General features: G+C 45.3%; 1 protein-coding gene across 1 annotated transcript; it reads right to left on the bottom strand.

Moving 5' to 3' along the window:
* Positions 1-920: 920 nt before the first annotated feature.
* Positions 921-32,565, bottom strand: LOC137635548 (delta(3,5)-Delta(2,4)-dienoyl-CoA isomerase, mitochondrial-like). Its single transcript, XM_068368020.1, has 6 exons — positions 32,379-32,565; positions 31,796-32,012; positions 16,971-17,097; positions 14,175-14,328; positions 2,078-2,204; positions 921-1,986 (listed from the first exon to the last, which is right to left on the bottom strand). Exons 1-6 carry the CDS (start codon positions 32,558-32,560, stop codon positions 1,885-1,887), a joined length of 909 nt encoding a protein of 302 aa, XP_068224121.1. The 5' UTR covers positions 32,561-32,565; the 3' UTR covers positions 921-1,884.
* Between the last annotated feature and the right edge of the window lie 24,182 nt (positions 32,566-56,747).

The following is a 56,747-nucleotide window of genomic DNA, read 5'->3' as shown; positions in this document are numbered from 1 at the left end:
TTTTTGACCAACCCAGAAAGTACCGGTAGGTGAGAAATCTCCATAGGAGATGGAAGGTGAACAGTTGAAGCTGCTACCCCCAAACCATAACGGCAAGAGAAGTCGCATAAATTATACCTATTTTAAAGGACTAAGGGTTTGCACTGTGTACGTATAGATGGCATCTGAAAAGAGAGAAATTTTTAATTAGTAAAAGAACTTTTTTCTCTCTTTACCCACCAGTGACACACGACAAAGATAAATCATTTTACGAGAAATTATTCCCAATAAAAAGCTATTAATTCAGTTTTATCAGCTTTTTATCAATATTAGATTTATATGAAAGGATTCTTTTTTAAAAGTTCTTATTTTCTAAAAAGAATTTTCAATAAAAAATAACATTAGATTCAACGATAATCCAAAATCTTGGTCCACACGAATGCTATCAACATCAGCGGGGCATCGTGCAGTCGACGGAGTGGGGGCGGGGTTGGTCGGTAGGAGGAGAAGGAGGGGAGGGGGGGTATCCTGTCACGAATAGCATACAAACAAATAAGGAGGCCTTTAAATGGGAGTATGTATTCAGATTGAGTTAGAATGGCCAATGAGTCTTTAACAAAGTAGGAGCAGTAGCTAGTGGGAGGCAGAAACAGAGACACCTACCTGCCACGCCCTTGAACGTCACCTTCCACCTTTGGCTTCAGGATTGGTTGAGGTGCAAAGAGCAACTTAACATTGTTAATTAGGTAATAATCTACAATAATATATAAAGACATTTTTTTGAGTTGTCTTACTGCCAAATAGCAGCCACATCAGCATTGCCAATAGTACTGTTGTTATAAAAAAATGAGCAATAACTCATGTGTTCTATAAAATTACATCATCTTGAATCCTTTTATTACAACAACAATCATCGCACTATGCAAAGACCCCTGAGGTAATGCTGCCAACTATGAACCGAACAGTAGCGGGACAAAACGACCAAAGCTAAGATAAGTCTTACACTTCATAAGGATTTACTATTTTCTAATCCAGGATTAAACTAAGTAAGTTTGAGACCAGATATTATGTGTACTAAAATATGCACATTCCTGTGATGTTTATTACGAATATATTACAAAATATATACATCACAAAAACAGTTTTTGTTTTTAATAAACATTGCTGTACATCACACACCCATCTATGCAATCACACCCGTAATAGAAATTGTCAAGAAATTGTAGCCATCGTCATCAAATGGAAATATTTATACAGATTAAACACACACCTGTTTGATTTGATAAAATCTCTGCACATTTGGAAAGTAATCTTATTAACAAAAAAGAAAAGAGTAAAATTTCTACAATACACCAATGCACTTCTTCATATAACCACCATTCAAGTAGATTTAAACTTTTGAATAAGACATATATGAAATAGAAGCAATAATATCAAGAGTTTAGACTCTTCGATCAGCAACCACTGGTTTGAGACCAAAACTGGAGAAGCCAGTGCATCAAAATAATAATGACTTGTATTCAATGCCAGCTGTGACTAACATTTCGTTCCACAAGACACTATCTCTCCTAGATAATAAAAAGCAAGTGTCTGGTTATATATATAAAGTAAATATATACAGTATATATATATTTCCTTTATGTCATGCTGATGGGCAACCAGTAAAGAAAACAAATCTACAAATTGTCCAAACTGCCGTGTTGTAGTTAAGAAAGGGGGAGGGAGTGGGAAGGGTTGAATTTGTGTGCGTATGTATATTTAGTCGTCACTTGGCAGGTTGCGTACACTAGTGTCAAAATAAAAAGGAGGAGACATCAAAACATGTTTTCTAGCAATTACCCAAAGCTCCCTAAAAATAAATCTGATGTTAACATTCCCTGTCAACTTTAGTGGGAAAAGGGGACCTTAGAGGTGGGAGAACAAGGGCTTCTTCTTATCCCTGCTCATCTGCGCCATCGCAGCGATACGCAGGTCTTCGCTCTGCAGCATAGTCATGTTGAGAAGCTTCTGCAAGAGAAAAGAAAACAATCAGTACTTGGTTCCATCTTGCAGTGATACATCTCCTATTCTACAGAATGGAACAAACTAAATTACTAACCATGTAATCAAGCCCTTCTTGCACGGAATGGTCCCGCGCATAGATGAGAGACGTCTTGGTGTTCTGCACTGCGACAGGGGACTTGCTGGCAATCATCTCGGCCATATCAAGCGCACCGCTCATCATGCTGCGAAAATTCAGATTGTTTGAGAAGTCTTATTGCATGGGTTATGTCATTTCATACATCTATTTCACTGTTCACTTTACATTTCATTTCAAACTCGGGCTGCTGCTAATGACCATAACAATATACGAAAAAAGCATTCTTAAATCATTCATTTTCTTCCAAAAGTCCAATTTCAAGATCATGTTTGGAGTATATGCTGTTGTGTACCTAAATTTAAATAAACTAGGTTGAATAAATTTTGCATATCATCATACATAAAAAGCTATTTTAATTGTGCTGTCCTTTGCAGTATAACTAATAAATGAAGGGCTGGAGCATGTTTTTTTTCCATGGTACATTATTACTCACTGTTGTAAGACATGATGCAGCGAATAGTTGGGAAAAGTAGCCAAGTGGGAAAAAGAAATTACTTGAAGTAAAGGATAAAACTATGAAAGAAATATGACATTTTAAAAGTAATTTGTATTTTTCGGAGCCATACAAACCTGAGTCTTTTAATTAGGGAGATTGTTTTGGCACAAGTTGGAATTGGTCGTTGAAGTTGGATAATGAGCCTTAATTTAACTAGGGGGTACGGGGCGAGAACCACCGTCCAGTCTTGAGTCGGAGAAGACTCCTGTTTGACCTTTCAACCCAAGACTTAGGGGGATGGTTGAGGAGGAAAGAGCTGGATCAAAGGAATCATGTTTTTATTGCCAGGAAAAAGAGAAATGACTTTGAAAGTTTTCTATTGTTCCTACATGACATAAAAACCTCCGTCCTTTGATTAGGGGATAACCAGACTTACCCTTCTTCTTGTGTTTGAGAGAACCTCCATCACTGGTGTTACTATGGACAGTTAAATGCACAGTTGGGTATCAACTCCATCAAAAACTTGTGTAAAGTCTTTTTATCATAGTTTATACATCAACCATCTGGTTATCTCATGACTCTTTCTTGTCTTTCAGGTAAGTAGGATACCATGTACACAGAGGGGCACGCATGACAACTTAGATCTACGTCCAATGACAACAATTGCAGTAAAGAAGAAGTTGGTACTCAAAATTTATGAAAGAAAAAGACAAAGAAGCTTTAAAATGGAGAACTCTGACCTCCTCTAGTATATATAAGGAATACAAATTGTGTATGGGTTTGCAGAGGTTCTGGACTACTGTACTCTTTTCAGTGATGTCATGATTAAAGGCTGTACCATAGATAGATATAACAGACATTACAAAGAATGGCTGTAAGTGTTAGTTGTGACATTTTCAATTTGATTTTCTGGACGGTGTGAAGCAGTGCGTTTTACTGAGATACTAGCTGTATGATTTCTAGTATAACCTTTGCACATAGGAAAATCTCACCTGTAGATTTAAATAGCTTGCTGGGTCTCCTTGCCCAGATCTAAATCAAGGGCTGGTGCCCAGAGTTATTATTACATTGAATTTTCCTTTGAATTTCCTAGGACCTATAATGTAGTGCAGCTGGAGTGGTGTCAGTATCCTGAGCAATCAGTCTGCGTGCTATGTCCAGCTGCAGTACGCTAATCACTACATAATTATTTTTGCCTAGACCCAGGAAAAATCAACCTTTGGGTATGGCATCGTTTTCGGCCAAGGGTCATAAGTCTTAGAAGAGATTTGCAGAAACTTACAATGATTGTTAGTGACCTGTTTACTGACATCAGATCCCTGTAGATCCGGCTGGCAGCGCAAGAGAATGTTGGGTCGTGGCTATCATGTCACTGGGGTCACATCCACAGTGACCACCGGTGCCCCTCCTACGTCCCCGACTTGGTCAAATGTCAATGATTTGGCAATTCCCATGACTAGAGAGGGTTCAGATTGAACTCCAGCCTCCTCCAGGGTTCATGACGGCAATCCCACCTGTACCAGGTTTCTGGGAGTCTCCTACTTGGTGTGGACCTCTTCCCTACAAACCAGTTCTGGCAACTAATCCATTCAGTCTGCTAGAGACTCCTACAGGTGTGTTAGGGAGTCAGTTCCTGGATGTCCAGGCAGAGCCAGGCTGACCTGAAATGGTACCAGCCGCTACTGCATAGGTAGATGCTGCTAACGGGGCCATTCTAGAACGTAGACGACATGCCAAGGTTGACAACAGACCAGACATACAAGTAATGCAGCCTACGACCAAGAGTCGAACAGTGAAGATTCCGGTAGTGATTTCTCTGGCGACAACTCTAGCTACTGCTTCAGTGTCAGTTCAGCTGACAGCGTCTCTGTTGAGAATACCTCCAATCAGAACCCCCTCTGTTTGACTTGGTCAACACCCTTGACACTTGGAAGAGCCCCAAGCATGGGGTCTTACGGTTGGAAACTGGCCAAAGTTTCACCCGATTCCTCAGGGATTTTGAGGCCTACTGTGCTAGTAGGTATACTACAAGAAGCTCTGGTCAGTGGACCGCTGAGCCGGGAAGGTACCTGATGGTGGAGATCAAGTAGTCTTTAACTGAGGAGACCTACCTGTAAATGAAGGATCTCCTCCTCAACTGGTACCAAGGAGCCTAAGAGAGACGTGACTCTGGGAGGAAAGCTCATTTCAGCAGCACCACTTGGGCGAACTACTGAAAATCTATGCTGTGCAGTTGGCCTCCTTATACAAGTCAGCATTAACTAGATGGGAAGAGGTTGAGGTGAAAGCTACTCAAAACTGTCCCCTGTGAAGTGGCGAGTTGGCTAGAGCAATCCTACACCAGCCATTGCCTGGCCCTAGCTTGGGTGGAGAGGGGACTAAGGCCCTGATCATATGGATATATGGTCAATCTCTTGGGCCTTGTGCTGCTAGGGCATTGTCACTGCCCCTTGCCTCTGCCATTCATGAGCAACATGTAAACCATCAATGTCACTGCCTATCATCAGGCCACTTGCCAAGATGTCCCACACCTGCTGGGTGTCCTCAATGAGGCAACTTGTCAGTGGAGCCAGAAGCCAGAGAAATTAGTCATTAGTCGTGTGGGACAGTCATGGCACAGCTCGTAAGCTAACAGTGTTGCCATGGCTGCCTCCAAGTGTTCACCTGCTCCTGTGCAAGCCCAACCATGCATACCTCCTAGATCTGTCCCAAAGCCTGCACCACAGGAAGTGTGCCTGCTACCATCGCACACCCAGGACAGGTCTCCTCAGTTCCAGAGGAGGAACTTCAATTCGTGCAAGAAACTAGGCCCCACAGTAAATACGTGAAGCATATGCCTGGACTTGGACTTCTGCTGTGGCTCAGATAGCCACCGCGTCATGCCGTGTGGGCAACAGATGCCCTAAGTATAGGTCACTCATCTAGAAGTTGGCTACTCCCCACAGCCCTGGGAAGGAAACCACTGCTGTCCAGACTCCTAGGTAGGGAGCAATACCTATCAGGGTTATCCTGACCCCGTCATCCTGCTCTGATTCAACCAGTAGCAGGGAGAGTTGAAGTGGGAGTGAATCCAATACTTCTTGGATGGTTGAGAAGATAAGTAAAAAGTCAAAGGCAAAGAAGTTCACTAGTAACGAGGTGTACCATAGGGCGTTAAACACCAGACCTTCGGTGTATAAAATGGGGCTACATTGAAGGAGGGTGAGTGCTAGGAAGCTTACATCTAGTAATCCAGTGGCAGCCTTGGAAATTTTGATTTTTGGGGTTATCCCACAACTTGAAAAGGTCATTATGCATCCAATGAATCTTTCAGGACTGGCCAGTCATGACCTGTCTCTGACACTGTCCAAAGCTTCTCCTACTAACTCTTACAAGGAAGAGGCAGAAACTTAGGCTGTACTGAAAACCATTCGTAGGGTTAACCTGGCGCAGTTGACACCTGTCCCACTCATGGTTGTCCCAGTGACCTGGTCTGAGGTTCCGTCCAAAGCGGTGGATGCTCTCATTGACTCTGAAGCTGAGGTCAACCTCCTGCCAACGAATGTAGTGCAGGATTACCAGCTACAGATGGTGCCCAACACTACTGGACTGAAGAGACTGAAGAGTATAGGGCAAGCAGGACCTAACACCTTAGGTACTGTACTGCTAACCCCATACTGCACGGAATGAGATTCACCCTGAGAATGTTCCATGTAGTGCCTTCAGGGACTATGGCTGAGCAAGTGATGCTGAGTTACCAGTTCTTGAGGGTAAATGGGGTGATAGTTGACAGAGCCCTCAATTGGCTAAGCGTTGGCGGTTCCCCCAGTGAGCCTCTTTGGGGTATTATGTGTCAATACGAAGAGTCTGTTGTCAGCAAGTGCTTTACAGACTTGAAAACCAAGCAGCCAATTAACTGAATTAGAATTACCGGTACTGAGCCCGTACTTCTTCCTGTCACGGTAGGTTTTCCTGAAGGCTTGACACGTCTTTTAGGTGCCCTGCCTGTCTGTCCAACTGTTGGCTGGAGATGTATTATTACGGCGACATCATACCTCCCGATCTGTCAAGGAAAGCTACAGTAATATCTGGCATCCTAGAACTAAAAGAGGGCAAAGCCTCAGTTTTAATCAACGGTTTACCAGAAGGAACTGCCAAGATTAAAAAGGGTGATCTCTTGGGGAAGGTATTCACCATGGTAATGGTGGATGCTCCTTAAATCTTGCCTGATAGCACAGGAGTACAACCTGCTACCTGAACCAAGCGTATTCATAAAGATAGGCCGATTGTCTATCACAGATGAACTGGATTCTTCTCAGAAGGGGCAGTTCTGTCAAATGCTTCACTGTCATCTTCCAGTCATCAGTACTGGTGACGAGACACCCACTTGTCAGAGGGTCCGACAGTTTGCAAAACCTATCGCTGATGCCATTGAAGAGCAGTGCAAGGAGTTGCATGAAGTGGGTATTATTGAACACAGTATCTCTCCTTGGTCTTTGCCCATTGTTCCGGTCAGAAAAATGGACAACAGAATACGGTTGTGTGTGGACTACCATAGACTGAATAAAGTGATGGTCTCTCAGTTTCCCAATGCCAAACATGGTAGATTCTGTATTTGGATTGTCAAGTATTTCACAACCCTTGACCTAATACATGGGTACTACTAGTTACCATTAGTAGAAAACAGTAAAGAGTACAAATCTTTCTCTGCCACTTCTGTACACTGGCAATTCAGCAGTTCATCATTTGGACTGAAGAATGCACCTGCAGTGTTCCAGAGAGAAATGTAAAGTATTCTACGGGAGTTCCTGAAGACCAAGATGATTGCTTACATTGATAACATCTTCATCCTCAGGGAGTCTTTCGAGGAACATCTGAAACTGGTAGTATGAATTTTGGCTACTCCAGAAGCCCTAGCTCAAAATAAAACTTAGGAAGTGTAATTGGGTTCAAGCAGAGGTTAATATGTTGAATGTTCTGGTATGCATAAGCTACCAGAACACATTGAGAAACTGGAGGATTTCCCTAAACCTACTACTGTGCATGAGCTACAAGGATTTCCGAGACTGATAAACTTCCAACGGGAGTTCATCTCGACGTGCTCACAGATAGCCCAACCGTTATCCGCAAAGACTGGAGGATGGAAATCCCATGGGACCAGGAAACTGTTATGGACAGCGGAGATGGACTGTATCTCTGAGCCCCTGAAGGAACTGATCAAGGAGATCATTATGTTGTCGTACCCTGACTACTCCGCTGATGCTAAACCAATGGAGTTGTTTGTTGACGCTTCAGGTGAGGGTGGGGATGTTTGTCTGTGCCAGGAATCCTTGGAGCATCCTCTGGAGCATCCGGTGATAGTTCATGACTTCATGACCTTTCTTAACTACGAGACTCATTACTCTCTCATTGAGCATGAATTGGCCGCTCTGTGATGGGGAATGAAAACCTTCAGGGCCTTCCTCTATGGCTAGTTCTTCGTGATCCATTCTGATCACCGTCTTCTGATGTATCTAAAAAACCTAAAGATGGTGGACAGTCGTCTAACACGGACACTGGAAGATTTTTTCAAATTTAACTTTTTCGTTAAATGCTGTCTGCGTGATCAAAATGCTACCACAGGAGACTGGTTATCCTACTGTCCTGAATCAACTGACTTATTGAATCTTCAATTTCCAAGTTACCTCGTAAACTGAGACTACAGGTACCAGTGACCCGTTGAGATACTACCACTACAGAGTTATTGGGTCCTTTGACTGGCCAGATGGTACTACTTTAGATCCCTCTCTTGTTATGGTTTAATTTTCCTTTGTCTATACATATGCCAAATAGCCTTCCCTAATCTTTACACTTTCTCTTTTTTCCTCTTACACCTGACAACACTGAGATAACCAAAAAATTCTTCTTTACTCAGGGTCAGTTAACTCCTCCACTGTAATTGTTCAGTGGTTACTTTCCTCTTAATAAGGGTAGAAGAGACTCTTTAGCTGATAAGCAGCTCATCTAAGAGAAGGACACTCTAGGATCAAGCGATTGTTCTCTATTCTTGGATAGTGCCATAGCCTCTGTACCATCGTCTTCACTGTCTAGGGTTAGAATTCTCTTGCTTATGGGTACACTCAGGTGAACTTTTCTATGTTTCCTTATTTCCTTTCCTCACCGGGCTATTTTCCCTGTTGTAGCTCTTGGGCTTATAGCATCCTGCTTTTCCAACTAAGGTTGTAGCTTAGCTAGCAATAATAATAATAACAAGGGAGTCCGAAGTCGTCCAGATTTTCTCGTAATCTTTGGAACTGACCATGAACTGCTGGATGGAAGGGTCAGGTGTTACACCAGACTCTCAGCTGAAGGGAGCCAAGCTCCGGGATGCCTTAGTTCAGCATTTTCTGAAAGACGTCGGTCGACTAGGCTTCAAACTGGACAAGCGTAGCAGGAACCGGATTAAGGCTTTTTGCCACTTCTAAGTTACTGAACCTGGAAATCTGGGTTCATTCTAATCTTAGTGTATGCATCTTCAGTGTCTTTCTGGAGTGTACTTTAACCCTCTGATCGAGAGCCGTAATTATGTTCCTCCAACTGACGTAATTCTGGGGCATAAGACAGCGGTGGAAGCTTGTGCGCCTGATGGTGAGGACTTGACCACTCATAATACTGAGGTACCAGAGGATCGTTCTGTAATCCAGTACGCGACTGAAAAGACACCTTGTCAGTTTAACTGTAAGTGTTTCAACACCAGGAAATCTTATATTGTGCCCTTGTTGATACAGGGGCACAGGCTGCCTTGTTAATGAGTCCATACTCAGCCAGCTTGGCATAGCCATAGAGTATCATGTACTATCTGGAAAACAGTTAGAGGGGTTGACTGGTGCCTGTACCAGCATTCTCTGCTACATTCACTTAAAGGTAAAGTGTACCTTTGTGTGGAAACATCCAATGTTTGGCTATGCAGTGGCAGCTGCCAGAGACATTAACTTTTCTTTTTTCCTTGACAGAAATCTGCTGGATGCAGTCTACCTGATCCTGGATTTGCCTCAAGAACAGTTGGTGTAGGACCACATTACTGTTCTTCAAATTTCCCTCAAGGTACAGTCTCACTGCTCCATACCGAGACCACTGTCATGAAGGTGACAGACCCTGAACCTGACTGTGTTGTGTTGGGGAATACTCTTCTGTCCTTTAGTCAGGTGATTAAGATCCAAACAGATTATTGACAAATCCAATCTGTCATTAAAATGATCTACCCCAGAGTTCCTGCATCTCAGGTTCCACCCTCCTATCTGCCATATAGATGTTGGTCTGACCCGGAGGTGCACCAGGGTCTGCTAGTGAAACAAGAGCCCAAATAGCTCAGCAGTACCTGTAGACAACTTCAATTTCCTGACAGACCTGGTTGCAGACACACCTGCAAAATGCTCACTAGGGAATAGGTAAAATGATTGCAATGTTCCGTCAACACGTTTGGCACAAATCCTCGATTAGTGTAATCATGGATATGTACTGAACGTGTTGAAAATGTCAGAATTTTAAGATCTCATGGAAGGTTGTTGCCGCTGCCAACTTTGAAAATACTGACCTCTTCTCTTTTTGAATTGGCCACTATGGACCTTGTGAGTCTCCCAACTAGTACTGGTTTTATTGGGTGTCTGATGGTGGTCGACCACTGTGACGGCAGTACCCAAAAGGAATATGAGCAGCAGCATGATATGCCAAGCACATGAAGATTGAGTTTTTCCGGTTATTTTGCATGTTCCAGTCCAGATATTGACTGACAACAGCCCTGAGTTCATTTCCCAGGAATTTATCTAGTTGTTGGAGCAGTACAATGTTGTACATTTGAAATCAACTCCGTACAAAGCCTCTAGTAATGGAACAGTGGAATGGCTAAATCGTACTGTTGTCAAGTTACTGAGGGTGATTTCTGGGGGAATCTCGTAAATGGGACTGTATTTATCCAGAGCCGTTCTCAGCTACAACCATTCCCATCACGCTAAGATTGGCTGTACTCCAGCTGAGAACATACTGAAGGCTGCTCACAATGTTGATAGTATCGAATTGCTTTCAATAGCAACGAGAGACCCATGGGCTGAAGGACATCCTTAGTACAAACCGTTTAAGGAGGGTTCTCGGGTTCTTCAGAAGGTGCACTTGTTGAGACACCTTCTGACGAATAAGATCACCCCTAGGTTTGAGTCGGTATCCCGTGTTACTAAGGTACAAGAGAATAAGATCAGCTATGAGCATAAGGAACTGACCAATGGTGAACTAGTAAGGGCTTCCCATATCACTAAAAGCATGGTTAGAGATTCCAGCCTATCTCTGGAGGCCCTTTCTCTTGTATCCGGGCAACAGAGACTCCGGATAGTTGAGGGATTATTGATACTAGCCCAACTTCTTTCTGATATCTCGGATAGTTCTGACTCCATTAGTCATGGTAACCAGTTTGGTGTGGCTGCTGTAGTTGCATCATATCTTTTGACTCAAGATCCTAACAAATCCCATAGGCATAAGAAAAGTTATAGTCCTACAAGAAGTCTTACTAAGCCCAAGCCCATCCTCAAGTCAGTTAAGACTTATGAGTGAAAGAGGACATTGAATGCTTGGTTATATTCACCTGAAGATTTTAATGAGACCCCTGTATTAAAGCTGGAAATAGATCAGGATTTTATGGTCCTCCAACTGTGTGAGATCAGTTCCACTGAAATGGGTGACACACCAAAATTTGGACTCCTAAATTGGTGGTTCACTTTCCTAAGCCAGAAGTTCCAGCACCTTATTTCTTAACCTCCTTTTTCCAGGAGGAAGATGTTTTTCCTACCAAGCAAGTTTGGAATTTTGGGAAGCATCCAGTATTTTGCTGCTGGAACAACCTTCTAATGGTTCCAAGAGTTCCAGCAGATTTATCTAGACCTACTAGTGTAGAAAGCCCTCTTTCTGACTTAGCAGGGTCCACTCATCCAGATTATGGCTTCTCCAGCTTTTTACAGCCTTATTTTGAGGATCGACGGTTGCCCAAGAATTTAGTCTCCCTTGGACTACATCCAAAGGTTCAATTTTTTACTTTACCTCTACTACAACCTCGCCTTAGAGTGGAGAACTCGTCTCACTTTAAATCAGGCTTTCTTAGAATTCTGACCTTTTCCAGCATTCCAATGGAAGCCTGAAACACAGGTCAGAACTTGAGGTTGAAGTGGAGCAGTCTGGTTTACCTAATATGAACATGACAGCTCCTTTTGGGTCTTCTCGAACAGAGCTACCTCCTAAACCAACACCTGACTTCTCAGGGCTTTAATCGTTTTCTTCCAAATCAACATCAGAGATCATAGTTAACTTGCAAGTACAAGCTTCTCTGCGAGATTATCAACCAGTTAGAGGCACCCAGTCTTTATCTGAAGAGTAACCGTCTTAGCTTATTTCTATTGCCGAGAAAGACCAATACTGCTCACCAGCAAATCACTGAATTCCATCGTGTTCAGAGACAGAATTTTGAGACTCGGAAGAAGCCTATAAAATCTATAAAGTACAGAAGTTTTTTACTTTAAAATCTTTTTTTTTTTGGTATATTAATTTTTTGGAACCGATACTTAAAAGCTGAGAAAAAGGGCAGGTTACACGAGGAAAAGACTGTGTTAGCAGAACTATCTGATGTACACGTTTAGAATAGAGAATTAAGCATGAAGGTCCATTGATTAGGTACACGAGTACTATATATTGATTGTATTTCCTGTATATGACTGAAAAAAAACTTTGAAAAGTCTATGATGGCAAAGGATGACAAATTAATTTTCAGTTTATGTACATATTCATTTCCTTTTATCATCCTATCATCCCAATATATTTTTTTTCTATAACACAGTCCAACAAACTATAATGATGTGGTAGTTCACCATTTTATCCGTAGGGTTTTGCGTTAGTCATATGGAGATTTCTCCATAGCAATTTCTATGGAATTCCAGAAAGCATTCCATTCTCGTGGAATATAAAATGAATAAGAGGGACTCCTAAATGGTCTGGTGTGGGGATTGACAAACTTTGATAGTAAATAGGATGGTTGTATTATAATGAAAAAAATCACATGCTGAAGTTAATGAAAGATAGTGTGTTTTACCATGACACTCCAATTCATATATAAAAGCAATAGTATATCAGAAATCTTGTTAGCTTTAGCATTAATATTCATCAACTTTGAAACTGCAACTTTCGAAGGATATCAAATGAAAAGGGCTCCATCTGGTCTGGCATTTTCCAATGATGGTTTCCTATTCAAAATTAATTCAATTAAAGGTACTGTAAAACAGTTGACCTGAAATGAAATGATTTTTCAAGATGTTGAAGTCCTCAGAGAGTGACCCAAAGAAACACAGAGATCCTAGTTATTGGATTTGACTTGAGAGTACAACCCGGTAAACGTTCCTTTGCTTTACCAAGAGAAAAGTGATCAGACTTTTTTTGTGGAAATTCCAATTGGTACTAACATACTGTACTGTAATTAGCGCTGCTTTGAACCGACGTCCGTCATTTAGGACTGAACTTTGCAAACTTGGGAGTAAAACCCACCAAAGATTCCGACGCATTACCAATAGAAAAGTGATCAGATTTTCTGTGAGAAAATTCAAATTGGTATCGGCATAATCAACAATGCTTTAGACCAAGTCCATCATCTTGGATCCCAACACAGGTTTCATGCACTGATCTGAAGCTTGAAGAAATGTTTTTCACGTAATTATATGTGGAGAAAAAGATATTACAAAGACTATGAACTTTGGTGAATAGCCAAGTGTCATTGGAACGCCTGACTCAACCCTTAGAACTTGGTAACAGGTAATATCCTTTTCATAAGGATTTGAGATATTTCTTAATATGCTACCTTTATAATACTTTTTCAATCGACATTCAGGACACGAGGATGCCTGTGAATGGCATGCCTGCTTCAAAAGGCACAGAGGGAGTGAAGATCTACAACCGGGTTCGACACGAAGCAGTTGCAGCGTCTACCCTTCCCCCCGCCAAACAATAAGTCCCTGCTTCCATTTCGTTTACATCAATCATACTGCAAAGAAAAAGGATTAGAAGTTTTGGAAGATGTTTTGTCCATCTGGACACAACAGCGGCTGAAGATAAAATGAGTTTTCTTTAACTGGAGAAGGAGCGCAACTTACCAGCCCACCACCTGGCCAGTTGGATAACTGCTCGTTATCCAACTTCAACGACCAATTCCAGCTTGCACCGAAACAATCTCATAATTAAAGGACAAGGGTTTGTATGTCGCAGAGGAACAAAGCAACGTTTAATAAGTATCAAATAAACAGGAAAATGAACTGAAAATGAAAAACTTTGAGAAAACTAAAGTAGCCAGTCAAAGCTCTATCCATTCAGCTCCAGATCATATAATAAGCTAAGGAATCAGAGCAAGCCACTATACTGTACAGTAGTTTCACCACCTTCCCAACAGAGAGAACAAATTAATATGACATTTTGCTACTGGTGAGCAAGCGAGGCAGGTAAAGTTCTCAGCTTGTGAGTATGCAGTTGCAAACAGGGTTCTTCAATTACATTTCATCTGTAGTTAAATGCACAGAAGACATAAATGACTTAATAATTCAGTGGTAGGAAGTCAGTTACGCTGACGAGCCACGGACAAACCTCTCTTTGCTGTCGAATATGCGGGACACCAGGCCACACTTTTCTGCCTCGCTGGCGAATATCTTTCTAGCAGAGAAGGCCAACTCCCGAACCAAACTCTCGTTGCCGATGATCTTCGGAAGACGTTGCAAAGTTCCCACGTCGGCGGCCAGTCCTGGAAGAAGGGAGCTTGCTGTAGAATACCTTTGAGGACGAAGGTCTTAAACTTACAAACATTCGTTGATGCAAACACTTGATCCAATTGAAGCCATAAAAATTGGATATTGGATCACATGTTCATAATGATAGACTGCAATAAAACAATATTACATAATTTAATGCAGTAAGCAAGAGGACATTTGCAATATGAAACCAAATTATTTGTTGACTTTTACAGCTGAAAATCCTAAGCATGTGAGTTGGGTGAAACCTACCCCAGACCAAAGATTTAAATAAATTTGACTTACCAATACCTTCTTAGAACCTATTAAGTTTGTAAGTTAAGGACTTTCTGTAATGGCATTTCGTTACTCAAATGTTAGCTTACTACTATTCTGCAGAAGGACTCTTTTGACTCTTGAAAATTGAAATGGTCTGGATATAATGATCGATAAGATGATAATAAAAGCAGGAAGAAGAAGATGAGAGAGAGAGAGAGAGAGAGAGAGAGAGAGAGAGAGAGAGAGAGAGAGAGAGAGAGAGAGAGAGAGAGAGAGAGACGGTAATGGTCGTTCAATAAAATAAACATGAAAAATCTATAAGATGATTTATATTCCTCCTAACTATACAAACTCGAGTCCTTTACTATAGGGGAATGGATAACGGCGAAGCTGGAACAAGGCCGTCAAAGCTTTAACGACGTGTAAACAGCCTGTCGGTGGCAGGGAGACATCTCGCTGTAACCTCACTTGGATTGCAGCCAGGACTTGTTCTGAGGGTTGGTGTTGGTGGGAAAGTTTTAGTGAAGGTTTGTCTAGTTTGGAAATATACAAATTATTCTTAAAAATTTGTCCTTTATTCCAACACAAATACAAAGCATCAACCTTTACTATAGAAGACTAGTCCTTATTATTATTATTATTATTATTATCATTATCATTATTATTATTACAAGCTAAGCTACAACCCTAGTTGGAAAAACAAGATGCTATATGCCCAGTGAGGAAAGGAAAGAAGGAAATAAATAAACAGACATCAGGAGAAGTAATGAACAATCAAAATTAAATAATTTAAATATTTTTAAAACATATCATATACCAAGGGATTTCCCCCAATTTTGGGGAGTAGCCGACATCAAATAAATGAAATAAAAAAGGGGACCCCTCCTCTCTACGTTCCTCCCAGCCTGACGAGGGATTCAACCGAGTTCGGCTGGTACTGCAACAACAACATTAAAATAAATCTTTCATATTTAAACTATAAAAAAGAAAAAAAAAATAAGAAAGATTAGTAATAAGATAGAATACTGTGCCTGAGTGTACCCTCAAGATCTCTACCACAAGATAATGGAGGACCAAAATACGGAGGCTATGACACCATCCAAGGAGAGGGAACAATGGTTTGATGTTGAAGTATTCTCTTAGGTGGGAGGAAGTCTCTGTTCCAACTGAATTTACCACTCAAAATGCTTGGGGGAGAGCTTTACGTCTAGAAGATCTATTGGGTGAAGATCTAGAGGAAGGAGAAGGTCTGACAAGTGAAGTTCAGGAAGGCCAAGATCTAGTAGAAGGTGACCTCTTACTAGAGAGATCACGCTGAAGCTGAGGAACAACCTAGTGATAAGGCTCCAAAAAGCTACGAAGGTCCAATGAGGAAGACCTCGTACAGTGCCAAGCTACAGCTGAAGTAGAGACCTTATGACAAGCAGGAGGGTAAAGACAAGGCTCGGGATGGGCCGGTCATGCGAGGGTGCCAGCTGCTAAAGAGAAAAAATCACCAGGGCAATGACCTACAGGTGATATTTCACCTCCAGAAACTGCTAGAGCTTCTCTGAAGGGAAGTCCAGAATCTCCTGAGAAGGCCACAGCACTATGAGGCATCAGCTGTGTAAAGAGATGGTGAGTCCCCTAGAGAAGGAGGTGCTGCCATTTTGCAAGGGAAAACAGCATGACCTGCTTGTCCAAGGGTTAAACGACCATCACCGTTACTCGAGTAGGGAGTTCTGGAGGATGAAAAAGGCCCCCTGGCCTTCTTCGACTTTCAGGTCGACCCTGAAGGGGAAGAATCCTTCTTGGACTTCTCTTTCCTCCTACTGCCAAACAACACCCACAAGGAGGATGGCTACTCCCTACACTTGCTGCATGGAGAGGCCTCTGAGCATACGTGGCCTCTGCAGGACCAAAACAGCCTGTGAGGATCTACTTCTACGTTACTCATGAAGGCGCTGCACATATGGGGCAGCACCCACGGGCATGTCCGCATGACAAGTAGGCAATCACACACACACACACAAAAAAAGGAGCACACTTGTCCTCTCTGATGGGTGGAATCAAGTGGAGTTACAGCTAGCTGGAGAGGAGGAGGCTGCCTCCTTGTTGGTTGTTTACACCTTGGTGAAGTGTTCCAGCTTCATTGTTATCCCTTTTCCTACTGTGAAGGACGATTGTTTGTTTTTGTGTTGTAACAAAGTAAAACAAAATAAACAAAAACTGATCCAAAATTGAAATGTGAAATGTCTGTTTTGTATTCAAAAGTAAACAAGAGGAATAGAACACCCATATATCTGTAACAGAGAGAGAGAGAGAGAGAGAGAGAGAGAGAGAGAGAGAGAGAGAGAGAGAGAGAGAGAGAGAGAGAGAGAGAGAGAGAGTTCCTCACCAATATCAACCTCCTTCACTTGGAACCAGGCATCCGACGTGCAGTAACGTATATCAACCGAGCAGATGAGGTCCACCCCACCTCCAACGCACGCATTGTGAATGGCAGCTATCACAGGCTTCGGGCACTGGGGAAATGGAAGGTTTCGTTTAACATCAATGCGTAAGTTGAGGAATATGAAAAATGAAAAAGTTTTCATACAAAAAAAGGGTTTGACATCACTGGTTCCTGAACCTTAATGGGATTAGTTATGGTATGTATATCCTGTATATGTAAATGTGTGAAATATAAATAAATATATATATATATATATATATATATATATATATATATATATATATATATATATATATATATATATATATATATATATATATATGTGTGTGTGTGTGTGTGTGTGTATGCATATACAGTATGATGAAAACCTAAAGAATACCAAGAGATACCAATAGTTTACAAATTTTCCTGGTGAGACCAGCTAATTTTAACCAATTTCCCAACACAACATTTGAGTCAAATAGAAATACGTTTGTTTTCTTTTCTCAAAATGTTAAAAATCTCTAAATATCCACACAAACCTGAGACCTTTAATATGATTAAGCTTCAGAGATGATAAACACAGCTTTAACTAGGACTAGCGGGGTGGGTCAGGCAGTAGGTGTCGCAACTTGAAAGTCCCAAGTGATTAAAAGCTTGCGATTTATTCCCATACGTCATACAAACCCCTGACCTTTTCTTCGATACGTATCCTTGGGAGGCGTGGAAGCCCCTAGTTGACCAAACTGGCTGGTTTTACTGAACCGGGAATTGTCAATGTACTTTGGTCCTGTAAAAGGAAGGACTCCTATTCCACCTCCAAACTAACTGAGCATAGATATGTTGGAGTTGTTAGGAGATTGATTGATTGATTTGAGGTTTTCTGGCATCCTGACATCTAAGGTCATTGACGCTGTTAGGAGAATCCAAATCCTTTGGGACTGAGTGTCGGAATGAAGCGGAAAAGCACACGATCTCTCAATCCTTCTCCTTATAAAGAAGAATGATGGAAATAATTCAATGAAAACCAATGTAAGGAAAATGTATTGTATTGAGTAGCCTAACTACATCAATCGTTTGGTCCAACACCATAACAGAGCGACTGCTAGAACCCCAAGAGAGGAGAAGAAAGGATGATGGACCCAATATTCTTACCTTTCATTCTTGGACTTATATTGCACAACCTGCTGAGCATCTGTCAAAGGTACTAAGGAGGATGCGTCTAGGAAGTGGGCGGCGAAGGTTGTGAGGCGATTCCAGACTCCTGCCTCCAGTACTTGTACCACAGACATATTCTTCTTGAGGGCGAGGGTAGAGCCGATACTTGACTTTGTGGGGTCGCGCGTTTGGAGCGTCACTCGTGGCTTCCTTCGGGGTTGGGTATGTGCATTTCATGGTTTAACAAAGCCAAGAGGAGAGGGTGCTCCTAGAAATCGGCTTTTTCACCCTACCAGTGCTAAGGCATAACGTTTTCTGCTTTGGTCCAAAGTAAACTTGAGGTAAGGCCCTCACAAGACGAGAGAATTAGTTCATGCCAACTTTTAGTCGCATCTAGGAGAGGAGAAAAGCGATGGAGAAGGACTCGAACCTTGTGCCGTGGATCGCTGAGTTTTGTGTCTTACCTACGAACTCTGGAACGAAGGTCGTCGAGATCTTCCATCCTTCGTAATGGTGAATGGAATATGAAATGCCATGAAGTTTGAGACCCCTTGCCCCTAGCAAGGAGAGAGAGGACTCCACATACATCACTACCAGTTCTTCCTTCCCTCTGAAGTACTTTCCCAACGGAGCAAGCATGGTATCAGGCCGATATTATACAGTGGAAGAGGGAACCAAAGATCGTCATCTCACTTCCTGAAATGAGCCCCAGGAGGTTGTAAAAAGTTTGACTATGGAATCATATTTTATATATAAATAATTTTGTATAGAATTTAAATCTCATTTGCACATCTGATCATCAATTAACTAATAATTTCTTTGATACAGGACTAAGGTTGCTCCCTGCTCACAGTGGCATCCAAGGAACTAAACAAATACCCATCTTTGATTAGCATTGATGACGTGTACGACCAATTAACTGAAACCTCTTGGAGTTTTTAAGCATTCATTATTACTGTGGATGCTTCATTACTGAATGTTGTTGCAGGGACATGTAACATTTCCTATTTCTGCACTATCAGAATCATGAAGAATATTTTTAGCCAATCCAGTACTATACAGGTTGAATATGTCAATCTAATAAATTTGAGCGAGGCAAGAGAGCGTGCTAGAAATAGGAATGAATGGCGAGCGATTGTGACGCAGTTCCGGTAGGCCCTGCTGCTGCCACCGATGCCTTAGATGACCGCGGAGGTAGCAGCAGTAGGGGATTCAGCATTATGAAGCTTCATCTGTGGTGGATAATGTGGGAGGGTGGGCTGTGGCACCCTAGCAGTACCAGCTGAACTCGGTTGAGTCCCTTGTTAGGCTGGGAGGAACGTAGAGAGTAGAGGTCCCCTTTTTGTTTTTGTTTCTTTGTTGATGTCGGCTACTCCCCAAAATTGGGGGAAGTGCCATGGTATATGTATGTATGTATAATGAATTTGATGAAAAAAAAATGAAATTTCAGTGTTTCATGTTTTAGTGAAAATTTAGTTGATTAGTACTGTTTGGATTGAAAAGCAGCATTGGAACTGCACTTCAGTGTCCCCTCAATGCGACAAAAGAAGAACCATAAAATTGATATTGGAATTAATTTTGTCTATGATCTTTAGGTTGTTGGATTGTACAAAGTTTCATGTCAAAGTCAGTGATAGTTTATCACGACTCCAATTTAGTTTAGTCTATCTTGCCAAATTTCCACAGCGGTGTTCGATATCAGTAAAAAAATTGGTTTTATGTTACGTGAGATTGGTGTGAACTTATTCAATGCGTAGTTGTTGTCTTAGTTTCATACAGCAGATGTAGGATACTGTACTTAAGACTACCAAATGTGTGGGGAACCTTTATTTTTTTCCAAATTCTAGGATATAATTTTTTCTAATTTTTTTCTCTCATTTTGAAATAATGTGTTGAGGTGGTTTGGCCATGTTGAGAGAATGGAAAATGGCTGTCTGCTAAAGAAGGTGATGAATGCAAGAGTTGATGGGAGAAGTACAAGAGGAAGGCCAAGGTTTGGGTGGATGGATGGTGTGAAGAAAGCTCTGGGTGATAGGAGGATAGATGTGATAGGAGGATAGATGTGAGAGAGGCAAGAGAGCGTGCTAGAAATAGGAATGAATGGCGAGCGATTGTGACGCAGTTCCGGTAGGCCCTGCTGCTTCCTCCGGTGCCTTAGATGACCGCGGAGGTAGCAGCAGTAGGGGATTCAGCATTATGAAGCTTCATCTGTGGTGGATAATGTGGGAGGTTGGGCTGTGGCACCCTAGCAGTACCAGCTGAACTCGGCTGAGTCCCTGGTTAGGCTGGAGGAACGTAGAGAGGAGAGGTCCCCTTTTTGTTTTGTTTCTTTGTTGATGTCGGCTACCCCTCAAAATTGGGGGAAGTGCCTTGATATATGGATGGATGGATTTTGAAATAAATAACTTATTTTATTTGTATAGTATGTGTTTCCTGTCATAAGGTTTGTTTCCTCAGCCATATTTGATGTTATTAATTTTTTTTTTTAAATCTTACCTGAAGTTTTAGCTATTCAAAATTCTTTTAGGTAAATCTGTAAACTTCAGGCTACAGAGGGAGCGGAGTCGACAAACTGACGATAAAGTGATAGGGAAGTACTGAGGTTCTTGCTGGGTCCCCTTGCCAGAATAAAATTAAGGGGTGGTGCCCAGTGCCCATTTTCCTTTTTTTTTTACCTTCGCCCAGATCTCTGGGGCCTTTCACAGTTCTTTTGTGTATTGTGGTGTTCAAGTGTGGTCGGCATACGGACATTGGGTAGTCTGCATGCTATGTCTGGCCACAGTCTACAAACCACTACAAGGGCGGGAGGGAGAGTATGACACTGAACAGTTCGAAGGAGCAATGAAGTGTGTATATTCTTGCAGGAGGACGGCTCCGACGAGAAGAAGTCTCTTTGTGCTCTGAGGAGAGATGGGAGCTGTTCCATGACACTGGGAGGCGTAATCTCTTTGTGTAAGGCATCTCAGGAGACTGAGAGAAATTGCTTCGACGAAAATCCTTGAGGATCAGGCTGGTCTCGGCGAGGTGGACGATCTTGGTGATTGGACTGTCAATAGGATGTAATTTGTTGATGGGAAAGGACAGGTGACTGATCCATATAATGCTTAGACACGCTAGCATCTGGGTCATGAAAAGTTGGAGGTCAAGGGTCTTATCACTTGTCCTATTGCGTATTCACGCATGACCCAGTGCTTGGTCATGAGGTGACTGATCGTTCAGTTATGGATCGTATGGGGACTGGGAGCGTGAAGGTCTGGAATGCCAGGACCACTTGACTTTGGAAAACCAGATCGCATAGATTTGCTACAGACAATTTCAAGCCCGAAGGGGATCGTGTAGGTGTTGGTGATGGTGTGTATACAAGTGATTGTGAGACTGAAGGTGATCATGTGCATGAAGGTACTTGTGTGCATGGCGTAGATCGAGGAGGTTACCGTGCTCACGATGCACAAGGATATCGTGGCACTCGTGTGTATCGGCGACCATCTCTGGGAGAAGGTGGAGGACGAGAACCTTGATTTGATATTACTTCTTCACTCGTGCCTGAGGAAGATTCGCTGTGCTCGGAGGAGTAGAGCTGAAGTCTCAGCACCTCCGGCAGATCTCTTCGGGGAAGCTTTTGATGTTTGTGCATGTGACGAGGGGTTTACAGAAGCATCTCAGGGCTGGCAAGAGATGAGAGTGATGCTCTAAATCCTGACCATCAGTGCTAAGGCAGAGATAGAGCACTGATAGCAGGTGTGTCTGATCACGTCTCTCCTCTGCAGTTGGTACAGCCAAAGAAGAGGGAGCAACCAGGAAGTCTTCTGGGTATCTGGAATAGCCAGTGCTTCAAAAGGCTTCTCTGCTGGCAAAGAACCATCAATACCTTACGAAGACCGCAAATTACTATCGCGGTCGATGCAAGAATCGTATACAGTAAGTACAGCGATAAAAGTATTTTGAAATTAAGACAAGGATTATCATCTTCGTGGTGGAAGGCACTACTACTGTCTCACTTAAAGGACTCCCAGATCCTGGGGTAGGAACTCTCTACCCCTTCCAAAATGCACAGAGACACAGAGGGCATCATATCCGAAGCTGGGATATAGTAGCTGAAGTGCTGCTTCGTCAATTGGTAAATTCTAATGTCTGCGCAAGGATCTAACTTCCAATAGATACAATTACAGTAAAATGAATGCATATTAATATTAGGAAAACATCATATCTCTTCCAAGAGAACAATCCAGCTAGTGTTTGGACAAAGATTTCATCACCTTTATTACTGTCGGAAGCAACTGATCTTCAATGAAAATCCTTTTCTTTCTGGAAGTGTGCCTGTGCACGCCACGCCTTTACTAAGACGTGGCCCACATTGGGTCCAGAATGCACCCAAAGACTTGCTCTAGAAGCTTCTTTGGCATGATCAAAGTGGGAGCCTTAAAGGAAAAAAAAACGGGGAGAAGGATAAAAAAAAAACTCCTCATATGATAATTTTGATTAGCTCCACCCACGCATGGGTATATTAGCATAGAGGAACAAGATAGAGAACATTAAGAAATCCAGAGGGCAGACATAGTTAGCTTTCCAGTAACAGTCTTCCCCTTCAGTTCAAAAAACAAATACCTATCTCAAATATTTTTGTCAAATCAGAGACCAAGAGAGCAGCTATCCCATGAGCAACGATATCAAGCCTAACGTCACCGCGTCAGCAACATTTCGGCAACTGAAGATAACTCGTCAACTCTCCATTCAAGTATTTCATTTCTATATGTTCCACCTCGTTCCACACTTTCTTCAATTTCTTGAATTAAACCTAATCCTGTGAGTATAATGGTGAAGCAACACTTATTTAATTTGTAAATAAGTTTGAAAATAAATAAGTTGTGTTTTTTCTCATGCGTTTCTTTTTAAATTTGTGTCCCATATTTCAATTGCTGTTGTCAAATCTTTTTTGTGGTAGAGTTTGAAAGAACCAGCAACAATTCTGAGATTATAATATTTAACAACAAACAATACAGTATGGACAACCACACTGAAGAGAGAAATAAAATGACAAAATCTTTAAAAGTAATTTGTATTTTTTCCAATTATACATATCCAAGTCCTTTACTATAAAACACAATAAAAGTGTAACCAGGAACATGGTAGTTAAAACTTTGCCGAGGTGTAAAAAAACAACTAGGTAGTTACCTGTCGGCAGCAAGGAGGCAACCAGCCCCCTGCCAGCTCACATCTACTCACTTTGATTGCACCAAGGACTTACTCGGGGGTTGGTGTTGGCGGGAAAGTTTGAGTAAAGGACCCGGGTTTGTATAATTAGGAAAAACATAAATTAGTCGTAAATATTTCTTCGTTACTGTGTGAATACGAACTGTCATCCTTTACGATGGCACACTCAATTTTAAATGGGTGGAAGTACCCTTCCCAACTGGCTGGAACTTTATCCAAGAACTCTGGGTTCCTTACACCTCGTGAATCAAAACAAGTTTGTGGAGAATCACGGCCCATGCCTCAAAGCAGTTAAGCTTGAGAGAGAAAACTCTATGCTGTAGTCCTGGCAAAAGGAACGGGTTCGACGAAAGGTATTTTATAAATTACTAAGTTTGCCTCGATACATGACACTTCCCCTCGCAAGAAGTGTGGGGAAAAGACTCCCTCGTCTTTACACACAAGGTAGCTGAAAGCTCAGTGATCTTACTTCCACTTCAAGTCAAGTCCTGCTGGCGAGGCTTATGAAGCCGTACCCCAAGAGAAGGGAAGATCAACTTGCTTAAATAATTCACTTCCTTTGTTTTCTTTCATTGATGTATAATATTTTGTATAATATAAAATATATGAAACCTATTATTATATGTATTTTTCTAAAGAGAACTGAAAAGGCCAGTCAATCATTACTTTCATCCCAGACTTTCTTGTAACCTTAGCTCTCGACCTAAAGTTACTTGTTCTGTCAGAGGAGCTGATGTAGCTAGACCAGCAGCTGAGCAGCTACGACAGGTCCTATTGTAAGGGTGTTCAAGGACCCATGGGTCACATCCAGCAGGTAATGGTCTGGGGAGGCTGTCTGTCGTTTTCAGACACCTGCCCAAAGAACTTGAGCCACAGAGAAGAGCTAGCACCTACGATGTCATGAGCTTTAACCCAAAACCATCTCGGGATGGGGATAAGGATCTATAGTACAGATAATCTTCCTGAGTCGGAAGGAAATGGTGTTTTTAGATATTTTCATCTTTCTCCCTGTGTTGACAAATAGGCGCTACAGGTGTTGTTGTTTGACTTACCTAGTACTAAGACCTTAATGCTCTTGCAGGACAAAGCTAGAATCTTCGGTTAACTAACTAACTTACAAACTGAAACGATAAAAATCTGGGGTCGCTAGACGAGGGGATCTGGGTCTTAGTAACGAACAAAGGGGCAAAGTTGAGAGAAACCTCCCTCCACCCCCCTTGAATGGGTGACATTGAATAAGAGCCCGTGAAGTTCAATGACCCCCTTAGCCGAGCCTAAATCGAGAAGAAACACCACTTTCGACATAAGGTCCCTGTCAGGCTAGCCTCAACAGTTCATGGGGTACCCCCTTCAAGGAACGCAAGACTTTGACAACGTTCCAGGATGGCAAATTCCCTTCAACTGAAGGACAGGACTGCTCATAGCTGCGTATGAGCATTGAGAGTTCCTCAGAAGAAGAAATGTCTAACACCTTAAGTCTAAAGACTTGGCTCAAGGTTGAAGATTACACTTTTACCAAAGAAATAGAGCAGAGTTTCTCCTTGTGGAGGTTCTGTAGTACATAAAATCAGAAATTAATATGACAGAGGCTGCGAAAGGAGACACACCCCTTGTACGACAGCAACCACAGAAGGTGGCTCATTTAGGCTGGTAGACCACTGTTAAGGATGTACGGAGGTAACCCGACATCTGGTGTGCTGCTTTTTGAGAAAAGCCTTTCTCTGAGGAGATACTGGATAACCTTCAAGCATGAAATAGTAGGGATTTCAGTGCCCTGTGGTTGATGAAAGTCTGGGAGTTGAGGAAGTTCACTCGGAGTCTCTGACAACAGCAGCAGAGGATCTGAGTACCACTCTATGTGCATCCACTTTGGAGCTATGAGGGTCATGCGCTTATTCCAAGATGCTTGAACAATGTTAATTACTTTACTGAGAAGGCAGAATTGAAGAAAAGCATTGTAGTAGATGTTGTACCGTGAGTGTTAAAATGTGTCCACAAACACTACAGCTGGATCCGGAACAGGAGAGTAGTAATAAGAACCTTGTTTGTTCAAAGCTGTTACAAACAGTTCTATTGACAGTGAATCCCACCAAAAGGATTTCCATCGCTATCCGAGGACATAATGCCCATTCTGCACAAACGATCTGCATCCTCCTGCTCAACTTGTCCGCTATGACATTCTTCCTTCCCGGAATGAACTGGGCGATAGAGATATCGAGTTGGCTTCTACCCACCAGAGTTCTTACAGCTAGTTGAAAACAATTAGAGGGACCTTGTTCCTTAATGCTTGAGGCTGTAGGACACTACAGAGGCGCTGTTGCTCATCAACACTGCCGAGTGTCCTTTTAGAAGAGGGAAAAACTCCTGAAGAGCCACCCAGGCTGCCCTCAGTTCCAATAAACTGATGAGGGCTTGTCTCTCTTGCTCCGACCATGCCCCTGATACCATGCAATAACCTAGGTGAGTTCCCAACAGGTGAAACTCAGGAGCAGAAATTGAGAGCTCTGTTCCTCTTTGAAGATTAGACTCTAGCAGCCACCACTCGAGATCTCCTCTGGAAGTCTCCCTGACTTCCACCAGAGACATAAGATTGTCGAGATATTGCAACCATGATGACTTCAGCCACCACAGAAGGGATCTTAAGTGGAGTCTGCCTCTGGGAGCCAAATGCTCCTGAGACGTCTGATGACCAATGATTTTCTGTTGAGTGATGAGCTGGCAGACATGGTTGGTGTAGGAAGGGAAGAGCTAACTCTCTTAGTCGTGATATCTTGTCCTGTGATGGAAAACTTTCCCTTGAATAGTATTTAGATCCATCCCTGAGTAAACCAGCCTCTGAGTGAGATGAGGACAGACTTCTCTTGATTTATCAAAATCCCAAGATATTGATAATTGTCGAAGATTTCTTTTGATTCTGCTAAAATCAATCAGTTGTCTAGGTACAAAAGAAACCAGATCTTGTTGATGTGGGTCCAGGAAGATATGAGTTTGAACACCCTCGCGAAGACCCGCAGAGCTATCGACAGATCGAAGCAGGGGACCTTGAACTGGAAGACTTTCCTGTCGACTATGTCTCAAAGATACTTCTGCGGCGATGGGTAAACTTATACAGTATCTGGAAGTAGGCATCCTATAAGTACAATGTTATCAGGAAGTCCCACGGTCTTATAGAAAGGATAACTATAACTGGTGTTTCCATCCAACACGTGGTCTGATGGATGAACTCGTTCAAAGCCAAGAGATCAATGATAGGTTCCCGTCTCCAGATGCCTTTTATACACAAAAGTTGACTGAAGAAGCTGGGTAACCCATCGCCAAACTCACGCAAGGCAAGGCGTTCTTCTCTTACATCTTGGATATCTCTTGATGAAGGGCTAGATGGTCTACCGATCCCCAACAGTAAGATGATGTTGACGCCAGAGGAGGAATCAGAGGGGGGGGGAGACCTGGTGAATGGATGGAGGTACCTTGAGCGATAACCCTGAAGAGTCCACCACCGTTTCCAATTCTTTGTAGGCATCCCCCCTAGTGCATACGATTTCCCCTACCTCTTCCCCTGCCTCGGCTGCGTCCCTGGGACTGACGAGAGGGAAATGACAGAGAGAGCTCCTCGAGGATGGGTTGAGACTGGAGACCTCCTTTCTTTGAGGACTGAGGACTGACCCTATTGCTTCAATTGTCCTGAGGTGGATGACTGTGGTGCCAAATAGGAATACAGCCCTCTGCATTTACGAGTCATGCATTCCCTGTCTCCAGTCCTTTGTTGTTGCTGTGTTGTCCTCTGGAGGGAAAAACGATCGTCTTCAAGGAGGCGTTTAGAAGATCCAGCTTCTCCCATCAACCGATATGCTTATGCATCCTGGAAGTCATGAACTCACAGCGTTTTAGCACTCGGTTTGTCCACTGGTCGGTGGCCTGGTGCATAAGATGTAGTACTTGACCGTCCTGGCATCTCGCAAAACAATACCTTTCAACACAGGCTTCTTTCCCGGGTTAACTAAGTCCTCCGTGTCTGAGAGGTAACCAACTGCACCACACCAGTGATCAAACCAGGAAGTGGCTTGAAGGGTGTTCATTACAATGACTTCCATTGCAAGTGCCTACGACTGCGGAAAAGAAACCTTTCGAAGAGCAGCCCGGAGTAATGACGGCAATCTGGGGGTCAAGAGCTAATGGCTATGGTAATGGAGATAGGGACCAAACGAGAAGCTGCCGGAGGGGGACAACTAACAGCTGTTCTTGCAAAGGCATGATATCCGGTGCAGGTCATTTAGAATCCAGGAACCACTGAAGGTTATCTTCCGACAGGGATCCCTGAATGCCCAACGCTAGCCAATAGGATAAGCCTTCTGTGAAAGAGAAATAGCAGACTCCTCCTGAGGAGGAGGATCCTCCGTTTCACTAGGGCCGCCTACACCCTCTTGCCAGTCTTAATCGAGTCGTAGCCCAAAAGAGACTAGTAAAAAAGTCAAAATGTTAAGTTCTAGGCGAAGAAAATGAAAGCCTGAATTTCTTTGATTTCGAGGAGGACCTCGAAGGTGAGGAATCCCTGTTAGGCTTTTAATCTTCCTCCTGTCAAACTTCACCCACTCGGAAGGCAGACATTCCCTACACTCAACACAAGGGGAGTCCTCCGCACAGTTGTGGCATCTGCAAGGCCAGCAACTGTATGAGGATCTATCTCACCCCCACTTATAAAAGTACCGAAGATCTTCGGCGATACTCCTGGGCACGTCCGCATACCAGACCTAAACAGAAGCAATCATGAAAAGAGAAAGCAAAAATAAAGATTAAAAAAATCTTCCAAAAGTTCCACACCATGAGCGTATGTCTATACTCTCCCTAAGCTGAAATCAAAAGTGAGTACAGTGATGCCTCAGGATACGAAATTAATCCGTTCAGGATGCGGTTTCGTATCCTGATATTTTCGTATCCTGAGTCGCGTTTTACATGTAAATAGCCTAATCCGTTCCAAGCCTTATAAAAAGTCACCTTTTCTTTCATAAACACGCTAAACTGTAGTAATAAACATGCATTGCAGCCATTTCTATCATTCAATAATTAACACAACCGTTAAAAACAGCCTAATCCATTCCAGAAACCACTATGAGATTATTCAATAATGTAGTTATAGCCAAGTTATCCCCCCCCCAAGCCCAAAGAAAACGGTCCGTTTTCTTTACTACGGTACGTACTGTATAAAAGTTACGGTACTGTATGTACGTAAAGCATTTAGATCAGTGAAGGTGTATTGTTACCTGTACGTACACCTAAATTAATGATTGATACCTGTACACTCTGAAAAAAAGGTTACAGTTAATTAGTGTAGCAAAAAAGTTGAAACTTACCTTTTGATTGAGACGATGTCCGATAGCGAAGTCGCGGCAGAGGAGGATGGCATAAGGCAGAAAACGTAACAAGTGACAGACTACGTACAGTAATTTACACACTTAACACATTAACACTTAAACTTTACGAAATAAAAAAATGGCAGAAATAATTAACACTTAACATTACGTATGGAAAACTATAAAATGAAAGAAAAAAATTACTTTAACACTTAACGGCAACATAAAACTTAAAATTGAATTTTTTTTTTTTTGCTTTTTTATAACTTTACGTTTTTCTTATTTTCTAAATCTCTTCTACTTCTTCATCACTTTCTTTTTTCTGTTTCTTTTCTTTACTTTCACCTTCTACTTCTTCATCTCTCTTTTTTCTGTTTCTTTTCTTTACTTTCACCTTCGTCTTGGCCTAATAATACCGCTGGCCTCTTTAATAAGAAACTATCCATTGAAACTTGTTTCTGCCTACTTTTCAACACATTTCTAAAATGCGTTAGGCAAACGTCATTGCAGTGTTGAAGCGCACGGTTGGTATAAACTTTTTCTGGATGTTCCTTTTCGACGTAGTCTGCCATTTTATGGAAACATGCAAGAATTTCCTTAATGTCTGCCATTTTCAAAGGTGCAACATCCTCCTCATCACCGCTAGAGAACTGCTCTTGAACATCACTCACTTGCATCGTCTCCAACTCCTTCAAGTCATCCGTCGTCAACTCATCGTGGTGCTCCTCAATAAGTTCATCGATATCTTCCGCGCTAACTTCCAGCCCCATGGACGTACCAAGATGTACGATGTCAGCCACCTCAGACTGCTGAATTGGTTCAGGATCGTCAACGATCTCGGCTTCTCCTCCAGGCTTCCCGAACCCCTCGAAGTCTCGTGCAGAGACAGCATCAGGCCACAGCTTCCTCCAAGATGAGTTTAGGGTACACCTCGAAACTTCCTGCCAAGCGAGATCGATGAGTTTGAGGCATATCACGATGTTGAAGTGATCTTTCCAAAATTCACGCAGAGTGAGGTTTGTACTCTCTGTGACTTGGAAACATCTCTTGAAGAGATGCTTCGTGTACAATTTTTTAAAATTAGAAATAACTTGCTGGTCCATGGGCTGGAGGAGAGGGGTGGTGTTAGGCGGTAGATACAGGACCTTTATGAAGGAATACTCGGCCAGAAGATATTCCTCGAGGCCAGGAGGGTGAGCTGGAGCATTGTCCAACACCAGCAGACATTTCATAGGGAGGCGCTTTTCTTCCAAATATTTTCGGACAGTCGGACCGAAGCAGACATTCACCCAATCAATGAACAGTTGCCTCGTTACCCAGGCTTTTGCATTCGCCTTCCACATCACGGGAAGGTTCTCCTTAATGACTTTGTGGGCTTTGAAGGCTCGGGGATTTTCTGAATGGTACACCAGCAGGGGCTTTATCTTGCAGTCCCCACTGGCGTTTGCACAAAAAGCAAGGGTAAGCCTGTCCTTCATAGGCTTATGTCCGGGTAGCCTCTTCTCCTCCGCCGTGATGAATGTCCGACGAGGCATTTTCTTCCAGAAAAGCCCAGTTTCGTCGCAATTGAAAACTTGCTGCGAACTGTAGCCTTCCTGCAGAGTCAACTCGTCGAACGTTTTAACAAAGGCTTCGGCAGCCTTCGTGTCCGAGCTGGCTGCCTCCCCATGCCGTACCACTGAATGGATGCCAGTCCTTTTCTTGAACTTCTCGAACCACCCACGAGAAGCCTTAAACTCTGGGGGTTCCTGTTGGGATGTTCCTTCTCCTGCTCCTTCTTCGGCCTGAGCACGCACGAGATCACCGAAAATGGCGGAGGCCTTCTGGCAAATTGTAGTCTCAGTGATGGTGTCTCCTGAGATCTCTTTGTCCTTGATCCACACAAGAAGCAGCCTCTCCATCTCGTCATGCACATGCGTTCTCTTGTTGGAGGAAATAGTGACGCCCTTAGAAGGTGTTGCTGCTTTGATGGTCGCCTTCTGCTTCAGGATGGTGCCTATCGTAGACGGATTCCGGCCATACTCCTTGGCGATCGCACTTAAACGCATGCCAGACTCGTACTTTTTAATGATTTCAAGTTTTGTCTCCATCGAGAGCATCGTCTTCTTCTTCTTTCCTTCGGCAACATTCTTGGGACCCATGGCTACAGTAATACGTAATATAATACACTACGTAACGTTATATACAGTCTATGTATAGTAAACACTAATACAGTACAGTGCACAGTAACGAATGTTTATTAACGATAACACGTGGCGTACGAATGTACTGTATATTAACACTAAGTCAAACAAGCGAAAGCACACAACACAATGTCTGTTAACGATACCGCGGTCGGAACGAAAAGAGAGAGAGAGAGATGAACGCCCGTGCGTAGGCAAGCTGGGATAGTTGCCGACCAATAGGAGAGCAGGATCTTATGGCGTCAGCTAGCGTCTGAGTAGGGAGATAACCAATGGGTGAGCGGGAGGCTGTAAGTGAGTCTACCCAAGTTCAAAGTCTGGCGGCGCGCGCTTTTTAAAATTACTCTCGGCGAAGAGTTGGGATCTTGTAAGGTTTTCGTATCCTGAAATTTTATCCGTATCCTGGGGCATAAAAATCTTCGAATCACTTTTCGCATCCTGAATTTTTCGTAAGCAGAAACTTTCGTATCCAGAGGTATCACTGTAGCTGTGAGCCGGCAGGGGGGCAATTGCCTCCCGGCTGCCGACAGGTAATTAACTACCTGTTTTTAACTGCTATGTTTCAGGTTACACTTTTATCATCCCCTATAATAAAGGGCGATGGTTTGTATTTACCTATGAACAAGAAAGCGTTAACCAACCAAAGCAGAGACGTGTCAGTACACCACTGCAGCCGAAGTCAAAGTAGAGATTGTTCCACAGGTCAGGTGGGCGGGGCAACTGAGGTCACACTCCTATTTGAGGTCTCAGGTTTCTTTTACATGTATGGAAAAATTTATAACAAACTTGAGTAAGAAGAAAGTCCCATGACTCACACCCCCCAGGTAGGTGGCTCTCCCTCGCCAACCTGCCGTTACCTACCTCGTCGTCGATTCAAAGGCTCACTTACTTTCTCAATCATCGTGAACGAATCCTGGAATTCCTGAATTATGGCGAGGAGCTTGCGGCATTTCCGGGCCACGTCGTCATCGCTCATGACGACACCGACCATGTCTCCCAGGTCGGACATGTCGAGACCGCTTGTGAAGAGCCGCCCCGAGCCGCTAAGTACCACCGCCCTGCAATCGGGGTCAACAGCCAGTTGGCTGAAGCAAGCGCCAATATCCCTGCAAAATGAAAATCATCAGATAAAGAGAACTGAATTGTGTGTGAGAGAGAGAGAGAGAGAGAGAGAGAGAGAGAGAGAGAGAGAGAGAGAGAGAGAGAGAGAGAGAAATAGTAGGGCATCCCCCCTCACCTACATTTTACCAGTTTCTAGTTTGTGATAAAAGTCTCTTCATAGATTAGGTACTCCATTTTACAGTACTTTTCATTTCTTTTTCATGTTTAATAAGAGACTAAAACTTTTACACACCCACAAAAAAAAAGATAAAGTTTGGTGGGACAGGGCTAAAGGGCAATGTAGTACAGGCTGAGGGACAGGGCCCACTGTAAGCAGTATCCACTCAACATCTCCACCGCCCCACACCTACTTCCAAAGGGTCGAGTTCATGGCATTCAGGTTATCTGGCCGATTCATCTCCACGTGATAGACGTTCTCCCTCGGCGACGTCACCGCCAGCGTTTCAAAGGAGTAGCCTTTGCTCGAAGTCGAGCACATTGCCCGAACGACGGCAGACGGGCGGGGGACAGCTCTCCGTGCTTGGCTCATCATTGTCAGACCTGGAAAAATAAATATGTCCGTTATACTGCTTTCATGCTGCTTTTCTCTACATGAATAACTTTCATAAAGTTCTTTGGTATTTAGATTTTCCATTTTAGTTTCAATTTCACTTGAAGTTTATCTTCTAATCAGTTGACTTAGGGATAGAATACCATGATCCAATTTTGTTGACTACCTGTAACGACTTGACCAATAAAGGGGCAATGAGCCTTGAAAAGGGGAGACAAGTATTGATAATCTTAATTGGGGAATCCAAAATCTAAGGAAACCAGTCCCAAGGCTTTGCTTGTGCTTCTGTTCGACAATGCAGTAATACCTCGTCATATCAAAGTTCATTGATAGCACCCTAACCACTGTACTGTATACCACATGTTTCTGTGGCTTATACAATTACACTTGCTTTTTAGATTTTAATTATTTCAGTGATAAAAACAAGAAGAGTTTTTGAAAGCTTAGATACATAAAAGAATTTTGAAAACTATGCTATTTCTATCATAAAATACACTCACTAGGATAATTCATCTAGCCCTAAATTTCCAAAAACACCCCAAAAATATGACAAATTCGAAGATAATTTGTATTTTTCCTAACCATACAAACCTTAGCTATTTACAAAGGGTATTACTTTTAGCGCAGCTGAAATGACGAGCCAATAGTTTTTAACGAGGGTAAATTACCCCCGCGCTAGTTAGCGGGGGGTGAGGAAGGGTAGCTTGCTACCCTTCCCCCCTCCACACACCGGTGACTTGCTTCACTTCACTTAGAGGTAGGACTTGACTTGGGGGTCAGGGATGGCGGACACATGTGTGTAAATAGCTAAGGTTTGTATGGTTAGGAAAAATACAAATTATCTTCGAATTTGTCACTTGTTCCGTAACCGAAATACAAACCACGCTATTTACAAAGGGTGACTTACCCCTTAGGAAGGGTGGAAAGTCCCCAGCCTTACTGACTTCAGCTTGCCCGGGGGCTCGATCCCTCAGTGAGCAGCACTAGCGAGAGGGAGCCCCTGTACCTCACAGGTTCCTAGCATCGCTAGGAACGAGTGGCCTACATAAGCAATGTGAGGAGGAGAGTGTGACTCGTCCTATGAAGTTGACCTTGAGACCTTCAGATAGGAATTCTAGGATAGGACGTTCCCCATACCACCCCGTCAGGGTATGGGAGACGCAACAGTATTAAGCATAATACTAGGAGCACAAAGAAGCATGGGTTACCTGCAGAGGTCGAGGTCAGCTATGCGAGGACCAGGATGCTGCTTCCCCAAGAGAGGGGAGAATGAAGAAAGAAGTAAGGGTCAGACATACTCTTTCATTCACGCAGACTAAGACCGGGTAAATACGCCCTCAACCTACATACTTCTACTTGTCCAAAAAGGAGCCTGAGGATAGACCAGTTGTTGTGCAGCCACCACAGGGCCAATAGAGAACGTATCGAGGCTCCTGTGGGTCACGTCTTGCAGGTAGTGGGCTGTGAAGGTCGTTTGACGCTTCCAGACCCCAGCTTGAAGTACCTGCGTCACAGAGAAGTTTCTCTTGAAGGCCAGGGATTTAGCAATACCCCTGACATCGTGGGCCCGAGGGCGACGTGACGGAGGAGGGTCAGGATTCAGGGCATGGTGGATAACCCTTCAAATCCAAGCTGAGATGGTGTTCCTGGTGACCCTCCTCTTTGTCCTGCCTGTGCTCACAAACAAAGCTCGCACATGAGGACGGACTGCAGCCGTTCTCTTCAAGTAGTACCTCAGACACCTCACTGGGCATAGTAGCAGCTGGTCTGGGTCATTTGTTACAGAACGGAGACTCGCGATCCTGAAAGAGTCGAACCGAGGATCCGGCACTCCAGGATTCTGAGTCTTGGCCACAAACTCAGGGACGAACCTGAACGTTACCTCCCCCCATCCCCTTGAATGGGCGATGTCGTACGAGAGACCATGAAGTTCACTAACTCGCTTGGCCGAGGCCAAGGCGAGTAGGAAAGCCGTCTTCCAAGACAGGTGGCGATCGGAGGCCTGGCGTAATGGCTTGAAGGGAGGTCTCTTGAGCGACCTGAGGACTCGAACCACGTTCCAAGGAGGGGGTCTCACTTCCGACTGGGGGCAGGTAAGCTCATAGCTACGTATGAGTAAAGAGAGTTCTAGCGACGAAGAAATATCCACGCCCTTCAATCTGAAGGCCAAGCTTAAGGCTGAGCGATAGCCTTTCACCACCGAGACAAAAAGGCGCATTTCTTCTCGCAAATACACAAGGAAGTCCGCTATTGCTGGAATAGTGGCATCGAGTGGAGAGATACCCCTTCCACGACACCAACCACAAAAGACTCTCCACTTCGCTTGGTAGACTCCCTCAGAGGACCTTCACAGGTGCCGAGACATTCTCTCCGCAACCTGTTGCGAAAAGCCTCTCTCCGCGAGGAGACGCTGGATAGTCTCCAGGCGTGAAGCCGAAGCGAGGCTACGGCCCTGTGAGGAACACCGGAGTGGGGTTGTCCGAGAAGCTCGTGTCGTGGAGGAAGCTCCCTTGGGAGTTCCGTCAGGAGTTGCAGAAGGTCCGGAAACCATTCCGCGTGATGCCATAGCGGAGCTACTAGAGTCATGGAACAGTTGACCGATAGTCTGGTCCTGTTGAGCACCCTTCTCATCAGACAGAATAGTGGGAAGGCGTACACGTCGATGTTGTCCCACCGTTGCTGGAAAGCATCTTGCCAGAGTGCCTTGGGGTCTGGGACTGGTGAGCAGTACAGGGGCAGCTTGAAGTTCAAGGCTGTCGCGAACAAGTCCACCGTCGGGGAACCCCACAAAGTCAGGACTTTGTTGGCTATCTGAGGATCCAAAGACCACTCGGTAATCACTATCTGCGAAGCCCTGCTCAGACTGTCGGCGAGCACATTCCTCTTGCCAGGAATGAAGCGAGCTGATAGTGTTATCGAGTGGGTTTCGGTCCCCCTCAGAGTCTCTACTGCAAGATGGGATAGCTGTTGCAAAAAAGTGCCTCCCTGCTTGTTGATATAAGCCACTACCGTGGTGTTGTCGCTCATCACCACCACGGAGTGACCCGCCAGGGACCGTTGGAACTGCTGAAGAGCCAGAAAGACGGCCTTCAATTCTAGCAGGTTGACGTGTAGGCACTTTTCTGATTCTGACCAAAGGCCTGAGGCCCTCTGGTTCAGAACGTGCGCCCCCCACCCTTCTTTTGACGCGTCCGAAAACAGAGTCAATTCCGGGGGGAGGACGAGATGACTCACTCCCTTCCGCAGGTTCTCGTCGGCCAGCCACCACCGCAAGTCCGTCTGTTCCAGAGACCCCATTGGGATCAGAATGTCCGGGGAATCGGATCCTTGATTCCACCGGGACTTGAGTCGCCATTGAAGGGATCTCATCCTGAGGCGGCTGTTTGGAACCAGACGGGCCAGGGAGGATAGGTGGCCTAAGAGACGCAACCACGATTGGGCGGGGAGTTCTTTTCGCCTGAGGAAAGGCTTCGCCACCCTCCTCAGCCTTGCTATCCGGTCGTCTGATGGAAAGGCTTTGTGGAGATTGGTGTCTATTAGCATGCCTAGAAAAACCAGTCGTTGGGACGGCTGCAGAGAGGACTTCTCGAGGTTTACCACGATCCCCAGATCCTGGCAAAGATCCAGAAGCCTGTCTCGGTGCCGAAGAAGGGTCGACTCCGAGTCTGCTAGGATCAGCCAGTCGTCTAGGTAACGAAGGAGACGAATGCCGTTCCTGTGCGCCCAAGATGAAATCAGGGTGAACACTCTGGTGAACACCTGAGGAGCTGTGGAGAGACCGAAACACAGCACCTTGAACTGGTAGATCTTGTTGTCTAGGCAGAATCTCAGGTACTTCCTGGAAGATGGATGGATTGGGATCTGGAAGTACGCGTCCTTTAGATCCAGTGTACACATGAAGTCTTGTGGTCTCACCGCAAGTCTGACCGTGTCTGCTGTCTCCATGCTGAACCGGGTTTGTTTGACAAACCTGTTCAGAGCTGAGAGATCGATGACGGGACTCCAGCCTCCAGTAGCCTTCTTTACAAGAAAGAGTCGACTGAAGAAGCCTCGGGAGCCGTCCACGACCTCCTGGAGAGCACCCTTCTCGAACATGGTCTCGACTTCGGCCTGAAGGGCCAGCCCCTTTGCCGATCCCATGGCATAGGAGCTCAACGACACTGGATTCGCTGTCAGGGGAGGTTGAGATGACGTGAACGGGACGCGATAACCTTGGCTGATCACTGAGACCGTCCAAGCATCGGCCCCGTGTTGCTGCCACCTGCGGACGCAACGCTGAAGGCATCCCCCCACAGGTGGACACGCAGGGGGACTGCCAACCCTAGGGCTTGCGGCCGCCACCCCTAGGAGTCTTGCCTCCCCTGGAGGACTTACCGCCCCTCTTGACCTTGGCTGGAAAGGGCTGGGGCTTAGACACCACTTTCTTAGCTGCCGGTGCCTGCTTGGGAGCCTTACGAGGCTGTTGCTGCTGTTGTGGCGGGGCTGGAGGCTTATAGGGCCGAGTTGTAAGGGCCCTGTGGAGGAGGGAGTCCGTGCAGGATTTCCTCCACCTCTCAGCCGTTCGCTCCAAGTCTTGAGGCTCAAACAGGCTCTCCCCCAGAAGGGAAGCATGTCGGAGCCTACACACATCTACGGCGGGGACCTTCGGATGGAATCTCTCGGACACAGCATCGCGACGCTTCAACACCGAGTTGGCCCACAGGGTGGTAACCTGGTGCGCCAAAAACTCGATGGAGAGGGTGCCCGAGAGCAAGAAGGTCTCTAGGGCCTTCCTATTGGTCTCCTTGGACAAGTCCTCCGATCGCAATAGGATACCCAGAGATCCTAGCCAGAAGTCCAGCCACGAAGTGGCCTGCATGGCACACTTAGCGGCCTTCTCGTGGTTAAGGATCTCTGCCGCCGAGAACGACACCTGCCGGGCAGAGAGTTTCTCCAGGGGAACTCCCTTCGCCAGCTCCTCCACAGAGTGATGGAGAGGAAGAGCGAGGTTGTGCTCACCCAGGATCTCGAAATACCTCCTCTGCTAAAGACGAGGAGGAGGGATGAGCTTGTTCCCGGCAGTGGAACGACTGGAGTAGGCAAGAAGCGCGAGCTGAGCGTTGGCCCTAGCTCTGGCACTCTTCAGACCCCGAGACCAGGGCAGAGCCGCACTGGACTTCAGGGCCTTCCGAACGTCAAACACTTCATCCAGAATCGTGTCTTTGCCTTCACGGGGGGCGATGACTGGATCCGTAAGTCTGTTAAGTGTCCTTATCAGGCTTAGGACCTGCCAGAAGGCATGTTTGGACTCTTGCTGTTCTCCTCCCTGCGGGCTGGCAGCTAAGTCTCCTGCCCCAGGAATCTCTTCCTGGGGTGATACGTGGACATTCCCCTGGGTAGTCGTGGGTTCCTGATGAATCCTTGCAGAGGATTTAGGGACGGTCTTGGAATCCTTGGGTTCCCTCCTGGGAGGGATACAGGATCCCAACAACGAGGTTCGAGGGGCCCCTTCCTCACGAGACGATTCTCCTGCCTGAAGCGAAGTCTCCCCCCCCCTGGTGCCGAGGGGAAGACTACCGCCCCACTGGACTCACCTGAGGACGGAAAGGCCTTCGCCCTAGGGGAAGTCACCACGAAATCCACTCCTCTCTTTCTCTTCAGCGTAGGAGAGACAGCCGCTGGTTTGTCACCCTGGCCGGCGAGTGCTGGTTTCATAACCCTCAATAACGCCCGTGCCAGCGGACCAAACCAAGTCTGCTGCTCCAAGGACACAGAGTCCGAAATCCTCGCTAAAGAGAAAGGGATCGGGCGATCCTTTGGAGTGGACAAGACGGTACCTGCCTGAAAAGATGGTGGGGAAGAATGCTGTACTGACCTGTCTTCGTCCTGCACTACCAACCTGTGCTTGGATGGAGGTGATCCCGAGTGCCGTCTAGGAGCACGCGTCCCTGCTGCTACCACCGGCTGTGGAATTCGCCGCGAACGATGGTCGCGCGAGGGCGAATGGTCGCGCGAAGGCAAATGGTCGCGCGGGAGTGCGGGCGAACGAACGCGCGGGCGCGCAGGTGGATGATCGCGCGGGCGCACAGGCGAGCTGTCGCGCGGGCGCGCAGGTAAGCGATCGCGCGGGCGTGCAGGTGAGGGATCGCGCGGGCGCGCAGGCGAGTGGGCGCGAGGGTGGGCAGGTAAATGAACACGTGTCCGAGGCGACGAACGCAAGCGTTGGCGCGACGGCGAGGGATCGTGCTGCCGCGTAGGTGAGGAAGATCGCTGGCGATGTAAATCCACAGGCGATCGATGACGAGCTGGTGAGTGCAGTCGCTCAAGTTGGCGATGGCGCGATGTGGTATGTCGACGCACTGGTGTGCGATGGTGAGCAGCATGCGCAGGTGAATGACCGCGTAATGGTAAGCGATGGCGAGCAGCATGCGCAGGTGAATGATCGCGTGATAGGGTGCGATGGTGATCAGCATCCGCAGGAGGGCGATCGTTCAGGGTTGTGCGATGAGGAGCAGCATGCGTAAGCGGGCGATCGTTCAGGGTTGTGCGATGGCGAGCAGCATGCGCAGGTGAATGATCGCGTGATGGGGTGCGATGGTGATCAGCATCCGCAGGAGGGCGGTCGTTCAGGGTTGTGCGATGAGGAGCAGCATGCGTAAGCGGACGATCGTGCAGGGTCGTGCGATGGCGAGCAGCATGCGCAGGAGGGCGATCGTGCAATGGCGAGCGATGGCGAGCGGCATGTGCAGGCGGGCGATCGCGCGATGGCGGGCTAGAAGCTGGCGAACCATGTTCCTTCAGGAGCGTTGGCGAACGTCGGCGCGTTAGTTGTCGCTGTTGAATAGGCGACACTAAGATCGTCTGTGCGCGCTGGCAAGCAGGTGAACGCTGGCAAGGAGGTAATCGCTGGCGCGTAGGTGATCGCTGGCGAGCTGGTGATCGCTGGCGAATCGCTGGCAAGCAGAAGGTCGACGCGTGTCCTGTGAGAGGACAGGTGGTGCGGCGCGTTCACGAGCAGGAGCGGGAAGATCGCTGGCGCGTTGGGGAACATGTGTTTCTGACACACGCGCAGCACGATGTTGCGTAGCCACAGGACCAGGCAGATGGTGAGCAGGGAGTTCAGCAGGAACTAAAGGGTGGTCAGAGACCGCAGGGCAATGGTCCTCAAATGAGCGCTGACGCTCGGAAGAGAGCTGGCGAGGGGGGCGAACATCAGGAGAGAGCCGACGAGCAGGTGAGCGTGGGCGAGCAGGAGATCGTCGACGAGCAGGAGAGCGCTGGCGAGCAGGAGATCGCTGGCGAACAGGTGAGCGCTGGCGAGCAGGAGAGCGCTTGTGCGCTAGCACTGCTCGCGTAAGGGAAGAATCCCTTAGCCCCGAAGGGACCGTTGCCCGTCAGGTGATGAGTTCTCCAGAAGGCAAAGATCCGGGAGATGGTGAGCGGTCTGCAGAGAGGTTCAAGGAGGGCGGAGCAGTCGGTTGAGGCTGACGAGGAGAGTCCCCCCCGGAGGACGAAGACCTAAAAAGGCGTCTCTTAGTCCCCCTGTAAGGGGAAGGGAGGCCCTTGTGGCGTAGAGGGCGGTGAGCCTTACGGCGGAGGCGGCCTCGGGGGAGATCGTCGGGACCATCGGTCCTCCGAAGGGGAGTCTCCGTCAAAACACTTCCCTCAGAAGGAAGCTGAGCAGCAGTCGAGACCGAAGGACTCACTTCCCCCTTCGAAGGATGTACGGAAGGAGGAGGAGAGCCTTGAGCACCATCACCAGCAACAGCACCTGCGGCGGAAGGCCCAGCCATGTCGGAGGCCTCTGTCACCACGACGTCGACAATAGACAGAGGGTCTACCTCTGCTACCACCGGCGACTGCTTAACAGCGGCCCCCAACGAGACAAGGTCAATAAAAGCGACCCTGGAGGGCAAGCCCTTAAGCCCCAGGGACGACCAAATCTGTAAAAGATCATCACTGGATAAGGCATTATTAATAACCTCCCCCGGAGGAGGAGGGGGAACCGCCTCGCTATAGGAGGCGACGCCTTCTCCCCCCACCGAAGGTAGGGAAACAGAACAAGGGCCTGCGCTCCCACTCGGACGACTCTCCTTAGGAGGCGGCCCAGGGGGAGCTTCGGAGGAGGTTTGGGCGGCGGAAGAAGAGTCCCAAGAACCTTCCTCCTTCAAGGCTAACCCCGGAGGAGAACGGACTCTCTTGGACTTCTTCTTACGCCGACGGCCAAACCTCTCCCACTGGGAGGCAGACCACTCCCTGCACATGTTATCCTGGTCACACCGTCGGCCCCGACATTGAGGGCAGAGGGTGTGTGGATCCGTATTAACGTCCGACATGAAAGTCCCACAAGGACGGCCGGCAACTCCAGGGCATGTACGCATAGTAAAGAAAATAACTGAAGGTCAACTGCCAACCAACACACACGCTGAAAAGAAAAAGCAGAAAATTAAAGGCTGTCACGAAGGCGATGAGCAGACACGTCTGATCACCGCCGAGCCAAAAGTGAAGTGAAGCAAGTCACCGGTGTGTGGAGGGGGGAGGGGTAGCAAGCTACCCTTCCCCACCCCCCGCTAACTAGCGCGGGGGTAATTAACCCTCGTTAAAAACTATTGGCTCGTCATTTCAGCTGCGCTAAAAGTAATACCCTTTGTAAATAGCGTGGTTTGTATTTCGGTTACGGAACAATTAACCATATTGGCAACCACGCTGCCTCCTATTCAGTCCCCAGTTTATCTTCTAATCAGTTGACTTAGGGATAGAATACCATGATCCAATTTTGTTAACTACCTGTAACGACTTGACCAATAAAGGGGCAATGAGCCTTGAAAAGGGGAGACAAGTATTGATAATCTTAATTGGGGAATCCAAAATCTAAGGAAACCAGTCCCAAGGCTTTGCTTGTGCTTCTGTTCGACAATGCAGTAATACCTCGTCATATCAAAGTTGATCGATAGCACCTTAAGTACTGTACTTTATACCACAAGTTTCTGTGGCTTATACAATTACATTTGTTTTTTAGATTTTAATTATTTCTGTGATAAAAACAAGAAGAGTTTATGAGAGCTTAGATACATAAAAGAATTTTGAAAACTATGCTATTGCTATCATAAAATACACTCACTAGGATAAATTCATCTAGCCCTAAATTTCCAAAAACACCCCAAAAATTTAACCATATTGGCAACCACGCTGCCTCCTATTCTGTCCCCAGTTGGGAACACTGCCCCTCGAACTATCCGCCCCCCCCCCCCTTTTTGAAAATCGATTGTGCCTGACAGATTATGGTGAAGAGTGGTGGGGCTAGATAAATCATCAAGGTAGGTACTATTATTATTATTTCTATCACATAAATTCCATGTTAATAAACATTACTTCAGGGTAATATATCTCGCCCAACTTCCAATATCAATAAGGAAGGTATTACGGGACAGAATAGGAGGATCTAAAAACAACTAGAGACATCAAAAAAGGGAACTGAACCCCTCGCAAAGTTAACCCTTTTACCCCCGGGGTATTTGGAAATTTCCAACCCTTAACCCCCAAGGGATTATTTTTTTCCCAGCACTTTTTGCAGTATATTTTTTTAAATTGCTCTAACAGCCTTAATTTTTGTCATAGAGAGGTCAGGTTGGTCTCATTCTCTTGGAAACTGCCTGAATTTTCTCAAAAAATTATCAAAAAATATGAAAAACTAATTTTTATAGCATTTTTTTGCAAGGACGTACCGGTACGTCCATGGGGGTAAAGGGATGGCTTCTGTGAAACGTACCAGTACGTCCTTTAGGGGTGAAAGGGTTAATTATTCTAAACAAGAATAAACTAAACCTGCTTAAAGTTCTGAAAATTCCAACTGAACCTTAAGGATCAAGGAGTGACTGCAGGGTCAGTCCATCTGGTCTTGTGTCAGGGGAAAAAAAAAGGGGTGGGGGGGTTGTAAAAATTCATCCCAATGACACCAGCAAAAGCACAGGTGTAACTAAATGCCGAGAGGTGAGAGCCATAAAGTAGTTAGCGACTAAGCTGCTAGTCCCACTTCACTGTCATACGTTGGGAGCAAGCGTGAGTCTGTCAGGGCATTAAACCCTTATGTCGTCAAACCAGTCTAATAACCTAACAATAGTAACTAAAACCTAAAAACCCATCATTAATAAAAAGATATACCAATTATAAATAGTCATATATAACTAACCCAAACCAAGACCCAATACAGTAGTTATGACATAACTAAGCAAGATTAACGCTATGTTCAAAGGCTACTGGCAGCCTCCACATATTGGGAGATGACTACCTATACTCCGGGTCTGACGTCCTGCCCTGCCGACACCAACGGTCCCAAAGAGCTAAGGTCACCTAAGGCCTGTAAAATGACAAATTCGAAGATAAATTGTATTTTTCCTAACCATACAAACCTTAGCTATTTACATTAGGTTTACCTTTTAGCGCAGCTGAAATAGCGAGCCATTAGAATTTAACGGGGGTGTATTATCCCCCCGCTAGTTAGCGGGGGGGTAGCGGCGTGGTAGCTAGCTACCCTTCCCCCCCTCACACACCTGTGAAGCTTACTTTCACTTAGAGGTAGGACTTGTCTTGGGGGACAGGGCTGGCGGGCAAATATGTGTAAATAGCTATGGTTTGTATGGTTGAATACAAATTATCTTCGAATTTGTCATTTGTTCCGTAACCGAAATACAAACCACGCTATTTACATTGGGTGACTTACCCCTTAGGTAGGGTGGAAAGTCCCCAGCCATACTGGCTTTGGCTTTACCCGGAGACTCAGAATCCGAGTGAGTCGCGCTCGAGAAAAGGAGTCCCTGCACCTCACAAGTTCTTTGATCCGCAAGGAGCCGTGTGGCCTACATAAGCTTGTGTGTGAAGGAAGAAGTGTGACCCGTCCTAGGCAGTTGACCTGGAGTTCCAGAAGGAACTCTGGGTTAGGACGTTCCCAATACCACCTCGTCAGGGGATGGGGGACGCGACAGTATTGACTCAATACTCGGAACACAAGGAAGCATGGTTTACCTGCAGAGGTTCGAGGTCAGCTATGCAGAGACCAGGATGCTGCTTCCCCGTAGAGGGGATGATGAAGAAAGAAGTAAGGGCCAGGCATACTTCTTTCGTTCATGCAGACTAAAACCTGATAACAATGCCCTCAACCTTCTGCTACCTGTCCAAAAAGGAGCCTGAGGTTAGACCAGCTGTTGTGTAGCCACCACAGAGCGATAGAAAACGTATCGAAACTCCTGTGGGTAACGCCCTGCAGGAAGCGGCCTGCGAAGGTCATTAGACGCTTCCAGACTCCAGCTTGTAGCACCTGCGTCACAGAGTAGTACTACTCGAAGGCGAGGGACGTTGCGATGTATCCAACATCGTGCTGTAGGGCGACGTGACGGGGGAGGGTCTGGATTCAGGTCGAGATGAATGTCCTTGAGTCCGAGCTGAAGAGGTATACTGGTGACTCTCCCGTGTCCTTCCTGTGCTCCCAACCCGGCTGCAACTGAGGACAAACTGCAGCTGTTCCCAAAGCTAACCTCTTGCTTCCTTTACTGGCAAGGAGAAGGTTTTGGGACCTCAGATACAGAATGGTGACTCGAAATCTTGAAGGAATTGGACCGAAGGGCCGGGACCCCAAGATTCTGAGTCTAGCCAACAACTCAGGAGCGAACCTGAATGTTGCCTTCCCCCATTCCTTAGAAAGGGCGGAGTCGTACGAGACCAAGAAGATTGCTTACACACTGGCCGCGGCCAGAGTGAGCAGGAGCCCCAAGACGGAATACGATCAGAGGCCTGACGTAAAGGGTCTTGAGAAGATCTCTTAAGGGACTAAAAAGTCCGAGCCATGCTCCAAGTTGGAGGTCTCACTCCGACTAGGGCAGGGACGTTCGCAGCTTCGCATGAGCGAGGAAAGGTCCAGCGGGAAGGAAAAAGTTATTCCTTTCACCCTGAAGATCAGGAAAAGGCTGAGTGACAGGCTTCATTGCCGAGAGCGGAAAGGAGTTTCCTCCCGCCAAAAGGCAATAAGATCGTTATTGCTGGAGAAGAGGCCTCAAGGGAAGAGGTATATCTCCCACGACACCAACCACCGAAGACTCTCCACTTCGCCTGCGGATGACTATCGCAGATGACGCGACCTCCGTCCCGCGACTGTAGCGGGTTGTCTCTTCTTGAGGAGGAGGCGTAGTGTCTCCAGGCATGAAGCCGAAGCGACGCCCCGGCTCGTGAAAGATGTTGCAGTGTGGTTGTTTGAGTAGCCTGTGCCGTGGGAGAAGCTCTCCCGGAAGTTCCGTCAGGGGAAGCAGAGGGTCCGGAAACCGTTCTGCGCATAGTACCATTGGAGCTCTCAGGGCCATTGAAAGGTTGACAGACAACCTGGTCTTGTTGAGACCCATTCTCAACAGACAACAAAGGACGGAAGACGCAGGCGTCGATGTTGTCCCACCATCACCGGAATGCATCTTGCCAGAGTCTCGGGGTCTGAGACTGGGGGGGAAGAATAGCGGAAGCTTGAGGTTCCAAGCTGTCGCGATCAGATCCCCCAGACCAGGACTTGCTGGTTACTCAAGGCCAAAGACCCCCAGGTACACTCTCTCTAGAGGCTCTGCTCGGATAGTCAGAGAGAACATTCCTCTGCCCGGAATGAGAGAGCCGATGGTGGTATTGAGAGTATCTCAAATCAACTCAGTATCTCTACTGCAAGATGCAAAGGTGTGAAAATGCGTCTCCTGCTGGTTAGAACACGCCAGAACCATGAAGTCGACGCGCACGGAGCGCCTCGGCAGGAGCTGTAGGATCTGTAGAGGGGCCAGACTACGGCTCCTAAGCCTGCCTGAATGATGGAAAGGCATCCTTCAGGTCCTGACCATAGGCCTGGACCGGAACATGCGCCCCCCCTTTTCTTTGACGAGGCCGAAAACAGCATAAAAAATGTGGGGAATGGACGAGAATATCCACTCCCATCAAGAGGTTCCATAAGTCAACCCCCATTGCAGGTCTATTCGTTCGGCTGGTCCCATAGGGGCCAGAAAGTCCGGTTAATCGTTGCTTTGAAACCACCGGAACTTGGACTGCCCCACAGGGAACTTATCCTGAGGCGACCGTTCAGAACTTTAGACGGGTCAATGAGGAAAAGAGAACCAGGAAACGTTCCAAGGTAGGGCTGAAAGCTCTGCTTGACTGAGAACAGGTACTGCGACTCCCCTCAGCCTTGCCACAGTCAACTGAAGGGAAGGCTTGGAGGAGGTGGCAACAGAATCTGGCGTCCCCAGGCGGTCACCCATCCAAGTACCGACCAGCTTAACCTCGCTGGACGGACGAGAAGCGGGGTTTCCAACGTGGTAAGGCCGTTGACTCAATATCATGGCTAGATACTCCAGACGTTGAAGCAGAAGAAGAGGAGAAGGCTCCTAGCAAAATACCATGAACCCCCACTCATGGTAAGCATCCGGAAGCTTGTCCCGGCGCTGAAGAAGGTCGAACCCGAGCCTACCGGAGTTGACCAGACCTCCAAAAGGCGAAGGAGGAGGAAGCCTGAACCTGAGCGGCCATGAGGAAAGCAGGGAGAGTTCTCTGGGGAAAAAACCTGCGATGCCACGGCGGGATCGCCACACTGCATCTTAAGCAGGAATACATGTAGACTAGGCTGAATTCCACGAACTTCCTGGAAGATGGATGGAATGGACACTGAAAGTACCTGTCCTTCCGATCCAGGGCCTAAGGAGTCCTGTCGCCTCGTTACCAGTCTGATCGATTCTGCTTTTCCACGCTGGACGAAGTTTGTTCGACAAACTTGATCAGGGCCGAGAGGTCGACTACGGAACTCCCGTCTCAGATACTTCCTTACAAGAAAGGATCGACTGAAGAAGCCGGGGGTGAAGCCGTCGACGATCCTATGGAGGACCTTCTCCTAAGGCATGGATCATTCTGCCCAAACGGGCAAACTCTTGCCGACCCTATGGCATAGAGGTTCAGAGACACTGAATTTGCTGACAGAGACGGCAGGCGCGATATCCTTGGCTGATCACAGAGATCGTGAAGGAATGGGCATCGGGAAGCTGTCATCCGGATGAGTAACCTTAGGCATCCTCCCAGCGTGAAAACTGCAAAGGGGGGGGGGTGCCAATCCTAGAGTTTGTGAACTCTGCTGCTCCCTCTAGGACTATGGCCCCCCCGGGAGAGCCTCCCGTGCCATCTGTTCCTGACAGGGGGGAACTGCAATTGGACACCTTGTCTCAGCTGTCGTAGCCGGTCTGATAACTTAGGCCGACGTTGGTGAAAGATAGAGGCGCTGGAGCCCTGCAGGGTCTGGAAGAAAGCGCCTTGGAGGAGTGAAAACGGAAGTTGACTTCCTCCGCACAGCCGCTGTCTATGTCTCTGTCCTTGGGCACAAACACACTCTTCTCAAGGATGGAAGGGTGTCTGAGGTTATCAACATCCATGGATGAGACACCCGAAAGGAAGCCCTCGGTCATTGCGTCCAGATGGTCTAACATCGAGCTTGCCCGCAAGTTCGATACTTGACAACGAAACGCCAAGGTGCATGAACCCGAGAGGAGGAAAGTACCCATGACCTTCCTGTAGCTTCCTTGAACAAAACCTAGGGTCGCAACCGAGGAGGGAAAGGACCTGGTAAGCCCCTTTCACGAGATGGAGAAGAGGAAGGGGGAAACCAGTCACCCCTTGGCCGATGGAGAAATCTCGAACGGAAAGCCCCCCGCCAAAAACCCTTCCAGGGAATGACGGGGAAGGGCTATCCCAGGTTCTGGAAAGAAGAACGTTGCACAGACCTCCCTGAAGATTCTTCCTATTCTTGCATGTGCCATGCTCTGCGTTTACGAAGTGAGGCCGTGTTCTGGAAATACGCTCCAGAAGACTCGCCACGCTGGCCATGCTGCGAAACCCCAATGGGAATTGCAAAAGCAATCGCCCTGGCGCTCGCGCGATGGTAAATCAATGATTTGCGTGTGGGCGAACGTGGAAGCGCCCATGCGCGGGCACGCAGGAACGCAAACGAAGGTGAGTGAAGGAGCGCAGAAGGAGGGCGAGCGTGGTAGGAAGGGCGAGAGCTGGTGGTCGGCGAGCGATAACCCATAGGCGAGCAATGGATACTGCCAGAATTAAGCCGACGTTCGCGCGAAGAAACACCGTAGCTTCGCGCGATGGAAAACCGTCGGTTCGCGCGACGGAACACCGTCCGTCCGCGCAATGGAATACCGTTGGTTCGCGCGCGGGCGAAAATTGGAGAGCATGTGCGCGGTCGCGCATGAGCGTAGGCGTGCAGGCACGTGGGCGTGCGGGTGAGCGCAGGCGGTCGGGAGACCGATGACACGTAGGCGGGCGATGGCGCGTTGACGAGCGATGGCGCGTTCTGGCGAGCGATAGCCCGTAGGAGAGTGAAGGCGCGTCGGCAAGCGACGGCGCGTCGGCAAGCGACGGCGCGTTGGCGAGCGGTGGTGGGTAACAAAATGCTAGCGCGCAGGTGAAGAATCGCGCGGGCGCATAGGCGATTGCCAACGCGAGAGACTAGTGATGGTTAGCGAGCATTGCGCTAACCGAAGGTGCGCAGGTGCATCAGGAAGGTGAGCGCTGAAGCAAGCTGTTAATCAGGCGATCCTAGACGGTCAGAAAACCGTTGGCACCTATTGGTGCGTGGCAAAGAAGGGCGCGCAGATGTGCGATGACGATTGAAGAAAGCTGGCGCACAGAAGGACAGAAGTAAAGGTGAGCGCTGGCGAGCAGGAGGAAAATCTACGGCAAAACTCAGCTACTGGAGATCGTGGTCCACAGCAGGCGAGCGCTAGATCGCTACTGATGGTGTTCAGGGGAACTGACACGCGTGGCAGATCGATGGCGAACGTTGACGTCTCTAAGGTCGCTGGCGAGCAGAAGGCAACGCGTGGAAGCCTGTGCGTAGAAGAAGAGTCCTTGACCCAGACCTGAACCGAAGTTCTAGATCGCGAGGGTAAACGTGGGCGCACAGGGCACGTAACAGGAACCAACAGGAACAGCAGAGATGATCATCATGAGAGAGCTGACGAACAGGAGAGCGCTGACGAACAGGAGAGCGCTAACGAACAGGAGAGCGCTGACGAACAGGAGAGCGCTAGCAATCAGGAAAGCGCTGATGAGCAGGAGAGCACCTGTGCGCTAACACTGAGCTGGCAGAAGGGCGCGCAGGGGAACCCTGACACGCAAGGGAAGAACCCCCGTGGGAGGCAACCCTTTGCCCCGAAGAGATCGTTGTCCGTCGGGAGACTGAAGTCTGTCGGAAGATCGTTGTCTGTCCGCCGGGAGACCGTTGTCCGTCAGGAAAACCGTTGCCCGTCGGAAGACGAGGTCAGACTGCTGTCCATCTGCACCAGGGGCGGAAGATCAAGAAGAAGGAGTTGTAGGCTGCATACGGAGAAGCAAAAAGGCGCCTCTTAGCACCCTTATAGGGAGATGGGAGGCCCTTACGACGAGGTGGACGGTGAGCCTTACGGCGAAGGAGGCCAACAGCAACAACAGAAGAATCCTTCGAAGAGGAGTCTCTATGAGTTTTCTCCCGCGAACGAAAGAGAAACACTACGTAGAAGAGACTGGTCAGCCAGTGACCTAAAAGGAACAATCCTCCGAAGAGGGGCTCCTGCAGTTGCCCAGCCCCTTGAGCGAAACTGCAGGTGCGACCGCTCAGCACCAAGAGCATAGTCGCACGAAAAAAAGGCAAGAGAAGAACCCCCCCAAAAGGGGAAAAACTTAAGCCTGGACGGGAAAAACTTCCCTCGGAAGGAAAGTTACCCACCCAAGGAGGCGAGCCTCCTGAGAGTTCTAAAATGAACTGGAGAGCTGTCAATCGTCATGAGAGTACTTCCAGTAGGAGACACGCCCCTGACGAAAATCCAAAGGGGAGGCAGCTACAGCCGAATCCCCACGCCTCAACAAGACAGCTCACACCGTTGCCATAATACAGAAACGAACTAGATCGGTAACTGTAAAAAAATAAAACAAAAGTCATTACTACACATTCATTCCCCCGGGAAGGCTCCGAAGAGGAATCCCGAGGGAAAGGAAAACAAGAACTACACAACAGGCACGTGCCTCACAACCACTTACACTCACGGAAGGAGAGCTGTAACCAAAACAGAATTATAACAATTATAATTATGTAACTATGTAATTATGTAATTTAAAAATGAATGAACACTAAAGAAAGAACGAAAACTCCGAAAGGAATCGTTCTACAAAGCTGAAAAAATAACAAATACAATTAGATTCATAAACTAATTGAGACAAAACGTACGGCGTAGTAACCCCCCCACACGGGAAGGAAGCTACAAAGGCGTAGCAACGTAGTAAAAGGGTGAACGACCTCAAGAGAGAGAGAGAGAAAGACCGAAGTCAAACTCGATACCCATAAAATTACACCGTGGTGGCCTAAACTGCCGAGGGCTCCACGGAGATATCGTACACTACACACACAAGCACAAATCTCTGAAAAGGAAACTTACTGCTTTCTATAGTCAAATATATATACAAACATGAAAAAATGTTTACATATATATTGAGTAAAAGAAAAGTAAGTGATTAAGTAAAGACAAAACAAATAATGGCTGCCAAGCGAGGACAAAGACAGAGACGTCTGTCCCAGTCCGAGCCAAAAGTGAAAGTGAGCTTCACCGGTGTGTGAGGGGGGGGAGGGGTAGCTAGCTACCACTCCCCTAACCCCCCCCCCCCCCCGCTAACTAGCGCGGGGGTAATACACCCTCGTTAAATTCTAATGGCTCGCCATTTCAGCTGCGCTAAAAGGTAAACCCAATGTAAATGGAGTGGTTTGTATTTCGGTTACAGAACAAACATCTTTCAGATAAAAGGAAACAAAAACAGGATTGGTGCACCATTTCGCTGCCTCAAGCACTCTAACAACAGGGATTTTATTGATAGACGCCACTGACGTACCAACTGCTTAAAAAATTGGTAGCTTTTGGTGTCCCGGTCTTCAAGAATGCCCAGGACCATTCTGTATTTCCATCACTGGCCCCTCCACCCTTTGTGCTTCTCTCTCATTTTTAGTATTCAATAGTTGCCCCAAATACTATAGCCAGTCTTAGAAATTAAGTACCAAAGGAAAAAAGACAACCCATTCTTAGACCTGGGTCTCGTGACATTCCGAGGCGAGACAAACAAATGACGGGGATGCTCAGGAATGCCACATGTAGCATAGCACTAACTCCTCCACCATATTGCCTATGAAGTCACCCAAGGACTTTGATGTGAACTACCTGGGAATAAGATTCAAACTCGTCTTCGTCTTGGCGAAAAATTCGGGGAGGTACGACGAAATCCGGTCATAAACAGAGAGTGCCTGAAGCACACCAACTCTCTCAGCAATCGCCAGGAGAACTGGGAAACCCAGAAACGTATCTCAGTTGATAACGCCCTAAAATCTAACATCTCTAAAGGCTCATAAGGAGGACACTGTACTTCGAACAATATTTCAGTCGTTATCTTTTCCTTTCATTTTTTCCTCAAAGCTGCTAGACTGTACAACCCCTCTGGAAATCAAGAACGGCAACCAGCAAACTACTTCCTGGCCACTGATGATGAGCTGGAGGATTCCAATAGTGATTTGGGTAAACTTTTTCCTTTTCTTAAAGAAGTCTCTAAAACATATATTTCTTAAAAAATGAAGCCCAGATCATATCTGAAATCAAGTGCTTGAACAGTTGACCACTTTGGATCATTCGCATTTTCCAGTGACCTCCAAAGGGGTCCGGGAAACTACGTTTTCAATGGGAAACCAACACAAGAACGCCTCCTAACCTAACATAGCAACCATATCCTTACCCAGCCAGGGAGGGGGTTGGGGGCTGTGACCCCTGCGACCCTTAAGACCACCGTGCATCCTTCACTTACCCTAAGATTCAGTGTCAGCTGCGTTTGCTTCCCAACCAACTTCACTATCGAAGTAACACTAAATATTTTGTAAATCGTATTGTATTTTAGAACAAGACAAATAATATGGTAATATTATGGTAGAGTCCCACCCAGAGCCATCACCGCTTGCCAATGCATAGGCACTTGATGTTTTTCTTCTTTCGCGAGCGATGCAAGCGTACAGCGGAGCAAATACAGGGGTGTATGTATGATAGCGGCCAAAAACTGGGGTGTATGTATGATAGGGGCCACCTGTATGCATGATAACGGCTGACTAAGAAAACGGCAGTGTAAGGGGGGGTTGGCAGGGGGGCATTATCCCCCCATTAGGTAAGTAGGTAAGGACGCAGCTTGTAGGTTAGGTTAGGAGGGAAAGTTTAAGTTAGTTGATGTCTAATTTTTATGCACGCTGGAGGAACTGGCCGCTGTTATACAAAGGCTCACTAAAACCATTAGACTCTATCAGAATATTACCATAATCTAATGCTTTTTGCTCCGCCTACTGCTCACCTCGCTCTCGAAAGAGAAAAACATCAAGCTCCTATATAATGGCAAGTTAAATATTGTTAAATATTGTATTTTATAACAAGATAAACAATATTGAAGCATTAAATCTATTTCATGAGTAAAATTAAAAGTTTATGTTAATCCTAGCACTTCATATTTCCTTCAATAGGGATAATGTACTTAACTATAATTTTACCATATATTTCCTGTGCGAAATCACACAATGAAATACAATACAAATGAACCATATAAATATTAACACTGTGGACATATATACTGAGTTAAAATATATAAACAACAGATGTCGGGGACGATAACATAAGCAACGTTACCAATGATTGACAGGACTACCAACGATGCCGAATGGTACACAGTGTTACCAACGGCACGATGTCATTACTAGAGGTAGAAATAAATTTTTCCATACGTAAACTAAATAATACTACCATAAAAATATTACACAATAAATAAAGAGTACCAAAAGGCCACAGAACCTAACAAACCCACCTAACCTTGCCTAGAAGTACCCCGGTCACAAAACACATATAATAAGAATGGGGGAATGACTTACCTTGATACACAGTACTACCAACGGAGACGAATGGTACACAGAACTACCAACGACACGATGTCATTACTAGAGCTAGAACTGCTAAATATCTCCTCAGATATATTCAATAATTTCTCCATATAACTGGTACGAAATATATAAAAAGTACAGAAAGGCCACAGAACTTAACAAACCCACCTAACCTTGCCTAGAAGTACCCCGGTCACAAAACACGAATAATGACTATTGAGGAATGACTTACTTTTATGAAGGAAACGTCGAAACTTGCTGGACTCGGAAGGAAGAGACTGACGGATTAACTTCTATGACTGGGATTAAGAAAATGGTCAACATAACCTGAATTATCACCAAAATCACCATGGAATTGAGCCACTGCATTTAGATACGGAATGCTGCAACCGGTACAAGTTTCTATAAAATGTTCCATCTCAAAATACGCGAAAAAAAACGCACTAGTAACGAAGGACGAGTAACTAGGTCAAAGGTTAAAACGGGAAAGGCAGGGGAACAATGGGTCGGAAAACAGCGCATACAGAGATAAAGGAAGGGGGGGGGGGTAGGGAGATATTTGAATAGGCCTAGAGTGATGATTGGTTAAGGGAAAAACAACGAACAAAAGAGAAAACATGAATGAACTAAATACGGAAACTAGACGAAAGAAAAGTTTTATAAGACACAGAGGAGAGAAAAGGAACTAACCAACAAAAATAAATACAAACAATATAGGAAGATAAAATGGAATGAACGTTAAATAATAGTGAATGGGAATATAAAATGAGGAGATAATACCGAGAATTAACTGGATAAAAAAACTAGTCCAGGGTAAGTATTTATGTGAAACCGGGAAGGGATAAAGAAATAACCCAACAAATAAAACCAATATAGGAAGGTAAAATGTTATGAATGATAAATAATATTGAATGGGAATAAAAAATGAGAAAATAACACTAATAAAAAGAGTAAAAGGGGGAGTGGAAACTCCTGCGCAGGGGGCGGGGGGATATATGCGCAGATCGGAAACTGATGAAACGAACGTATGTACAAATGGGAAAGGAAATAACAAAACAAATAAACCCAATATAGGAAGGTAAAATGGAATGTATGATAAATTATATTGAATGGGAATATAAAATGAGAAAATAATACGGTAATAAAAAGAGTAATAATGGAGAGAAACGAAGGACGGAAGGTGGGGCGAACGAACAAACGAACAAATGGGTGCTAATGTTAGCATGAAACGCTAACATTTGATCTACATCAGGTATGGAATGTTAACATTTAATCTACATCAGGCGTTGGCAGCACTGGTTACTGTATTACTACAAGAAATAACCTTTGAAACGGCTCCTCCCAAATATATCCAGGTATACTGATTTGTCTTTTTCTACGGTTATAATAAATACCAGAAAGAAATGTATAGAGAAGAAAAGGACTGAATTACGGTTATATATCGATTCCCCAGTATGCTTTCCCCACCCAAAACCCCGAGTTCCCACTGGGGGTCCCCCATTATCGGCGGATATAGATGTGACTATTCATTTGCGACGGGAACGAGTGTTATTTTCGAAGGGAGCGTAATTTTTCCTATAAGAAAAAGTAGTTGGAATACCAGGATACATTGAGATGTATTAATATACAATGAAACCTTGTTTTTTTCTTATAGATATGTTGTCCTGTCCTAAAATATAATTTCATCTCCTTTTCCTTCAATAGGTTACTCTGTACCCATACACCTTGGACAGCATCCTTAATAAAGGTTAAATGGCTACCTTTGGCCCACATACACACTTTAGATGTTATATTTCATACATTTTATATAAGATTAATAAGTCCCAACAATTTAAATAACCATAAGATATAGTTATAGGGGGACCATATATACGTCCATCATAAGTGCCCAGTATACCATGGGTAATTGCTTCATTCAAGCAAGTAACCTATTATATGATGACACAAATGCCTTTAATATACTATTAATATATCAAACAAGTATTAAGGGAGCAATAAAACTTACTATAGATTCTGGCAGATTTGAAATACGATGACATTCTACTTCAAAAAAAACCTTTATTTATGAAATTTCAGACTTCAGTTTTCGAAGTCTCCCATAACCCGTTTTCCCGTTCAAAGAAAACGGGTTATGGGAGACTTCGATAAATGTACATTCTACTTTTTCAATGCCTAAATTCAGATTTTTAACTGATTTAAACTAGGAAATTATATAAAATCTGTTGAATATAATATAAATATATCCTAATTCTATCTATCATTAAATATTTAAGCCATCAGCTTGATGAAATACGGCTGATTTTGAGATTTTAAAGTGACAAAATTATCTACTTTCCTTTAAATCATTAGAAAAAAATCCCATATAACATTAGAATCTATATAACAAATAAATAAACACGAAATAGATAAAAGAAAACTTTTATAAACTACAATTATCAATAAACATGAAATATCACCTCTATAATTCGGCTAGATTTAGCAAAAGTTACCAACAGAAAAAATTTTTAAAGTAAGAATAAGAGTCTTATAGCCAGAGTTTGCAACATTGCATACACAATGCAACATTGAATGTTTAAAAATATATATTTTTTTCTTATGAAATTTCTTTGCATTATCTGCTAGGCCTATTTGTGTCCAAGGAATTTGAAGTTTGTTGGAGTTTTTTCTTACTGAAATACAGATTACCCAGACACATAAAGAGAAATAAGGTGATAGTGAGAGATTTGGGTATATGACATTAATTAGTATACCAGCTAGGATGGTATATGGTAAAAAAATGTGACTTAAAGTGACTGGTAAAGAAGAAAAAGCTAAGTTTGGACAAATTAGAGACTGTGGTTCAAGTATTTATCATTGAACATACGAAGAACTGAAAGATCGAAAACTGTGGAGACCAACACACGAGAAAAGGGTGAAAAGTTCAGCGAAACTGGAAGATTTAATCAGAGCACTTTGAAGTGGTCTGGTCATGTGGAAAGAATGGGTGAAAACAGACTTATTATTTGGATATTCTTGGATGTAGGATCAGAGGCGTTTGAAAGTATGAAATGTATGTGGAATACATGGACATAAATTAAGGATTTATTACATAAGCAATGGATATAACTTTAGACTTGATTCCATAATTTATAGACTTGATTAGGGGAGTGTTGGGCATATAGGAAATAGAAAATAGAAAATGAGAGATCTTTGTGCGTATTGGACTTCGTACAAAGGCAATTGGCTGGTTTGGTATAAAAGAGGACATCAGAAAAGGTTTACCTTATTATATGTGTTTTACCTCCAATTCTTCCCATCAAAATGCTTGCTGTTCAGGTGGCTTCTAGCTCTTCTTTGAAAAAAAAAATAGAAAAAAATTCATTAGCATGATAGTGGGTGACATTATTATTATTATTATTATTATTATTATTATTATTATTATTATTATTATTATTATCAAAATGTTTGCAAACACTTTGGTGCATTACAAATGCAGTTACTGATAGTAAACTGGATGAAGAAGTTTTCTTTTCATTGGATCATGGGACAAACCCCCCCCCCCACCCCACAACCATTCCCTCTTCATTATAGCCTGTAAAGAATAAAAGGATTCACTTCACGGCTAAGCAGGACTCCGCCAGGACTTGCCCTAGGAGAGACCCAACCCCAACCCCCATTCCCTGGCACGTTCCTTTATTGGCTTACATCTTGGAGATTAAAGGAGATGAAAGTTTCCTATAAAGTCTTGGAGTTCTTTGCCTCTTCTTCTTCTTATAGTAGACAAGTAATCATTTTCTTTTATAATCAGAGCCGTTTTCTCATTATTATTATTATTATTATTATTATTATTATTATTATTATTATTATTAGCTGAGTTTCAACCCTAGTTGGAAAAGCAGGATGCTATAAGCCCAAGGGCCCCAACAGAAAAAATAGCCCAGTGAGGAAAGGAAACAAGGAAAAATAGAATATTTTAAGAACAGTAACAACATTAAAATATTTCTTATATTACCTATAATATTAAAAAACAAGAGGAAGAGAAATTAGATAGAATAGTGTGCCCAAGTGTACCCTCAAGCAAGAGAACTCTAACCCAAGACAGTGGAAGACCATGGTACAGAGGTTATGGCACTACCCAAGACTAGAGAACAATGGTTTGATTTTTGAGTCCTTCTCCTAGAAGAGCTGCTTATCATAGCTGAAGAGTCTCTTCTA

The sequence above is a fragment of the Palaemon carinicauda genome, unplaced genomic scaffold, assembly GCF_036898095.1.
Source record: "Palaemon carinicauda isolate YSFRI2023 unplaced genomic scaffold, ASM3689809v2 scaffold14, whole genome shotgun sequence".
Taxonomy (NCBI): domain Eukaryota; kingdom Metazoa; phylum Arthropoda; class Malacostraca; order Decapoda; family Palaemonidae; genus Palaemon; species Palaemon carinicauda.
Note: the sequence above shows the minus strand (reverse complement) of the source record. Positions and strands in the feature narration are given on the sequence as shown.

Excerpts from the sequence above, each read along its gene's own strand:
- LOC137635548 (XM_068368020.1), bottom strand. The coding sequence starts at position 32,560 with ATGATGAGCCAAGCACGGAGAGCTGTCCCCCGCCCGTCTGCCGTCGTT. Across the intron at positions 32,013-32,378 it reads ATGAACTCGACCCTTTGGAA|GGATATTGGCGCTTGCTTCA; the intron begins GTAGGTGTGGGG and ends TTCATTTTGCAG. Across the intron at positions 2,205-14,174 it reads ATATTCGACAGCAAAGAGAG|CATGATGAGCGGTGCGCTTG; the intron begins GTTTGTCCGTGG and ends GAATTTTCGCAG.